We start from the raw sequence: 60,948 nt of genomic DNA, 5'->3' as shown, positions 1-60,948 counted from the left end.
GACCCTGAGAACAAAGTCACCTTCCCTCAAAAATACATGCAAGTGAAGAGACAGATCCTCTGCTTAGTAATAGGAGCAATTTCTGGAGAATGATGTGTGTTGTTATACCTGTCAGTGAACAGTGTCAAAGGCTGACTGACAGCCCTAGAAATCATATTCATAACAGAGATTTTCACCACTTTTGTGGCCTTCCCCCTTATAAGCCTTCATCAGCATCTTTAACTTGGTGGTTTGACAACTCAGTCAAAGCTTCTGCATGAACCCCAAGCAAGGAAATGTCAAAACACGCAACACAAAACACCCAGGAATCTTTCCACAGTACCACACTTTCGAGGAGAAACATCTACAATAAATACCTTAACTGTTTCATCCCATTAAACTGATCACGTGAAAAAAATCTACCAAGAGCTCATTGTAATCCAGTTTTTCAAAGTTCCATTATTTAAAGTTCATTTATTGAGCATGCATCAATATGATTATTACACTTATAAGATTGGAATCACACTATAAACCAACCATTTGTCAATGGTGGCAGCCAAAATGTCCTTGCTGCCAAGCGAGGCTGTCCTTTTTGAATAAGGTAAAACAAATGGGAGTAATATAGGCCACAATCCATATTGCCTGCATATGAAACCAAAGCAGAATAGCTATCCTCAGCTCTACCTTTAGAAAATCTCCCTAGGTGTAGTTTAATCTAAGCCTTCTTACAACCGTCTGTCTGCGGAATTCAACTGATAACATTACTATAATTATAATTCTTGCAGTCGCCAATACCATAACCTCACATGTGTGTTATAGTGGACAATGCTGTTCCAGTTTCAGTTCTGATTGCATCCATTCTTGTCTGCCATAAGCCAAGGCAGTGAAGAACAGGGACACATGTATGGATTAACTGTAGGCACGCACATATGTGCCACAGTAGTGCATTAGCCATGAGAATGCCACACGCGCTGTCTTCAACCGATGCCGACAAATTAACTCTGTGCCCTCTTCTGTCTGAGTATGGAGTTGCACAACAATCCTCTCCAACACACTTACCTGGTCTTAAAGGTTCAGGTATCTGCTCAAACACATTATACATAAAACTCTATAACATGCAATAAAGAACATTACTTTTATTTTTATAATTAGCACCTTATTTACAGCAATAATGTATCAACATCCGCATTTTAACATAACAACATTTTTAAAACATGAACTCACTAAGACAACAGGGTTTGTCAGTGGACAGTAATTTTTTCTGAATTTCAATTCTCTATATGTAAAGTAATTAAAGCAATACTATTATGAGATGTTTGTCTTAGTGACTTCTCCAATCTCAGAAAAAAAAAAAAAAAACACTAAATAATTTCTGTCCACACATGGGGAATGTGAAGCTGACTTTCCGGTCAACTCTGGGGAGAAACAATTACTGTCTTGATGGTATTTTTCAAGGAACTTCGAGTTAGTTGTACCCGCAAAACAATATGAGCAAGCTGGGTCCGATTTCCACCATTGTTCCAAAATGAAGAACAATGTACACTGCTTTTTAAGAGAAGTGAAGGAATTTTACTCCACAGACAGAAAATATAGACAGAGACCAGAGACGCATCTAGGCCAATTTTAACCCTAAAGATGATTCGCCCATTCATGAAAACAGGTCTTTTAAAATTAATTGAACTAGTGGTTTAACTTTTACATGATGAGTTATATCACTATGCTGTATGGATTGTGCATAGCCTACTGGTGAAGGCATGTGACATCATGGGACAAAAAGTCCTGTGGTCATTTCTGCAAAAAGGGTAAATTACTTTTTAAATAAACTTTTTTGTTTTATTTTGCCATGACATGAAGACTATACAGAAGTGGCAGATCTACTGTACATTCTAAAGTGAGTAAGAATAATTTTCCCCTTTGATTTGGACTGAGAAAAATCTACACGATCAAGAAAAGAAGCTTATTTATTGTATGCACTGTGCATTTTCCTCATTACATTTTGTCATCAGCAAACTAACATAAGAAATGCATGTTTATAGTAGTTTATCAAATAGTATCTCACACTTTGCTTTGAAAATACCCATCACAAAATAAATTACTTACACTGCCATTGTCATTCCCCGTTTTTCTCATCCATAAAAATGACTTATTGTAAAACATATTTAATCGGAGGTCTTAACCTTCTAAACTGGAAACGGAGGAATCATCTACCCATAAAACGGATGTCTCTCGCCGCCTACGCGCGTGACCAAAGTAGATGCAACGCCTCACTTTACAGTATTTCTAGAAAAAATAGAAAGAGAAAATTCTAAGTCCACATGAACATTGCTTTTCAATGCGGAACTACAAGTAATTATCGGTAAATGTAGCCCACACGCAATTTTATACAAAACCTGAATTTATATTCATAAACTTTATCTTTTATATGCGTGGGTCAATTAAAGCGTTTAAAGGTTTACAAAATAGCGACGGTGGAAAAGTGAATTCACGCTCATTATGCTTTGAATATAAATGTACAGTAGCCAGTATCCCTATTAAACATAGTGCGGAAGGCTATCCAAAGTGATGCATAACATCTCATTTGCAATAGTCTTTGAAAATGGACTATTGAAAAGTAATTTTGTTACACACAAAAAAGACGCAAAGTCGTGGCGGACTTAGAGATATCAAGGGGAATTCAAGGGGAAATTTTTCGCAGTAGTACACGAAGGTAGCTGAATGTATCATTTTATGTCGGAATATGATTTTTGTCGCTATAGTGTTTGTTCGATTATAATTTTTTGCACATAATTAAGAAAAGATTGTTAAACGCGACATGCATACAGCATCGACTTCAAGTTTTGCAAGAGTGAATATTTCCCTCCGTCAGCATAATAGCCCACTCAAGCTCAGTAAAAATTATAATTAATCTGTAATGCCTTTGCTTTGTTGTGACGTAATGCACAAGCACATTTATTGAAATAAAACTATGTTGAAATCGACTATTTTATTAGAATCGTTCGCTGATGTTTCAGATTATCGGTAAAGTCGAACAGTTAACCAGTTTTCTCATGCTTACCGGTGTTTGTCAGGCATGCTCTTCATCGTTACACTGTATGCGGTTTTGCCCGGGCTTGTTTAGATAGCTTGTCCCATTTGCAGCTAACCCGCGTCAAACTACAGAAGCAATATAACATTGTCAGAGGGTACCCTCGAAACCACCGATAATAGCCTAGAGTCTATTTAGCCACGTAAGTGACTACTTTTTCGTAAAAAATTAAATAAAATAAAAAAGAAATTGAATTATTCCTGAGAAGCGCGGTACCCACGCATCCACTGCAGTACAGGAAAGAGGCTGAAGTGGACATGTTCAAACTTGTTTGGAGAGGAAGCGCAAGCCGATGCATGTCAGAAATCTGGCCGCGATGTTGCGTCACATAGCCTATATTTTCTTGACACGTGCCTTCATAGATTGGGTGAAACTGACCAGTTTTAAAAGCATAATAAGCGTTTCCCCTCGCACGTTTGATAGTAATCGCAATAATAGGGGACTTTTCTATGAATGACTCGTGAGATTGTTCCACGCCCTGGCTAGAATTTAGAAACCCACTGGCTGCTGTGCAAAAGTGAAACTAGAATGTACGCCTTCTGATACATGTACTTGTTTTCCCACCTCATTGTTACAGTCCAGTAAAAAGAATATTTGAAAACATTGCGACCCATATAAACAATGTCCGCTGTTCACTTTTAATTTAGGATGCTTTTTATTTTTGCATTGTATGCCTAATAATGATTTATTTATAAATGAGAAGGTAACTGAGCCAGTCAGAAGTGATTACAGTGGGTGTAGAAATATATTGTTCCTACCTCCTAGAATGTAAAATTTTCTTCCTTGTTATTACCTTTCATACCTATCTAAATTACCAACCTAAATATTAACTGAGGACATTCTGGCTCAAAATAGTCATATTAAGCGAGGTTCTCCGTTTGGATACAGGGTTCTGTTATGACTGCACAATTCATTTTCTATAACCATCTTCTTACCCCTTATTTTCACATTGTCGTCCCACTTTTGAGTGCCCAATCATATCTGTAGGCTCGTCCCATCACTGCTGGGTCCTGCATCGATTTGGTAATTCAAAATGTGTCAGCATTTCATTCTGACCAAGCAGAATCTCACTGCACCTAAGATTTGTGCCTTAGATAGACAAACCACCAGTCTGTACGACGAGAGGTCCCGAAAGGACTGTATTATCATTTTAGTACTGCACGGACACCATTTCTGACTACAAAACTATGAAAATCCAAACAAATGTGGCATTCAAAACTGAGAACACAATGTATTCCAAAGTGAGCAGGTCCCCAAGGTCAGATACAATAACTCATTTACTGATAATTTAATTTTGATATCATACCACAGGTCCTTTTCTTTGAAGTTTTTTTTTTTATTATGATGATGATCACCATGATCAGTAACATTCTATTGTTTAAAAGTAAGTCTAGTTCAGAGTTATTTACTGGCAAGGCACATTAAATTCAAGTCATAGATGCAACATGAACAAAAACATGGGTGCAAGTTGAAACACAAGAATTTAAAAATAATTCATTTCACCTTACAAACAGTGCCTAACTGTTGTCTTTCAGTGCAACACACCTGCATCATGCTAATGTACACATACTGCAGCATTTCAGCATAAGTCCCAGGAAGGGAACAGTAGTGCTGTAGCCTCCACATGCTGCCCGACTCAATGTTCAGAACCCAGCCAGCCAATCAGTTTGCTCCACACTTAAGTCAGAGGACAGAACTCTCACCTCAGCTGACGAGAAGGCAACAGCAGATAAGAACAAGATACACGGGTGATGCATATGTGTCATCAACTTTACATGTAGCTGGTAATGACCTCTGAGAAAGCCAAAGAGTCTGTTGTCTGAGGTGATTCCCCTTGGAGGACAGATGACAGACAGAAGCCCTGTCTTTTCCACCAGCTGCTTGGGGAAACACGTCCAGCTCCAGCAACAGCATTGATGTCACAGGTAAAGGTAAATAGCACCACCTCATTGGCAGATGTCCCCTGGAGTAAAGGCATGTAAAGGACTTTTTTTGTCTGCATCCAGTTCTGGAGCCTGGGAATGGTGCAAGGGAGGGGACAGTGCAGAAGTTCTGATTTTAGCTCAGCAACAGTTAGTCCATAAACCTGCTGTGTTTACTCTCCTAATAACATGCCCCAGGTAGCAGGAAAAGGGTCAGATCTGGGAAATGTGTCCAAATGTGTTTTACTGAATTGGACAATTCATAATTTCCACTTGAGAAACTATCAAAGAATATCTTAATATAAAATGGATGCCAAACAGTAGAGGAAGGTAAAAAGCATGTTAATGAAGTCTAATGTGGGGTCAGCACTTCAGATAGGTCAAAAAAAGAAAAGGATTGAGTCACATGACAGTGCCAGACCATATGCTGTATGTGTAGATGTGAAACAAATGAAGATCGCTCTCTCTGGTGAAGTGACAGGTGTAGATGGCTTCTTTAATCCTTTTTTGTCAGGTGCATTGTGTATACAGTATATCCTTCATTGAAACCAAATTCATGACAAGCCAAAGGGCTGTAACTGCAGGTATCTACACGTACCACAGCTTGTTGGCATTAGAACATGCTGTTTTTATTATTTTATGCTTTTTGTAGAATGATTTAAACATTTACGACTAAATGGACATAACTGTGTAAAAATTATGAGAATGATTAGAAGACAAACTGAATTTTGCTTTGCATTTTCAAATGCTGTTGTAGCTGGATTGTTTTAACAAGGTATTTCTCTTTGAAGTATTATACGCATATAGTTTTAATTTAGACGTGTTTGCATATCTTTCCACAACCAGCATATCAAATTTGTTCACGAAACAATTGTAGCTCGTTTACTAAAACGTTGCCTTTGTGGCACAAGTTTTTTTTTTTAAATTTTTTAAAAAAGGTTCAACTGTGCTCCTGGATTACTTCCAAACAAAGGGTGGTGAGATACTCAAGCTAACTTTGAGCAAGGGCATTCAGCCGCTCCCAGGGAACAATGCAGCTTTGACAATTCATGATAAATTAATTATACCGGCTTTGACACAGCTCTAGGAGCTCAGCCAGGATGGCTGCAAATGAGGAGAGGAGAGGAGGGACTCCCACAGAAACAGAGTGGGAGCACAGCGCCACTCACATCTGCGAATTTCACAGACGGGTTAGGATGGCCTGCCCCCTTCTAAGACTAAATAAGCAGGAAGAGCACCCATGGGAACCCCCAGAAGCTCCTGAATGTCAGAATAAGGGCAGATATTGAGGTGAACATACGCCTCCAGTGCAGTGTAATAATATGATTATGTAAGCTGTTTGGGGGGGGGGGGGGGGGGGGGGGGGGGGTTGGGGTTTGGGGGTGCTAGGTGAACAGTCTCTCAGTTCCATCAGCACCCACTGATCCTTTCCTTGAACACTTGCTTCCAGGCTGCATGCTAAAAAATTAAATACAAATCTCTGACAATATTTATGAGATTGACATAAATTCCTTGCAATAGTTCCGGGTTTATATTTTCTTGCTGTATCATGAGTTTCGTCATGGAATCAATTTAAGAGAATGAAATACTTGATCACTGGCATAACACTGGCACTGCATTTGATATTAATAATATTATTTGTGACGTGGACAGTGCAGGAAGAGGAAGAGCTTGGCTTTAGCAAGTACTTGCCTGACTACTTTAGGTTATTGACTTATTGTTTGATGCAGTTTGCTCTGGTGTCAGGTTACAGGAATCAGACTGTTTAATAAGTGGCACTCCAAAGAATAAGGATGCTGTGCTTCCCATATGGCTCTTTCTATATTTATATATGATGTCATACTACAGTTCAAATGGCTTTATATTCCCCTTTCAAGGGATCCTTGTCATAGCATAGGCCTACCTGATGACGCAACAAAATTGTATCCATTACCTGGCACGTTTGTATCTTAAAGTACATTAAACTCCACAATAAAACATTTAAAAAATAATTAAAAACACATTATTGTAATTATTTATCATCGAAGCAAACAGGCAGCATATCAGATATGATGGCAAATTATTATTTTTTATAATGAAAATTGGTAGTCATTGACTTAATAGACTTAAAACTTTCACGTAAAAATGGACTCTGGAGATGGATAATTTACCTTTTAGACAAAGCATGCATTATCTTCAAGAAGCATCGGATTACACGATTCACCCACACTGTGGCTAATATTCATTGTTAACGTATGCACGCAACATCTGAAAAAAAACTTCATTTAACAGGGTCCTCGAGTCGATCTCTATAATGACCACAAAAATGACAGTTGAACAGTTAATTATTATAATAATTATAAATAAACGAAAACGATAAGCAGGTGCTCACAATGGACCATGTAGTGAACGCTACATTTTTATTGTGTCAAGACAACGCCCGCGCAATTTTTAATTTACCAAAATTTCCAAACGAAAACAACAGATTGCTTTATCTGATCATTTCATTAGGTTTGGTGCAGAAAAGTAACAATCCGAGAAATTATTTTCACTGTCGGAATCGAACCGTTTCAAAATCTTGAATGGATTTTTGAACTGTAAATGCGTTAACCTCATGACTTAGTCCGGATATCCTTATCACGTGATTACATACTAGGAAGCCCACATCTCCAGCTCACAAACGTGCATGTGTCATTTTGAACCTAAACAGCGTCGTTGTCTGAGCAGGTAAGCGTTGCATGATCCAGATATGCTATTACTTTCTATTGTAAGGTTAGGAATTCTTGAAGATTGCGCTTTATGTCGGGATGTTGAATACTGCTAGCCTACGCTTCGTTTGTATTGTGTTTGATTATGTTTAATATTTGTTATTACTTCTTCGCTGTCAGGTGGGCGATGTGTTTTGACATTCTGTCATGTAGGCAGTGCGAGCTGCTAAAACTGCGTGTCCCTTTGGTTTTAAAGTGGTCTGCACGGTACGACGAGCATGTGCCTCTAAAACCTTTCAAATGTGTAACAGGTAGATTTAGTTGGATTTTTAAATTCTGTATGGCGGGTGTTCAGTCCTCTTTCCACATATCATACGTCCAGTTATTTGACCTAGTAACATTACACCAATCAATTGTTGGGACAAATTTTGGCAAATTGTTACATATTTTGTTAGAGTCATTTTTCAGCTCGTTAGACTTATTTCGGATTCGTGTAGCCTAACTGTAGCCTATGGTGAGTCCAGGATGACTGTTCTCAAGCTAGCAACACCAGTTTACTGTTACTTTACGGCATTTAGCAGACACTCGTGCAGTCCATTTCTATCTATAGTTTAATATTTAATCAATTCAAATACAATCCCAGCTGAGAATCGAACCCACAACACCTTTGAGTTACAAGACGAGTTCTTTAACGAAGTAATTATTAAATTTTTAGAGAATGAAGTCAATCCAGTCTCTCAGGGTTGGATCAGTATTTTGAGTGACGGATAAATCTGAGTCTATCTGCTTACTCCATGCCAAGGTGACTAGTTAGCTAGTCATTAACAAACAGCAAGATAATATAGATAGCTACAGCAATGGTCTTGCAAGCAAGCAAGCAAGCAAGCTAGCTATTTATATGGACAGCTATTGTGACACGGCTACGTAGCTGACAGGTATCTAACCATGACTTACAGTCTCCATATTCTGTAGTTACCTTTATTATTGTCACTGAGCTTATTCACAGGAATGCTACTGATCAATCATTTATCAGCAAATAAGTTAACATGACAATCTAAACCTTGGATAAGTTTTTTTTAAACTATTGTCAACTTTTTACTAACCCCTTGCATCTTTTCAATCTGTTCAAACAGACTCTTTGAAGATATACATCCTACATGAAAACCACTCTTGTGGCCCCACTATCGAATTTTGCTTTTGTTTCTTTTAATAAGGCTGCAACTGCATGTAGTAGGAAAATAAATGCTAGAATTTATGTTCTTAATGTTTTTATGGAATTTCCTTTGAACTCTTCCATGCTTTCTCTTCCATGTCAGGTCGTTTGCTAGACCGCCATTATTGTGGCATTGTTATTACTATGCCCTTGAGTGAAATGTTGAAATACCTGCTGGGAAATTGCAGAAATTTTGGTAAATCTGTCAATTATTAATGAGTCTGCATTATTGATTTTGCTGTGTTAAAGTAAACCTGCCAGTGATTTTTCTGGTTTTCTGTGTGGACTGCTATGAACATCAACTGTTGGCTCCACTTTGTGTTTAGTCCCTTGAGAAATGTTTATTTTGTCAAGGTTTCTCAGCAGACTTTACCAGAATTGGGTCCATCATCCTTGTGTATATAGTCTATTTGTCGTCATTGAAAATCATTGTTAACAGAAATTACCCCATATTCTTCCCCAGTGCTTATTCTAAAAGTATAAGGCCTATACTATTACTTCCATTACATTATAGTTACTGTTACATTTTAATATGTTTAATTGTTTCAATGGGCAAAACAACATTTTCACATTGTAGGTTAACATTCATTTTCATAATTTTGTTTAAGTTGTAAAGCAACATTCATTTGAATCCAAAAATGAGTGTAATAAAAAAGATTCTGAATTTTTCATACAGAGGAGAGTTAGCCTAAGTGAAATGTGACTTTGACACTATACTTTTAAGGATTTGGTTGGATTGAGACAGTTCTGAACAAGCAATGGAAAACATTTGGTGTGATAATTATGGCTGATTTAGAAAATGGCCGCTGTGACTAGTTTATAACTGTCTGGCCTGAATTGTTTCGCGGAAGTGGAACCCAGGATGTGAGCGTGTCAGCTTTGGATTTGCAGTAAGCGATTTACATTTAGCCTACTTATAAAACGGGAGCGTGTGTGTGATCGTGAAGTGATTGAGCACTGCTGTGTGTTTTGAGAGGTTTGAATGTTGCAAAGAGGAAACCCTGCAGGGCCATATGCATGTTCCTGACAACTGTGCTGTATGTATATATAGCCTATAGGCCAAATGAAAATAATAAGAAACCTGTAATTGAGTAAGCGTCTGAGCACCTCCCTGCTGGCTGTATGGGCAGTCTCTTCCCGGCAGCTCTTCTGGTTGTTTGGACAGTGGTGTTGCAATGCTGAAAGTTCCTGTGTATCTGTGGACTGGTACAGACAGCACGGCTGCAGCAGATCAACCACTCCTACACGCGCACAAAGCACCTCTGGTTCATCTCTGAGATCTGACATTTATTCCTCCCAAAACATATCTTTGTCTATTTTTACCTTTTCTCCCAATTTGAAAATTTTTCCCATTCGTGTTTGTAGCCTGAAGTGTCAGCTCTGGAGTGTGGACTAGCATGCCTCCAGGCTCCCAGCCACTGCTTATTTTCAGTCTGCTGTCTACCAGCTGACAAACGCCCCTTGTTTTATAACGCAATTAGCAGTAAGTGGGTCAATGTTTTGGTAGGAAAGCAGTGAAATCCTAATCTTGTTACATGGGCCATGGTTGATTGTACAACATCGTTGATAAGGAGCAGTTGTGTGTGTCCTTTCTCTGTTTAACAGCCACGTGCCCCACAACTCTGTCTGCCATATTCTGTTTTTCAATAAAGTAGCCTATACCACGGTGGGTATTTATTTGTGCTTTTCAGAATCCCAGGAAGTGTGTTGTGATTGGTGAATATTTTGAATGTTGCAGGGTTGACAATAACTTGACATGATTGTTTATTGTAGCGTCATTGATTGACATTACTTGAATAATGAAAACTAGTCTTTTTTTATCTTTTCTTCTTTGAAAATTGGCTTGTAATACAGGTCCGTAGCCTTTAGCAAGTAGTTTCAGTCGTGTGGATGGAGTCCTTGCAGCCGTCAGCTGAAACATGGCAAACGTAGGAGCTCTATCCTGCACTGAGCAGAGACTGTAATTCCTCATTAATGTTCTTATTGTATAACAGTGTGGGGTGATGTGGAAAACGACACAGTTCTGCAGTAAATTAGATTCTTCTCTCCTCATAAACCTTGTGTAATTATTTCATAAGAATATCTAAGGCCTCTGGCATACTGTAAAATGTCCTCTAAGCTGACAACTGAATACTATCTAACTTACTGGGTCAGAACATTGCTTTAAACAATTACTAAAAGTTCAAATTATAGAAATTATTAGCAGGAATAGCATTGCATTATAATGTGAGGAAATTAATTAATTATCCATTAAACATGGATTTAGATAAGCATGTAGGTTATGTTGTGACTATATCGTAAACAAAATACTAAATACAAAAAAAACACACTCGCAGTGTGTGTTGGCCTAGGCTATATTCAGTCGTATAACCTTCTCATTCAAACAAGTATATTATTCCTTTACAACTTGCATATTACATCATGACATTATACTACCACAGTGACTCTAAAGTTTTTTCACTTAAAGGATAAACCAGTAATTTTCACTTTTTCAATATCGTCAAAATATGAAAAGACCTGTTGTTTCTGTCCAACCGTCGATTAATTTATCCCACAACCAATTATTGTTCATCTAGCGAACTCTGATATACCAGAAGTCATAGAACTCCATTTTTGTCCAAAAAAGTATTAAAATAAAACAAGTCAAAGAGACATGCTGTTGCTTTGAGATTCACATGACATCAGACTGGGTCAGCATAGTAGGAGTTCGTGGTTGGGTTCCCTTGTGGTGGTGTGTACCCAGCTATAACGTCGCCATGAGAACGGATTTCACAGGGCTCTTCCCCATCTCTTCCCACGTAAACCGACTCCTCATGGCCGCCATCAAGCATTTTAAGTTGGGAGAGAGGGGAAAAATGGCGGAATTAAGAGGGGCCTCCTGGGAAGAGCGTTCAGCGAAAGCGGTTATCCTTGCCCCAGAGGCGGGCCCCACAGAGCGGACCGAATCCTGTCGCTGCTGGTGCTGACGGGGGCCCATGGGGTGACAATGCACAGTTGGCTATTGTTTTGCCCCCCCAGGTAGTCAATAGCTCAGTCGGCAGGGCTTCCTTTGGCTCATTATGCCAGAGCGACTGCTGTTAATCTGGGTCCTGCAGTCTGCCTGTGACAGATGTAGATGATTGTAATCCTCCAAAGATTATTTTGTGACTATCATAATCCTCCTTGTCTTCTGAAGACAGTACTTGACTGCACCAGCACACTGGTCTTAGGAATTGACATTACAAAATCATGGGGCATTGTAAATCATAACATTAGTAATGAATACATTTCCTAAGCTTTAAAATATTTTGAGCGTGCATAGCTCAAATTAAATTTTTCGGTGATAAACAAAATGTTCTAAAGTTAATACTTAAACATGCTCGGAGATTAGCTTGTATTGTTGCTTTTTATCCTCATCAAGCTATCAATATGTTGAGGCGTGAGGAAAGCATACAGAATTGTAGCTGTCTTTTTGTTTTGATTGGAGAAAATGGCGTCTGACATACAGCATATGGCTGTGTTCTGTCATCTGCCCGATTCACCGAATGGGAGCGGGCCTTTAGTAAGGATTTGTCACCTTTGACCTGTCCTGCTCAGGGACACAAAAAACTGATTGGCCGGACTCTTTAGCCGTTGGTTTTGAAAGGCTGCTTGCTCAGCAGGCATGTTGTGCTCAGGTGCTCCCTTCGCTATTCACGCTCAGCTCTTTACGTTTCTACACGCTGGTGTGTCTGTCGCTCAGAGCATTCGCTGTCTTTGAAGCGTCAGGTCCTGTGGAATATCGAGCCGCTGGCAGGAGTCATTTGCATACAAGGGCAATTTAGGCTGGCAAGCCGCCCATCACCTGTGCGTAACTCCGCTTGCACTGAGCGGTGGCACCCGATAAATATGCCAACCAAGACCAAGGAGATTAACCGGCATACGATTTTAGAACTACATTTGTAGTTTGTTCTTCACCCTTTACGGTGGACTCCAGGAGTAATGGCTGGCTGACAGTTTGCCCCTGCATCTTGTTCTTTCTTTTTCCCTTTTCCTTCTGACTCGGTATTGTGACTTCTCCTGTCTGAATCATTTTGTACTGTAGGGTTAAGGCCATTTGGGTACCGCTAATGCCTCTCTAATCTCTGTCAGGTGTTTTTCCTTTTCATTTTAGAGAAGCAATGAGACAGTGAATTTAGCATTCATTTTGCTGTAAATGCTGAAGAATAACTGAAAATGAAAAAATGCTAAAATAAAAATTGGAAAAGAAAATGCCCTCTACTTCACACAGGACACTGAAGTTCTTTGCTCGTGTGAAAGAGAGGCCACTGAAGCTGTATGTCATTTCCCCGTCTTTGCAGGCGGTGGTGCTCAGAGAGAGACGATGTGGAAGGTTGTGATTGGCTTGACCCTCCTGGGCGGGGCTTGCGTGCGGCCTGGCAGCGCGAAGGAGCCCAAGGGGCACGTGTCCGTGGTGGTGGTGGGCGCCACGGGCGACCTGGCCAGGAAGTACCTGTGGCAGGGCTTCTTCCAGCTCTACGCCGACCAGGTCAGTGGCGGCCACAGCTTCTCCTTCTACGGCGGCGCCCTGTCCGAGGCGGAGAAGGGCAGGCCGGCGCTGTTCGAGATCCTGAAGGGCCTGGCGTGCCCCCAGGGTCTGTCTGAGGACCGCTGCGCCGTCCTCAGGGACCAGTTCCTCAAGCTGGCCGAGTACCGGCAGCTGAAGTTGGCGGAGGACTACGCGGCCCTCTCGGGGGAGATGGGCCGGCGCCCGGCGCAGGAGGGCCTGGCGGAGGCGGGGCGTCTCTTCTACCTGTCTGTGCCGGCGTTCGCGTACGCCGACGTGGCCGACAAAATCAACAGCAGCTGCCGGCCTCCCCAGGGGGCGTGGCTGAGGGTGGTGCTGGAGAAGCCGTTCGGCCACGACCTGGACAGCGCGCAGGTCCTGGCCGCCCAGCTGGAGAAGTCCCTGAAGGATGAGGAGATGTACAGGATCGATCACTATCTGGGAAAGCAGGTGGGTGCCTATCTGCTGCAGTGAGCTGCGAAGTGACCCTTACACCCCATGCAGATCGCATGGAGCCCAATGGCACCGTGTTTCTACAAAACTTAATATCATTTTAACTGTATTATAAACAGTGTTTTATTTTAAAACTTCAGGCTTACACATTTAAGTGTAGCAATCAGTAAATGTTTCCTGAAATGATGTAAAATAATGAAATGTCCATGTAGCGCAGTTCACAGAAGTCTGCCTCTTATCAGACCCTTAAAGTAAAACAGGCTTTTTACTGTGCTGAGTGGGAGTCAGCAATTGTGATCAAGAGACTCAGTTGCAAACATCTGATTGGATCAGCATTATGTGAACTTTAGGTTCTCCATAATACAGTGTAATCATGTTTTGTATTGTTGGAAAACTGATGTCATGGGGAACAAGCTGGTGTCTTTAGTGGTGGGGTGCTGACTGAAGATCTTGATACCTACAGTATGGGTCAGCACCCAGCCAGATACAAAGGTTAATCTGGTGTGATATGCTAACAGAGGTGGTGCCAGCAGGATCATTGATCCATACTGTTTTGCCATGATTGTGCCTTTATTTGAAGACTTGGTGTTTTACTTCCATCGCTTTGTATATAGGCTACTGTAAGTGCAGTGGTTCGGGGAGACTCGTCAACACAGTCTCCTGGGCGTATAAGCCATTTACGCATATGGCCATTTCACCACTCACATTTTGCACCATTGAATATTGTCATTATTACTAGACACACTGAACAATGAACTGCATTCTTTTTTAGCCTGCCATTCCTCTTTGAGTCTTACCATATGGGCCTAGCAGTTTTAAGGTCCTAGCATACACATAGAACTTAGGATATCTGCACCCCGTAGTCACTCGCCTATACTGTACAGTGTCGTAGCAGGACACACAATTGTATTCATGCAGGCTACACAAGCCAAAGACATGTCCGCTTCTACCAAGCTGGATAGCGATCTGTAGGAAGCCACACTACTGGCTGTCAGCAGTTTCTTCCTCTATGCATGACTGTTAGCACAGAGGAAAGGTTAAAACGTTATTTTTGGAGTCAGATAACTGAGATAACCTTAAACGAATCCCGTTCCAGTAGCACCGGGTAAGACTACACGCGTTCCTTCGCCACTCAGATACCTTCGCTTTTTGGTTCGCAGAGGGGTTTCTTACAGGTGACCTCAACGTGACAAATTTTGGTCTCTTGCTGTTGGTGATATCGATGCACCATTTGGTGTATCTGAGGGGTTTCTTACATCCAGGATGAATTAGATTTTCCCGATCCTGAATATTATTCAGGATACCTGAACCTGAATAGTTTCTAATTGTATTAGTCTGTGCATTGCTCCTGCCTGTGGCATGCACGTGTGTCTGAGGACTTGCTGGCCATTGACCTGCCTCCAAGACTCGGCTTCCCACTGCTTGCAGGCAGGCACTGTGGTCCTGGCAGTTGGCTGTCAGTTAAGACTAAGCCGTCCTTGCTTGAAGGCCATTTCTTCACAAGGAGAATGTTAAGCACTGTTGTTGTTTTTTTTTTGCGTGTTTAAAAGGTGGTCTCCCAGATTTTGCCGTTTCGGAAAGAAAACCGGATGTTCCTGGAGCCCATCTGGAACAAACACCACATCGAGAGGATAGAAATTGTGCTGAAGGAAACCCTGGACGCGAAAGGTAAATGGTTATTGAGTGATGGCTCTATCTGACAGTTTCTGATCTACACAAAAAAATGATGTTGGCAAAAGCTTATTGTCATTCTTGTAGCAAGGTGCAGGGTAATTAACAAATGCTCTCTACGAGGGTGAAATGTGTGCCTCTTGCAAGCAAATCCGCTCTTGATTGCCTTCGAGTCACCGCGAGTCCACTCTCTGCAGCACACTTGTGTTGCTGCTCATTGTGTGGAGTTCACATCAGTCCAGCCCCCCAGAACTCGAGCTTATCCAATATCCAATCAGTACGCAGTAGGGCTGGGCTATATATCGATATCATATCGATATCGTGATATGAGACTACATATCGTCTGGGATTTTGTATATCGTAATATCGTGATATGGCATAAGTGTTGTCTTTTCCTAGTTTTAAAGGCAGCATTGCAGTAAGGAAAATTTTCTGAACTTACCTGACTGTTCTAGCTTTTCTATTATTTGCCTTTACCCACTTAGTTATTACATAGGCATTACTGATGATTATTTATAAAAAATCTGATTGTGTAATTTTGTGAAAGTACCAATAGTCATCCCCACAATATCATCACAATATCGATATTGAGGTATTTGGTCAAAAATATTGTGATATTTGATTTTGCCCATATCGCCCAGCCCTAGTACACAGCTGGTTTGTGATGCAGTTCACCTGTCTGTGTGATGTCACAGGCCTGTTAGTTTCTCTTGGGCTTGCTCTCAGTTTATGCGACCAGTTTTATTGGCTGATTTTGTTTTGAGCTGTTGACTTCGTCAGGGTAATTTTATTCTGATTTGGACCCAGTTTTAGCAGCAGACTGACATTTTATGAGTTGAGACCTTACACTCTACAATGGCATTGTCTTTGCATAACAATACAATGACATTGTAAGGTAAAATTTTGGCTGCCCCAGCCAAAATTCCACGATTGGGGTCATAAAGATCAGAAGGCTGCAAACACAGCTGAAAAGACAATTTCCCCACAATCTGGAGTTTGCCTGGAGTTCGCGACCTTTTTGCCCTGCTGGCTCTTGTGGCCTGCAGGAGCGTGGATGGGCAGATGGAACAATGACAGTGTTTGTTTTCATGTCGTAAAATCAACCACAGGCACCGTTGGGTTAGACAGGAACCTGGTTGACCATTACCCACATTATGAACTGTTGAAAGTGTTATATGTATGTGCATGTAAATGACTGGGAATAGTGTGATAAATGTGGTGGACTGTGAATAATATAGGGGGATACTGTATGTGCAGACAGGCACACTGGGCTCTTATAAGTTGGTATAGGGAGGTTTATCCCAGGTATGTATTGCCTACATAAGTTTTTGGATTATAGAAAGACCACCTTGGGCCTCCATAGAAACATATCTTAGAGACAGATTAAAGCATAAAGTCATGTTTCATCATACAAAGTATCTTATAGCTGTTACTAGATTTTTAATGGTTCCCCTGGTAGCAGTAGATAGTCTTTCTCTCCGGGGTACAAAGTCTTGCCACCCACCATTTCATCACACCTCAGTCAACACACGTATTTGCAAACCCGTATTCGCACACACAACCACCATACATATTTATGGAGTCAGATAAACTTGGTTTTCCTCATTGCAAAACACATCTAAATAAACTTCTTAATCTTCTTAATCACTTGGTCTCTTAGTCCCTGTCACTAATTTTAAATCCTTACAGTTTGGTGTCTGGACCGACGTGATCGACAGGACACTACCTTTAAACCCTTACAACACGTTATAGGATATTGATAAAATTCCTTAGGATTTTAATTTGAATATGAATTGGCCTTAAATCCCAACGTGTGCCAGTGAAATGAAGCGCAGGCACGTTGTTCCATTGCCTGTGTCAGTAATCTGCACTGTGTTTAAGCTGCTCCATGAAGTGCAGGCTGATCACATTCCAGCCCATTTGCCTCAGCAGAAGTGTGTGCCGTTTGTGTGTCTCGTGGTCTGATCATGGCAGAAGTCCTGCCCACAGCGTACCCGGGGTGAGGGCGGGCACTGTAACCGTGAGGATGCCGGACCGGTACGGACGCATCTGACCCTTTAAATCGCTCGCTGGCTGTCGGAGCTGTGCGATGTGTGCGTAAACCTAGACAGCTTGCGCCATGAGTCCTGAATGGACAGAGGCTGTCCTCACGGCCATTTGTAACAGGGGGCATCCACCTGCCAGCACAGTCATCCCTGCACCCCTGCATTCCAGCACAGTCATCCTGCCCATGCATTCCAGCACAGTCATCCTGCCCATGCATTCCAGCACAGTCATCCCGGCTCCTGCATTCTGGCACAGTCATCCCTGCACCCCTGTATTCTGGCACAGTCATCCCTGCACCCCTGCATTCCAGCACAGTCATCCCTGCACCCCTGTATTCCAGCACAGTCATCCCAGCCCCTGCATTCCGGCACAATCATACTGCCCATGCATTCCAGCACAGTCATCCTGCCCATGCATTCCAGCACAGTCATCCTGGCTCCTGCATTCTGGCACAGTCATCCCTGCACCCCTGCATTCCAGCACAGTCATCCCTGCACCCCTGTATTCAGACACAGTCATCCCTGCACCCCTGCATTCCAGCACAGTCATCCCTGCACCCCTGTATTCTGGTACAGTCATCCCTGCACCCCTGTATTCTGGTACAGTAATCCCGGCCCGCTGAGCCGCCGGCATCCGTGCGCACTCCCAGCTGCTGGGCTGCACACGGAGGTCCAGAGGGAGGCAGATGCCATCCATCAAACAGAAATGTATTTTTTTATTAATTTTTTTTTAAGGGTAGCTCAGGAAGTGAACACCGTGCTCAGATGAGCTTGTTCGTACTGCAAGGCCCACCCCCTCAATCCCGCCCCCCCCCCCCTGCTGCCCCCCTCTCCATTCACCCCCCACCCCCCCACCCCCCACAGCTCCCTTCTCCACCTGCCCCCCCCTCCGCTCTTCCTGCGCCGTCTCTGCAGCTCTCCCTGGGGGGAGAGCCCCAGCCACAGCGCATTCTGCTGCTGCAGTGGAAAAGGCTCATTTCACCGAGCGCACGGAGTGGCTTAATGCAGCAGCACCAGCACTGCAGGACTCAGTCTAACTGCCTTTCGACCTGCGCGACCTTCAGCCTGCGCGTCTCTGCACAGTGCCTTATCCAGCCACGTTGCAGTGGAGTTTAATTTTCAATTAAAGGCTCCATTGCATCCCATAAAATGAATTGCAAAAGAAATCTGTTGGGACAAACGGTTGCTGAGCAAATAAACTGAAATGACCTTCGGAATATCTGATTGCAGTTCAACCGTTTTATTTCGGAAGAAACGGCTTAATAATGTGAGCTGCATTGTGGAACAAAATTTTAATCGACTGATCAGCAGAACTTCAAACTTGGAAGTTAATTTAAGTTTAAATCTGTGTGTGTGTGTGTGTGTGTGTACGGATGTTAAATAATCAATAATAGAGAAATAATAGAATAACCTTTATCTGGAATGGTTGTACTGTATACATTCCCCTCAGATCTCAACTTCAAAAGAGTAACAAAATATCCTGTTGTCTCATTGAATAAATTATGCGGCTGAACTGCTGAAAGCTCTCAAATAGATCTACTGATGTCCCTAAATGACCCAAGTCATTTGCAGACTGAAAGTAACGTAAACCAGCCACTAGGTGGCAGTAGAACATTTCTCTGGGCCTCACAGGCCCTGCTTATGCTGACTGACTGGCCATACTCCCGCAGGCTGTTCTGTCCAGGTGAGTAGGCGCTGGACATTGTACACCTGGACACATGAGGTGATGAACAGCTTGTTGTCTTTGCTAAGGGCTTTATGGTGTGTCTGCATGTCTGAGTTCTGCATAATGGCTAAAGGCACTAGCACAGTGTACATAACCTTTAGCTATGGCTCTCCCGTGCAACTGTCACTCAGTTTTAATCCACAGATAAAGGATGCACTGATCAATCATTTTCATGAGCTGAATATGCCAAAATGTACTTTTAAAATATGTGTTCATTAAAAAGTTTTCACCGGGGTGTGTCTTTATAATACCGATCTGTAGATCCAGGGCAGGGTTTTTAATCCATCCAGAGTAAATGTCAGCTGAGGTTATTGAGAGTTTAAACATGTAAATGTTTTCATGGATTAGTCTTTAATCTGAAGGTGTGGCTCACTGTTGTTTGCAGTGCTTTTGTTGGCAGTTTTAACATTCACCAGTGTGACTCGACCAGTCCATGTAAGCTCTTTCTAAAGAAACAGCCCCAGGAGAACACATGAGATACTCAAGCACAGGTCCAACTGACTAGCACGCATGTAGACGTGTGGTACGGTTCATCGTGAGTGGATGAGTCAAAATGGAGATCAGTTAAAGATGTTGTCACATTTTGGGGAATTGCGTTTCCAGGCGGGAGCAAAACCCCTCAGGCACAGCGAATCCCTAAGACCGAGACCAAGAGTTTTGGTCAGCACTGCTGTGGCCAAAGGTTCGAATGAGAAGTTAGAATATTTTGGTCAACCCTGTTGTATGTATGATGGAACTTACAGACGGACTGCTTCTCACACATGAACCACTGTTCCTTTCAGGTCGAACCCAGTTTTACGACCAGTATGGGGTGATCCGGGACGTTCTGCAGAACCACCTGACCGAGGTCCTGGTCCTGCTCACCATGGGCGTCCCGGCCGACGGGGCCAGCAGCCAGGAGGGCCTGCGCAACAAGCTGGCCGTCTTCGACGCTCTGCAGCAGCTGGGGAAGAGCAGCGCCGTGATTGGCCAGTATGAGGCCTACGGTGGGGAGGTGCAGGAGGAGCTGAACAAGACCAAAGACCACGTCAGCATCACACCAACCTTCGCTGGTAGGTCCCGTCCCGCCCCGCATGGGCAAACCAACGATCCACACACCGCCAGCAGGTCTCATCTCAAATCCTCTTTTTAAGTGGTTTGAGGCCTGTGATGGCAGCTCTGTTTTTCTTTTTTTTTGCTCTCTCTCTCTTCTTGGAGAAAGCCTTTTGACTCAGTTACTGGAAGGAAATCTGTCGAAATGTCACCTCCCACTCAGCACTATTTGGTAATTTGTATTTGTCCTTATACTGTAGCTTGTTCTTCTGCCTAGTTGGCTTTGCAGAGGTTAGGTCAGAATAGTGTTCACTGGGTGAACTGAACTGTGTTCTTGGCTAGAAATAGCTGTACAAAATAAGTATTGTATCTTATTGAACCTGTGTTTTGTGGTTGTCCATGACCATGAAATGCACTTTTTGTACGTCACTTTGGATAAAAGCGTCTGCCAAATAAATGTAATGTAATGTAATGCTGAGAGCCCAGCTGCTTTCCAGGGGGTTTTTTTTTGAACAAATAAAAGAACAATGATCCAAACAAATGATTTATAGGGAGAGTGCTGCGCAAGTAAAGAGCTGGTGGGATCTGCTGTAAAATACCATGCAAGGAATGGGACAGCTTGATCTACCCTCTCCTTTCACGTGCAGTCCCATAAAATTGATTTAATTCCACCTAAATCCTGGCCTTTAAAAATAGTGCCGGACAGCATTATTTCTCTCTCTCTCCCTCTCTCTCTCTCTCTCTCTCTCTCCCTCTCTCTCTCTCTCTCTCTCTCTCTCTCTCTCTCTCTCTCTCTCTCTCTCTTTCTCTCTCTCTCTCTCTCTATCTATCCCCCCCTTATCTTCCCCATCTCTTGCCCATTTCCCAGTCATGCAGAACCAAGAGCAAACAGAGAGAAACGCCTTCCTGGCTGATTTATTGTCCTAAGTAACCTCTGATCTTGTTTAAGCGTGGGCTGGAAGGAGCAGGGTAATGTCTCAGCCGCGGTCAGGGTGCCGATCGCACCGCGGCTGGAGCCGCCTGTGAACCAGTGCGGAAAGTTCACACCTACAGTAAGGGGCTAAGTGTCAAACCGGCAGCGGAGAGTGTCTCGCGACTTCCCTGGGTGTTATTTGTGTCCGCCCCCAACAATACAGGGCTTCGTCACTGCGTGAGATCAGAACGAGGCTGAACTGAGCTCAGTGTAACGAGGCTTCAGTCCGTACTGTAAATTACAGACAGTGCATATGGCCGTGCAGTTCGGTGCAGGTTTTCCCTTCTCAGCAATGGTTTCATGAAAAAGTAATTTCATGTGAAATAAAAGAAATGGCGGCTTGTCCAGTGATACTGAAATGTGTTTGGAAGGTACAGTGTGAAAGAGTCCAGGTCAGAATGAGCCATACTGCCTGTGCTCAGCATGGTGCTGGCATAGGCTTAGCCCCACAGACTGGTACTGGAGAACGAGGACAGGGGGGGGGGCATATTAAATTATATCCCTTCAAATGGATATCAAACATCTGAAAGAAGTTTCATAATCACCAGATGATGATGCTTATTTGGTGACTTTTTTTGCGCCGCCTTTGTCCGTGCTGACCACAGAAGTTTAGCACACTCATCCACAAAGTTTTGTTTGTCTAGTTTCTTTTTGTCTAGTTTCTCTCCAACAAAGGATGCGTTCAGTATTAGCTAGAGCTTGCAAAACATCTCTCTTATTCTTCTGTGATGAAACAGGCTTTCCTAGAACTTTCTGCCTTTTTGTCTGACACCCCCTGCCACCCTGATTCTCAGTCCCCTCTTCCACATCTTCTACTATTTAACCTACCCCCCCCCCCCCAAAAAAAAAGAAACCTTTCTACCTTCCCCCCTCAAGTTAATTCTAGTGACAAAGGACTACCTATTTCTGCTGTCTTATAACCCAACCACTGCACTCTCATTAATTGCTACTTGTAATGTTGGTGATGTACGAATCTAGGCCTTTTCTTCATGCACTAATTGTAAGTTGCTCTGGATAAGAGCGAGAGCACCAGATAAATGCCTTACATGTAAATGTATAAGTTTCTCTTTCATTACAGCTAACTTCAAGGTAGTCTTCTGCTTTACTGTAAATTCAGTTCAGGTTGCTGCTTGTCTTTTTATGCCTTTCTCAGTAAAAGCATGTTGTTTTTTTAAAAATGCCAGTTGCCGACACTGTTCTTGGTCTTCATTTCAAGCTTTGAATATTTGTTTGTGATATGAACTTGAAGTGTAAATCATTTTAAGTTATATTCCCATTTTCACCCTAATTTACAGTGCCCAATTTCAACTGCAGCCCCATCTTATTGCTGAAACATCAGTTCAGGGGCTACACAGTGCCATGTATGCCCTCCAAAACAGAAGCAGGCAGCTGAATGCTTCTCTTGTGCCCTAAAACTCGGCAAACTACTTTGCAAGACCTTCTGATAGAACTGGCACAGGCAGGTCACATGCATGTAAGGTAATTGCTAGGTATTCGCTAGGTGAGCCGGTAGGGATTACCCTGACAACCCAAACCCTCCCTCTCTTGGCAAGGCTGTGTCTAAGCCACTACCAACCACAGTTAGCAGTGGTGGAATTTGGATTATTGTCTAAGCTGACAGCCATGTCATTCGTATTTTAATCCAGTGAGTTATTTCATAGCCAGTTTTTTACGTGTATCAGCTGACCATGTTGACAAGAAGAATGAAAGATTTGAAGTTCAGTAGATATGAAGTGTATGCTAATGAAAAGCTGTATAGCATAAAATGATTAATTTAATGAACGGATCCATTTCATACATTACCATTAGTTTATTTTGTGTCATACTCATAAAAAATTGATATCTGATTTGCTTTTAAGATTTAAAAAACTCTTGTGCTAAATTGATTCCAACACTTGGATTTTCCTTGTTTCAAATACGAGTGAGTTGGAAATTACTTTGTTATATGTGGATTTCTGTACTGGTACAATTAATGTTACAGCTACATTTGCGTTAGAGTTGCACCTACTTCATATATTAATACTTCATTAAAACATCAGTTTTTAATATCAGTAATAAAATATACCATCAGCCGTTTTTTAAACCCTTTATTGGGGGAAATCTGACGCATGGCTGCACATGTAGCTAATATGATACCTCAAACAGAAAATCTAAAAACGTGATCGAGTGAGCTTCGCCTCTTTTCTTCAAAGGTGTTATGGTGCACATGGGCAGCGCCCAGTTCGACGGCGTTCCCATCTTCCTGATCTCGGGGAAGATGCTGGACGAGCGCGTGGGCTATGCCCGGGTCCTCTTCAAGAACGAGGTGTTCTGCGTGCAGAGCCCGGACGCGGTCCACTGCAGGCCGAGGCAGATCGTCTTCTACTTCGGGCACGGCGACCTCAAGTACCCCGCCATCCTGGTCAGCAAGAACCTGTTCCGGCCGGCCGCGGTGGCCGAGGGCTGGAAGGAGGTGACGGAGCACGAGGACGTCGGGCTGTTTGGCCTGGCCCTGTCGGACTACCACGTCCAGGCCCCCGCGGCGCAGAGGGACGCCTACGAGCTGCTCATCGCGCAGATCCTCCAGGGCCGCAAGGACTGCTTCATCAGCACGGAGACCCTGCTGGCCTCCTGGGGCTTCTGGTCGCCGCTGCTGGCCTCCCTGGCGCATGAGTTCCCGCGCCTGTACCCGGGGGGCGCCGCCAGCGGCAGCATGCTGGACCTGCAGGCGCACGGGCGGGAGCTGGCCTTCGTCAGCGAGGCGGTGGTCATCCCGCAGGACGGAGGGGTCAGGGTCGGGGTCGGCGGGGGGCCGGGGGCTGCCGAGAGCTTCCAGGTGATGCAGGGAAAGTTCCGGAGCTCGGACATGGTGTCGGCCTGGGCGGAGGAGCTCATCAACCGGCTGGCGGCGGACCTGCAGGCGGCGGCGGAGGAGGCGGTGCGGGAGGGCGGGCAGTTCCACCTGGCGCTGTCGGGCGGCTCCAGCCCGCTGGCGCTCTTCCAGCGGCTGGCGCTGCACCACTACGCCTTCCCCTGGCGCCACACGCACGTGTGGATGGTGGACGAGCGCTGCGTGCCCCTGACGGAGCCCGGCTCCAACTTCCACGCGCTGCACGATCGCCTGCTGCTGCAGGTGCGGCTGCCCTACTTCAACGCCCACCCCATGCCCGTGCAGCTCAACCAGCGGCTGTGCGTGGAGGAGGACGGCGGCCCGCTGGTCTACGAGCGGGACATCGCCCGGCTGGTCAACGCCTCCAGCTTCCACTTCGTGCTGCTGGGCGTGGGGTACGACGGGCACACCGCCTCGCTGTTCCGGGACACCCCGCTGGCCGCCCACGGGGACAGGCTGGTGGCCCTGACGGAGAGCCCCGTCAAGCCCCACCAGCGCATGAGCCTCACCCTCAACGCCATCAATCGCGCGCAGAGGGTGGGCGTGCTGGTGACGGGCAAGGGCAAGCACGAGCTGATCACCCAGCTCAGCCGGGTGAAGGACGAGCCGCGGAAGTACCCCATCACTGGGGTGCGGCCCGTCACGGGGAAGCTGGTGTGGTACATTGACTATGACGCTCTCCTAGGGTAAGAGACCCCCCCCCCCCCACCATCACCACAGATTTGGGCACAATGCAACCTATCACTGTGAAACAGTTTTTTTACCAAATAAAACACCTGAGAACTGTACTTTTTTACCTTTTGAAAGCTCTTTCAAGACTTCTTCTGTTTTTCTGTGAGATTTAATTTGTCTTGGTTGCTTTTATTGTATTGGGGCCAACAATCGTTTTTTTTGTAAAAAGTTAATTCAGTCCAAGATTTTCTTGATTATGGACTTCTAAAAGACACAAGAAATGCAGGTTGATTTGTATTTCTGTGTGACTGGTTCAACTGTGTGTGTGTATCTGTCTGTCTGTGTATCTGCTTGCGTGTGTATTGTTGGCTTGGGGTAGTTGGTGTGGGTGATAATCAAAAGAAATGAAAATAATGAAGGATACACATTTCCTAAAGGGGTGATTGAATAATGCAGCTATTTTACCTTGAACTTCCAAGTAATTTTTTCTTATTGCCGTAATGCCAGGATGATTGTGCACACACACTAAACTTGTTGGTAGCATTGCCTAAGTAATGACATCACCCTGTTTGGTTTTATTAACTTTGAAAAATCTGAAAATGAGAAGTTTGGGGTTTGGGGAGGGTTGCTGGAAGCCTTGTCGGGATGATTTCTAAACGAACTGTTTGCACATGGTTTTTATATCAGTGGATTTTAATCGCCACACGCTGTGAAACTTGATTTTACCACTGAGAGAGCAATCAAAATGGTGCACTTTATATCACCCATCGGGACTCATTGGGCCTTCAGTCTCCTTTATGACTTTCTTGTCCTGTCCAGCCGTCGTCCAGAGTGATTTGAGGTTTAGAGTTCTCGTGCCCTTTGAGCTCAGTAGAATGCCAGGTCTTCACTCTCTTGTGTGCAGTGATTTGCTTTTATTTGAAGGTACATTGACCAAGCCTCTGAAGTGTTCCCCCCCACCCACCCCCCCCCCCCTCTTATTTTTGCGTCTAATCATTGAGTGAAGTGAGTGTGATGCTTCAGAAACAAGTTCAGCCTCCCCATAGCTACACTACCTGGCTGAAAGTATGTGAACACCTGACATCCAACATCTCATCCAAAATTATGGGCATTAATGTGGAGTTGGTCCACCCTTTGCTGCTATAACAACCTCCACTCTTCTGGGAAGGCTTTATACTACATGTTTGAGTATTGCGACAGGGATTTGCTTCCATTCAGCCAGAAGAGCATTTGTGAGGTCGGGCACTGATTGGGCGATGGCTCGCAGTTGGCTTTCCAAATGATCCCAAAGGTGTTGCATGGGGTTGAGGTCAGGGCTCTGTGCAGGCCAGTCAAGTTCTTCCATTCTTTTCTCGACAAAACCATTTCTATATGGACCTTGCTGTGTGCCTGGGGACATTATCATACTGGAAAGGGCCTTCCCCAGTCTGTTGGGGAAGCACAGAATTGTCTAGAATGTCTTTGTATGCTGTAGCGTTGAGATTTACCTTCAGTGGAACTAAGCAGCCTAGCCCAAACCATTAAAAAACGGCCCCAGACCAAGGGGTGTCCAGATACTTTTGGTCATATAGTGTATGAACTAAAGTGCCTTTCTAGATGAAGAACAGACACCAACTTAATTGAGATTTAGCTTTTGCATCTCAAATGTGTGGTCCAAGTCCAGGAAAAGATAAGGATTTATTTTTGCTGCTCACACAGATAGCCTATTTAGATTTATTTTCTTTTAAGTCTTAAAATCATTTATAGAACACTTGGCATTAAGTTTTCCTGTGATAAAATTATTTATTTTTATTGTTTTCACTGTTTACAGTCACTGATTGATCACCAAACCGGAGTGAATGATTTTCCTTGTTATTTTGTACTGCTGTCTAAATACTGCCATAAAGTGATTCTGAAGCCTATGATATGAATAAATCGGAACATACCTGCCTGCTTGTGGTAGGTCTTTGGCTTTTGACTGTCAAATTTTAACCTTTTACTTCCTGCAATAAATGCCAACTTTTATAAACATGGTTGTTGTCTGTTTTAAAAAAAAAAAAAATCTAATTTAACAAGGTATTCTGTTTGTCTGCTTTTAATGAATTTTTGGAGTAAAAATTTGTTCAGAGTTGATCCTGCAGTACCTATGAAACTCTTGCAGAGGTTTTTACTTGTGCCATTTTGTTACTCTTTGAACTTTTAAGAAGAAATGCGACAGATTTGACTTTTTTCTCTCTTCAGGGCACTAGTGCTTTTGGGTTTGATGATGGGAATCACTTTCTCTGTCACAACAATCACTCATCTGCAGGTCTAATGACTTGAAGGAGATTGGCCAAGAAGGTGGGCTTCTAAAAACAATTTTTATGATAAAGTTAAGGGGCAGTATGTGGTGCTAACGCAAACTCCAGTCCCTGTGATGATGTCAGGTTTACTACTGTTGTAGCAGTGAGAGTTTAATTATGTTCCTCTCACAGTTCAGTGACGTCTTAGAAAGTCTTGTGAAATTTCTGTGACCCAACCTGTGCGGATAAAATGGCACCATCAGTCACTGTTTTTATTCAAATCTAAAAATCTACAGTGTCTTGTATGTGTGTGTGTGTGTGTGTGCACGTGTGCGTGTTTCTGCATGTACGCTTGTGTGTGTGTGTGTGTGTGTGTGGCTTGGTGTCTTTGAGATCAGTCACCTGAGATAACACAAAGGAAGTGATACAGTCACTGTGAACATGGGGCAATCTTTATACACCTCATCCCTACGAGGCAGCTGTTTAACATTTGTAAATCTCATAACGAAAAGCCAAACGGAGAAGTTGTCTGCCTTTTCCATCACCGCCACCCGGCCCGACCCATCATCTGAGCCACATCACATATCATATCTTGTGCATAAACTGGCTGACATGCTGGTCACCAGTCGGCACCCTGAGCCGACCAGAGGAGGATGGGTTTCCCCCTTGAGCCTGGTTCCTTCCAAGGTTTCTCCCCATCTGCCACAGGGAGTTTTTCCTTGCCACTGCTGCCTTAGGCTTGCTCCTGTGGGGGTTTAGGCTAGGGTTGTCTGTAAGGCGTATTGTGACAACTGTTGTAAAATACGCTATACAAATAAAATTTGTCACACACACAGAGAGGATGGGGACTTTCCAGAACAGAATGAAAAAGGAGAAGAAGGTAAAGTGTGTGTTGTCTGAACAGGCGGTCTCCAGCAGAGAGCTGCTGCCTGGCATGAGACCTGCAGATAGGAGGATGAGCTCATCTGTGTCTCCAGACGGTTCCGGAGGCCGAGGTGCCAGGCTGCCGGCTGACTCAATCCAGGCGAGGGGCAGTACGCGCGTCTCTACCGCTCAGAGTCTGCAGGAGCACAGGAGCCATGTCGCCCGTGGGGCCTGAGAATTTAATGAATTCTTTTATCCATCCCTCTTTTTTTGGGGGGCTTTTTCAGCTTAATTTGGATAGGACAGTGTAGAGAGGCAGGAAGAATTAGGAGGAGAGAGAGAGGGAGAGACGTGCGACGAAGGCCGGTGGTTGGACTGAGCATGCGGGTAGCGCTCTACGGACCGCGCCACTAGAGGCCCCTTCTTTTATCCATTCTGATGACTACCTTGCGGGGGGTAGTCATCACACAAGAGGTGCGTGAGACAGAACCCGGGCTGAAACTGACCCCGACCTGCCGTTGTTCTTCAGTGGTTTGCCACGTGAAGCCCTCGGTGCCAATCTCCGCCTCTGCCCCTGCCCCCCTCCCACTCCACACCCCCCCCCCCCCCCACCCCCTCCCAGTCCAATTCAATTTCCCGGAAAAGGGAGTGTAGCATCTGAGCTATTGCTCAACCATCAGAATCTGGAGGGAGAATATGGGTACAGGGTGAGACCGAAACCGATGAGCCATGTCTGCAAGCAGAATGCTTCACAGCACCTGAAAACTAGGCCCTCTTCACCACAAGTCTGGCCTCTTGCCAAAAAGTTAATTAACGCTCAGAAGCAGTAGACAGAAGTGCACTGTGTTATTTCTGTACTGGGTGGAATGAGCCTTGTACTTAAATATACTGAGTACTGGGCTGAACCCTCAAAAGTCTGAATCCGATACCGAGCAGCAGACAAAGACACTGCCTAGTGCTCTCTGTTTCAGGAGGAAACATTCAACATTTATGGTAGTTCCCTCACAACGATCAAAACACTCTGTCGACCTACCACTGATTCAGTAGATTAACCTACTTTCAAAAGTCCCACACTTGTAGTACATTTCACTTCATGTTCCTGAGATTGTTTTGCAGTGTAGTTTCGGGCATATTCAATAAAGTAAAGTTAAACATTTTTTCGTGCCATTTTTCCACTCACACGTCACATGGATGCAGTATGTTTACTACCTGCATCTGCATGGATAGTGGAAAAGTGTAATAACCAAGAAAAACAAAGTTATACGGGTGACACACATTCCTTAAGAGGGTTTCAACATTACTTCAGATTACTGACAAATGAAGAGCACTGTGTTCCACTTGTGTGTTCATTTGCCAGTAAAATTATAAAATTTGAGATTGGCCCAAACCATCAAAATTTGGCATTATTTAATAACATTTGAGTAAATGGCATTGACATTTATATAATTTTTTTAATATGGCTCATTCATTGTTTTGCTCATAGTTTCTGTGGTTGACCTCTCCTGGCATGCAGCTGTAACATCATACTTGCCTCCAGCTACAAATGCGTTACAAACCAGGGCTGCCATGCTAATTTTGAAAATCACAAGCTAAAGTGATGTCATCTGTCTGCCATGGAGGCCAAACACATAAGGCTGTACTGCCACAATATTATGGGGAGAAAATCCAACCAGCCGTTCAGCCCCAGGAATCGATACAAAATCAGCGTTTTATTGACAGGAGCCTTTGTCGGAAAAGACTACATCTTTGTCGCCAAGTCAAATAATATGGTGCAAATCGTTGGCCACACTCTTCATAATGTGTTATTCTGCCTGACATGGTGCATTCATTTTGTGAGTACGAATGCATGCGTCACAGCCTACAGCATGCTTTCGTGCAGCCACACTGAACTTCAATCTCAATCACAAAAAAACACAGACTAGTAATAAAAACTTTTTGGTTGTTCTCCTTTTACATTAAACCACACAGTACAGTGGGAACATGCTGTTTTGGTGTTTCAAAATGTGCCTAAGCCAGGTCACATAACGCATAAATATCAAGAGCATTGCTCAGTGGCCTCTGTAATACACTGGTATTGCATCAATGATATTGGAAGACATGGCACCCTTAAACCTCAGCTTGACCTAATACAGTGGTCTCAAACTCAGTGCTGTGGAGGGCCGTGTGTATGCTGGTTTTTATTCCAGCCTTAGATCTTGATTATATAATCAGTTCAATTATTTGCTGAATTAGGGATGCAGGTTTGCACATAATGGTGACCCGACGTCTATGGTGACCCGCATTGTCTAAATAAAAAATTTGCTTATATTCTGTTCTTCAATGCAATTAAATGCATATGGCTGAATGAGTAATTGGACTCAATTAAGGCAGCATTAATTGGTGAATGAAAACCTGCATACACACGGGCCTCCATGGCAACGAGTTTGAGACCACTGCCCTAATACAATGATCTTCATTCTTGGTCCCGACAGGTTGCAGAGACTGCTGGTCTTTGTTTTCGCCTTAATATCAGACACCAATTCAGACCCAAGAAACCAGGTGAGGTCAGTTAACTGTGAAATCGACTTCTTTAATTGATTAATTAAGTTCCAAGTAAGAACAAAAACCAGAAGACCCTGCGACCCACCCACGACCAGGAATGAAAATTCCCGCCCAAATATCTGAGACATAAAAACTTTGGTGAGAACTTAAAATGTGACAGTGGTAGGACCTACAGCACAGAAGCCTACCACATTTACCATCGTGCTGAAAGAGCATGTAATGTAGTTACATAACCCCAAAACATGTGAACACCACAGTCCTCCTGGTCTTTAGCTTTGCACCAGTCTTAAATTTAGCGCATTCAGCAACGTTGATTATAAATAATTAAAGGATACTAGCCTACGCGATCTTCCCCATTCGTCTTGGTTACATTGGTGTAAAATAGGTTGTGTGTGTTTGTTGAAAGAGATAGATCTTTCACGCGAGAGCTATCATGAAAAAACCAAAAGGTCCAGAACAGACGGTATAAACTTGTCTATATTTGAAACGGATATGTCATTTCAATGATTAACTGCATCTTTAAGAGTTATTACGCCCAATGAAATATGGTAATCGCCCGAGTAGTTTATTGTAATTGGGAGGTGCAGTTTCGCAGCTGGGAGCTATATGTACCACGTGACAAGAGAAAGTCTAATGTTTCTCTTGCAGTAGCAGCCATCATTTCACTCAATAGGCTAGAAATCCATCCTGAGAAAGGAAGAGGCGACGGAATAAAAGAAATAGCCATGGATTAGCAAGGGAACAATCAGGAGGGAATAACAAGTTGTTTTCTTTTGCTTCCGTTTTGAATTTTTGCGTTGCTCTGAATTTTGCAGGTAAAGTATGATTTCAATGTAACGTTTATCGTGCTTTGTTTCCACTCCAGGTTCAAAAGAGGAATAGTTTTTGTAAGCGATTCTAAAGATAGCTAATGAGTCTGTGTCCGTTTAGATCATAAAGTGGGTATTTTATATTAAATGGTGAAATGAATGCAAATTTTAACTTTTTAATTCAAGTGGTCGAATTCCGTTGCCGTACCCGAACGTAAATAATGGTATCCTGTATTAAAACGGAAGTAGCTACTTGGTGTTCGTTTTAACGTTATTTACACAAGGATATATTTGGGCTTCAGCTGGCATTTGTCTTTTACTAGAAATCTTCGCTCTTGGTGCATTGGGCAGTGGAAATGCATTGGGGATACAACCCCGTGTAAGTAGCTTGTCAACAAACAAGGTAGGCTACTGTAGTGATCTAACAGTTCGCAGGGCCGGTAACAAGTAGCCTAAATATGTTGCGAAATTGGGATTATCTATTTACGATCTATCACTCACACCGTGTTCAACACATACAGTGAATGAAAAGAGTTAAATGATAAATGACATTGTGCGGATACCACTCGGACATAAATGTTTAGTATGTATGTAGTGGTTTATTTGTTTTGTAATGTGATGTGTAGCTACACTTAATTTAAAACATTTTACATAAATAACTGACTTGCTAACGGCCTGTTATACTTTCGATTTGACAAAGCTGTGCGTGTGTAATCAAAAGAACGCGATGTATAACTCCGTTGATAATTGATGCGGTCATATAATTGGCCTACTTATTAATTTGCTTTCCTAAAATATTTTGTAACGACCTCTTCGTTAACTTTAGTTTCTGCTTTGCGACCCCCTTTTTCTACCATGTACTTTAACGTGAAGAATCAGGCGAAGATAGTTGGACGGCACTAGCAATTGGCCTGTGTGATACAATATAGGCTATATAATCAGTTTTGCATACTGCTAACAGTTTTGGAAGTGATGCAACGAACTTTTGTTAGTTCTCTTGGCTGCTTTGAATGTCTGCATGTATAATCATTTGACTGTCAATGTGTTGTCACCAGGTGTGTTCTGTTGGTATCTTTGTAATAACGCACCCTGGCAGCTGTGCAGTAGGCTATTCTAGTGAATCGGATATGTTGTATTTCCCTTTTATAAAATAAGATTTTTTAAAATTGAGCTTCTCAATTTAAAATGGGAGTTTCTTTTAGTGTTTGTTCTGGCTTGGGCTGGTCCTGTATCCTCGTATGACTTTGCTGTTAGTGTTTTAATAGTTGCAAAATGCACTTGAAGCTTTTTTTCTCTAAAAGCATTATAGCAGTGTTCATATGTGGTTTTTTTTTTTTTTTTTTTTTTTTTTTTTTTTTTCCCCCCCCCCCCCCCCCCATTGTGTAAATTTGTCCAGCTTTGGTAATTATGATTTAACTGCTTATTTTGCTGTTGGTGTGACACATTTTGTACATCAGGACAGTTAAAGGGCCTTTATCCCACCCAGACATGCCACCCTGTAGCCTCAACAAATGACTGAAGCTTCGTGTGGCTGCCCTGGGCTGGGCTGGGCTCGTACATGAACCAGAGGGCTCATGAGAAAAGCCAGCTGCTGGAAGTGTTGTTTGGCCAGTGGAGGGCAGTCATCCCACTGGACCTGGACCATGTATGAAGCCATTTCTTTGGCCAGTGAATAAGTTCTGTAGGAGGCAGAACTTAAGAGGTCTGTCTTGGGTAAATGGTCCAGACTCTCTATAGTGTTTAAAGATGCCATTTTTTTTTTTTCTGTATATATCCCAACCTGTGTATTTTAGCTGATTTACCTGGTGACACAAAATGGCTCTCTTGCATCAGGTAAAATGGTATCCAAGATTCCTTGGAATGTCTTCTAGAGGAACTATTCTTAAGCATCCAGGTGCATTTCTCAGGCCAACAAGTGGATTAGCTTGTATTGTCGCGCAAGTATGCCAGCTGTATCGTACAGAAACTCTTGCTTCTTGATTGCCTTTATTACTTTAATTGACTGAATGTCATGTGAATAGCGGGTCAAAGGGCACACCTCCAATTTAGGCTTCCTCCTGTGTGTAGTTCTAATTTTATAGCGCTTTATGAATATGCCAGTGAATGTTGCCCTACTTGATCATTTACGACATCTCTTGGCTCTGATCTCGAGTGGAATGCCCTGCAAGACTTTATTTTTTTATAAGAGTACATATTTGGGAAAACTGATAGACATTGCTGCTGATGTGCTTACTCATGCCAGCACCATCAATTAGCTTGAGTATGTCTGGAGTCCTTGTTATTGTTGGACTGCTTTGGGCCAGACTTGTTTTAAAAGTCTGACGGAAAGGTAATGCGATGCAGTCATAGTCTTTGGATTGGGAGGATGTGTTGTGAAAGGGGACTCTTTCTAATCCTCGTTGTGCACATTATGACTGCAGATTCAACACGCCCAAGCATTACAGTTTATAAATGTCTGACCTCATGTGCTTTTTAAAGTCCTTTTGTAGTGAACTGGCCTGATTTAAAGGAACATGAATGTGGACATTTTTAAGTGTTTTTTTTCTCCCGTTTCCTAAAGCGCTGGGAACCTGGTGGGGAGGGGGGTGCATTTTTAGCCTGCGTGTTTTGTCTCGCGTTCTCTTATGTCGTAACCTTTTTCACCTCTCCTCTTCCTCCCCTGCGGTGTGCGTCTGCCTGGCGTGGTCTGGCATGGGTTCTTTGACCCCCTCGCTCCGCCGGTCTGTCGGTCGTCTTCCCGCGATTGTGCCGCGAGAGGAAGGGCGTGCGCCGCATCTGCCGCAGGGGCGGGGCCCCCCCGTCCCGCGGCCGCTGGTGCAGCGGCCCCGCTCCCCCCCCGGGGAGGCCGAACGAGGCCCCGCCACAGCTGCGCGGTGATTACGCGCTCTGATACGCCGCGCCAAGGTCGAGGCTACGGCAGCTTCTCAGCTGCCTTTCCTTTGAAAGCCCTGCAATTCCTGGAAGACACTGCCTGTTGTGCGAGTGTTTTTCTGCGTCGGAAGCCCCAAACAAAAAGCCTGCGTGCAGACTAGGGGGCGTGAGATCTCCTAGTGCTGGTCCTCCGCTGCCCACGCACACGCTAGCCTCCTAAGCGTTCCGCGGTGCTCTATTTCCCGCCAAATTTTCCTGTGGCAGGTGACTATTGTGATACAAGTTCCACGAATGATAAGGGGGGGGGGGGGGGTCAAAACAGCCCTTTTAATGGGGTACGCCCACAGGAAGGCCTTGACGGGAGTTATCTTTAAGGGCACGTTTTGTTCTCCCAGGCCACACAAATGCAGCCACACAATGGCTGCCGTGATGGATTAATGGTCCTGTGTGCCAGCCTTGCCATCTGTCTGGCTGCCTGAACAATGTAAACCCTAATGATATCTCTATCTGAGGGGTGCCCAGTCCAAGTCAACACTCGAGCATTTTTCTCCCGAGGGAGGGAGAATGGCTCAGTGTTCTGTGTGGGCGGAACTGGTCTTTGTTTAATCCCCTGGAGAATTGATTCCGTAATCCCACTCCTGAAGCCCTACATGTACGTTGGCTTCTGTTTCTGCTGAGCTCAAATTAGCCGCTTGCGTTCTGCTGCTTAACTGGGTAGCCTAATCATCAGAATCTCACCTTTGACCCATGTTGACAGTTATTGGCTGTATGTTCTTTTGTTTATATAAAATAGGGTTATTTGGCATGTTGGTAAAGGTACAGGTAGGCTATGTCTTTATTTTTTATTTAAAATTACTCGTAAGAATGTACAGATTACATATTCAGTGTCATAAACATTATTTGAGCTTGTGGTTTTTCACAAGTTTGAGCCCAAGATGAATGATTTAAATATGGGAGCAGTTTTAACGGATTGGCTCTGTGGTGAATGCTGCCCACATTGATTCCTGTATAGGTTCTGTGGAAGACTAATTGGCAATGCTATGAATTCCATATCAATGCTTTACTCCGGAATTAACCTATTGGTCAAATCACTGGGCACTTAGGTTTGTAATTTGGGAAAATTTTACATTGCATAATTAACTTAATCACTTGACGGGTTGAATTTTTCATGCTTTTTGCACCCTGTCGATTTTGGAAAGGTCAGATGAGCGCATGCTTCACCTCTGCATGTGGGGCCAGCTGCTGCTGCTCGTCTCTCTGCAGTGCACAAGTCGTACTCCGTCAGAGGAAGACACACCCTCCTAGCTAGCACAAAACGTTCTCACAATGTTACTGGGATGTTTTTTGAATGTTATTATATTGCTGCTGCTGTACATGAGGGCAACACTGAGAACATTTTGTTAGCTGGGCTGTGTAGCTCAACAGGCAGACCTGCAGTTGCATTATCTACCAGAAGGCTCACCAGTGTGCAATGAGATGTCATCATCCTCTCTGACTGAAACCCACCCATCATGACATTGCTAGTTGCAATTTTGGATTGGCGATGCTAGTTCCAGTTGTGTGTTGCCATGAGGGGCTGACAGCCACAGTCAGCACTGGCAGTGTCTGGCTTCAGTACTCAAGTGAGGGGCCCTTCTGTGCACTAGGACAGCACCTTAACGGGTTGAGCCACCCAGCAGCCCTGTAACTGATCCTTCGTGAGTGGCCATGTGTGGAACTGTGACCATAAATACGTTCACATTGCATGACTCTCCAGTATGATAAATGCCCTCAAAGTTATAGCCTAGTTAAAATTGAATGACTTGTAAAAACTAACTACTACTTTGTTGCTCCCAAAGCATGCACATAATGTAACAAAATGATTTTTTAAAATGTTGAATGGGTTATATGTATGGAGGGCCATGATGTGGAAAGGAGCAGATGTGTGAGCCTCATTTTCTCATTGGATGTGTGGTCAGTGGTCCAATTAATGAAGGGCTGTCTTTAGAGGAATGTAAGCACTGAAGCCCCTTGGCTTCAGTAAAAGCTTGGTCGGAGAAGGGGGGAGGGGGCAAAGAAAGAACCTTTGGTTCTCGGATTAAAAGTCCTTGGGCCCAGCTGTACACGACAAGAGTTTTGAACAGGAGATCAACAAAATGCTTGTAGGATTTCCCCGTTGAGAAGACACGACCTTGCATTCATGTGGCAGCCTTGCTTGTGTCTTCCTCAGGCCAAAGAGCCGGCAGTGAGTGGTGTGGGTGTGCAGAGAGCGCCAGAATGTGTTTGGGTTTCTGCAAGGGGACAAAATAAATCCAGGTGCCGAGTGAGGGGTTGGGTTACCGTTGATGTGTGGTGTTTCTCGTACCCGGATCCAGTGGCGCTTGTACAGCAATCTCTGACTCCTGTGCGGCTGTTGGCCTGTCTGTCACAGATATGGGGAGGGGTGTGTGTCTCGTTCTGTCAAGTGGACAGATGAGGCTAAGGGGTGAATTGTTCTCCAGTAAATTGTAAAAATATTTGCTTAAAGCTGACCCTTTGGTCATGTCTGGGTGGGTGTGCTGCTTCAGCAGTTTTTCAGCCCGATCCTCAAAAGCCAGAATGAGATCTGTTTACTGTAATATCCCAGGAGCATACATCTGTAAAAGCTCTTCAGTCTTTTTCCCTGTCCCCTGCTTCAGGCAGTCAGCAGTCTGTTTCATGTTGCTAAATGCTGGCCTCTTGGCTAACACATCCAGCTGAAGCGTTACATCTTGTAGTTCAGCGATTCACCCCATGGTCCAGTTGTGATGAGAGGATGTTTCAGTAGTGGTTCAGGCTTACACATGTGATTTGGGGTTTTTGAATTGAGAGAATATGTATAGAAACCCTTTGAGTGACCAAATTCTGTGTGTTTTGGCAATGCTGGCATAGTGACCTTTCTGCTGGTCGTGTTGGCAACATTGCAATTTGTTCTCGGTTCATATTGTTTTAATGTGGGCTGTTCTGGCCTGTTGACGCTAAGGAGAAATTCTGTAGCTGTGAACCAGTTTGCATTTGAGTTCACTGTGACTTGCACTCTGTACCAAACTAGACGGAGTTTTGCAGGGTTTAAAAATTCGGCTGCTTTCCTTTTGGAGTCGTGGTGTCTGAAATGGTACCAGTCACCGTGCGACAGCTTCCCCTTCTGTGTGGATGTGAAGTCTGAGAGCACGGAGAAACTGGCTCGTGGAAGTTCAGCCCCAGTCAAGGGTTCAGCCTACTGGCCCTATTCCATTCTGGAATTTGCTCTCTTCCCAGTATTCTAATTTGGGAATGCCCTCTGTCAGCGATCCTAGTTCTGGGGCAGTTGGGTTTCATCTTTTGAGGAGTGGAGCTGACATTGTTGCCCCCTGTCCCTGCCTTCATGCCCCCCTCCCGATGGGTTTGCCTGGCAGTGGGCAGAATCCCTTTCAGATCGCCCATCATTTTTTTGCAAACATCCAGGGATGAAGACATCTCCTTAACAATGGGAGGGGAAAATCCGTTTCGTACGAGTTTATTTAAGCCATGATGTTTGCCGTGCTGCAACCATGCAAAATGAAATGGAAGCTAGAGTATTGACCGTTTTACTGCTATAATTTGAACAGCGTTTGTGTAAAAGCGAAGCCATGCTAAAGTCATTATTTCAGCCTCGGAGGAAGATTCTCAGAAGCTGAATGGGCTGGGCTGCTGATGGCTTTTCGACAAACAAAACCATATGCGAGGCTGCTGGGTAGCTCTTCCTGTTATGGCCCTGCTCTCCTGCCTGGATGGACCCCACAGTCTGGCATCTGGACCGTGCCATCGCCCTTTTTTTTGGACTCGTGCGCACCAAGCAAATGCCAGGAGCCGAACCTGCGTTGTGTTTTAAAAAATTGGTTCAAGGACGAAGACGGCAGAACTGTCAGCAACCTTGGTTGATGAAGAGATTGTGCTGTTCTTTTCCACACAGCCAGGAGACCCCCAGGACCATGTTTGAGAACACCACCTGGTTCCAATAAGAATTTGGTATCCGTAACTCAGTAACCATTTTCCCTAAATGTTTAAATGTTAATTTGACGTGTCATTTATTCATTTATGTATATTTTTTTTTTTTTTACCTCAGGAATTGTTTTATTCGTGTAAACTAATGACGTCTTCAAGTTCTTATTTCGTTCCGCTTTAGAGAGAGTGTTCCTCTTTGCTGTGCTCCAATGTACCGATTTTATATAAGCCATGTCCTCAAGTGAAAGGGTTTACAAACAGTTCTGCTCAAATTGTGTTTATTTTTTAAAGACTCCCATTGCAGTTGTTCTTAACCTACTGTATTGGCCATAGTGCTGGCATTCTGTCAGTTTCAGTTTCTTATTTGTTTAATACTTGTTTGTGTAGGAAACCTGGCCTACCTGGTCTTGTTGAAAGTAAAGGCAGCTGGACAATCCTACAGGGTTTCTACTGCCGTCACCTGCTGAATTTGCTGCTCCCTGTGGTAGTTTCTTCACTGAGGCCTGCAGCACACGTTATTATTGGGCTTTCTCTAGAGTGCATTGTGTCCTCGAAAGGATTGTTAATAATCACTAATCTTATTTAGCTGGCTAGCGTTTGGGCTCGCGGGACTTGTACCAAGAGCACAATAAAGCAAGTGTGATTTGCTGTGACTGGGGACCAGATTATGCGTACACTGAGCCCTAGCTAGGGACTGGAGCACGCTTTTATGCACATAAGTATACAGTTTACTGCCTTTGACTGCAAGCTGCAAGCAGTTAATTTGGTTTTTAATTTAAATGTCTCTGTGCCTACGAGACTCCAGTACACAAGTGGAGAGAAATTTAAATTGTCTCCTTCAAGGGGCGATTGTTGTCTTGGTGAAATAAAACTTGCTTTCTACAAATGCTTTTTCGGAGATGGCCATAGATCAGTCTCTGCCTGGCCCTTTGTCCCGCTTGCTGTACAGCTGTGCTGCATATGTGAAGTACGATATGAAGTATTTGCCCTCTCATTAAGGAGTTCTCCAGGTAAGGGGAAAAGGAGTAGTTTCTTTTTGTCTGCATGGTCTAGTGTGGTCACAGATTTGCGGTAACTGTGACATGCTGTGGGCACTGGACAAAGACCAGTTTCTCCAGAATACTTCCAGTTTCCAAATGAGTGCTTGGGGATTTTCATGTTCTTCTGCTTGCCATTAGAGGGGTGAGGGGGGGGGGAGAAACAAGGCTTCTCCTTGGAAGCCTTTCACAGCTGAAATTCCAGGCCCGGGTTTGGAAACCGCAGCGAGTGACATCACGGGCATCTGGACTCCTCGGCTTTTTGAAAAGGGCTCCTGTCCTCGGAGCTCTCAGAATGTGCCACCCAGGTGTCTGCAAACGCAGCGTGCGGCGCCGCGCTGCTGCAGCATGCCCCGCCCCCACGCTGATGTCATCTCGCATGCGTGTGTCAGCAAATTTAAACCGGCTTGCGAGGACAGTTTTATTTCGGTGAGCGGATATTATGGTGGAGTTTTAATCTGGTTAGGAATCTATTTTTTGACCTGCTTGTCAGGGTCCGTCTGTCCATAAGTGCCTCATCCCTCTGTATGATTTAAGAATTGGACACCAGAGGTATGAGCTTACCTAGCCTTGTGAATGTTTTGTTTGCACCTACTGTATAAAGGTAGAAATGTTACCGGGTGTAAGCGTCAGTTGAGTCGTGTCTCTAATGACATTAAGAAGTTGTAAACCTTGATTGACGCAAGTTGTACTGCCCAGGCAAGTATGAGGGGCCTTTTAATGGTATTTATTTCCAGGCCTGTCCTTTATGACTTTCATAACCTGAACCAGGAATTGTAGTACAGTTTCATACTACAATTTGGTATGTCATGGGTGATATTACTACAGAATTTCAGCTTCTGTCATATGGTACCTAACATGGGAACCAATAGATATTATGAAAATGCCACTTTAGCTCAGGGCGTGGTTTTATTTTTATGCGTTTTATGCATTTCTGGTATTTGTGTATATGGAAGCTGATGCCTCCTGTGTTAATTTTCTTCTACAAGCAGTTGTAAACATTTGTTTTCTTGGTGTAAATTCAAAGTTGTTTGACGTTCAAGGTTGCAGTGTGTGGTGGGACATTATTTGCTTGTTTCAGTTTGTGATTACAGCAGGTGTTTCTTTGTTGGTGTGAAATTTCATGTTTAATGCTGTGGTGCGTGTGTTGGGGTCGTGGAAGGCAGATAATGTGCCCTCTTCAGTGCTTACTGTTAATACTGTCCTGCTGTTGACTTGGATAAAATAATGTAGCCTATAGCCTGTACAGTAAAATGTACTTTATCACTGTCCAAATCTGGTGTCGTTAATTTGAGTTTGTCTTAATGTAGCTATATTACCTTACCTGCCTTTCTAATCCAGGAATAAGGAACTTGCAGACTTACTTTTGTAGTCATTTTAGGCTTAATGAAGGGATTCTTGGCTCAAATACAAAACCTTCTAGTTTTTATATCGACTGTCAACATTTATGCTCGTTCAATTGGAGTGGGTGGCACCACATTCTGGTGTTATGAATATTAGGGACGGACCATTTAAATGGGATTCTATTATTGCAGCACAAGAGATCCTCAAACCGAGCAGATAAGTGTCATTTTGTGAATTGTTTCCAATGCTGTAATTTGTCTCAGTTGTAGCGGCTGTAGCCTGGGCCGTGTGAGGGCGTGTTCAGCGGCTTCCTGGCCCGGTGAGTGACGCATGTCCGGGCAGATTTCCCCAGAATCAGACCGAAGCGGTCCTGCTTCGGCGGGTCTTCGGTGTGAGTCTGTGCAGCATCCCCCCCCCCCCCCCCCCCCCCCCCCCAGCCTGCACGCCCACTGTGGCCCTGCAGGAAATGAGTCTCCCCACTGCACTTCCACTGAACCGTCTTGTTGTGGCTGGATGGCTGCGTACGCTGTCCAGGAAAGACCACCGCCGCCCCCCCCCCCTCCAGCCTTCACCACTTCCTCCTCTGCCTCACCGTTTCATCTGCATTTTTTTTTTCACGTCGGCAGACAATTTGGCGGTATCCTGTAGTGAATTACCCAGTCCGGTCTCTGTCTCGTCAGCATATGGTGTTGTGAATGAGTGTATCAGTCTTGCTTTTGTGACGGTACATTGTTCTGCCTAGAGCTATTCAGACCTCCGCAGCCAAAAATACCAGAGCCCCCCCCCCCGCTCCTCGAGACTTCAGTTAAATTGAATTTTTGCAGGACTGGAGATACACTTGGTTTTGCTCGTATGCCCAGTAACCGACACTGTAAAGTTTGGTATTGGGGGGGCTGGTGGTGATGTACAATTCGGAAGATGCTTCTGCAGGCAAACTGTGTGGCACAGCAGGTCTCCGTCTGTGCTGGAACGCCGTGGGTTTCCTTAACTGCTCCAGTACATTGGGTGACTAGTGCTGTTGTGCTTCCTTTCATATCGGGGGGGGGGGGGGGGGGGGGGGGGGGACTGAGAGTTACTGACTTCCTCAGGGTATCTTCCCGCGGCGGATGCATCCAGCTTGGGAAACTGACGCATCTCCCGCCCGCGGGCCTGCCTGCTGTGTGCTTTGGGGGGTAATGGCAGGCTGGAGCCAGCGTGCCCGGCCGGAGCGGTGGCGTGTGGGCGGGGGCTTCGGCTTGCCCATCGTGACTGCCACGGTACGGCGGGCGACTGCGTCCCCGGGCCGGCCCGCTCTGCCGCACCTGTCTCCCCCCGAAACCCTTCGCACGGCAGGACTGGAACCGTTTAATCTGTCTAGTCAGTGGGTGAGCAATCTGTTTGTCTGTCTCCCATTACCCCTGTGCAGACAGCTGTGCTACACACCACAAGACACCGGGGCCAAAAAGTGTTTACTGCATAGTCACGCTGCGCGCCCAGAATCTGCCTTTACCCTAAAAAGCCTGTGCCGCTCACCAAAGGCCTGTCTATGAAATCCTTATTATCTCAAGGAATTATCTTGAGGACCTCCAGTTTAACTCCAGTTAATGCCTTAAGGCTTTGGTTGTATTCAGGCTTTGCGGTTTATAAGTAAGGGCTTCGATTCGATCCCCTCTGGAGCATGCACGCACTCAAAACCGACAGACAACTATGCTCTTCAGTGGTATTTACCCAGGTTACTGTATGATCCAGTACAACAGCCACCACTGCTTTAACCGATTTGGACCTACAAATCAAATGCGGTATTGATTATTTCTGAAGCCGTTATATTATTGCTGTGTAGAACTAGCTGAAGTGCCTTTGGCTTTTAGCTAATATTTCACACTGCCTGTGCCAGTATGAATTGCCATGTTTTTCAGTTGACTCTTTTTTTAAACCCTCTCAGAATGTAATCTGTATTTATTGCTTGCTTTCTGTTGAACCTTCCAAGCTTGCGGAGAGAGCTCTTGCAAAGACTATTCTGTGTAATTGAATTGTAGACAAGAGTCTATTGAGCAGCGTTTTGGCCTCTGATCTGATGCGAGCGAGCGGCCATTTTAAATGGGTCGCGTCTCTGTGCCGATGGCCAAACGCAGGGGATGAAGCAAGCAAGCAGTGGGTGGCGAGTTTGTGAATGCAAGCGGGAGCTTTTTCAATGGCTGTCCGGCTCGCAGGGAAGGCCAGACGTGTTAATTTGCGCGCTCCTCTGCGGAGAGGTAACCGTTTCCTGTCCCCCTATTCAACCGTAGAATCGTGAGTCCTTCGTACTGTACGCTGCCCTGTCCCTGAAGGTCTAATGATGTTCCCTGTGAGGCCTCCTCAGGGTGTGTCCTCACTTTTGTGAATGGGGGGCATGGGGGGGGGTGTTGTGAAAAAGCCCCCGCTCATTGGCGATCTCTCTAAGCTTGCCGCTCCTTGGGCCTGTTGCTCTGTGGACACGGTGAGGTCAGGTTGCAGGAATGCACGTCCGTCTGTCTGTCTGGCTGAACGCTGGCTGATTAATAACCGCACAGAGGCGGACTGCGACGCGTGGGAAGGAGAGGGGGTAGCGCGGGTTTAACGTGCCAGCGACACCGTGGGTTCAAACTCGCTTACTTTCCGCTCTCCTTTTGAGTGGTTAAAGTAATTCTGTTCCAGAAACGTAGCACCACAGAGTTCGGCTAATTTGGACGCTTCCGTCGCCGTAGCGAGGTCCCCTGGAGCGTTAGCGGGCCGCGTGCCTCTGCGGGTTCCCCCTTTTTCCCCGCAGCTGGAGGGGGGGCCCTGGCACCCCATGATTGGGGCTGATTGAAATGCAGAAAAGCCCTTTTGGATCCGCAGGGCCGAAGGAACACTGGCACCTTTTGTCTGAACCAGCGAGTCCACTTTTAATCCTCATGCAAATTTGGGCTTTTCAGGCAACTTTGCTCGCCTGTTGTGTAACCGCTAATTTAGTCTCTCCTCTTCCTCCTACATTTCTGTCTTGCTGCCGTACCCTCTCCCTGTTTTCTCACCACACTCACTCACCCTTTCTCTCTCTCTCTCTCTCTCTCTCCACACACTGTTCTCTTAGGAGACTCCCACATCGCGGGCTGTTTGTCTCGTTTTCCAGCCGAAGGCCGATCCTCTCTGGGTGTCTAGATGCTTATTGGGCTGAAGGCAGCCCCTTGCGTCTGCTGTGTTGGGATGAGCCCCTGGAAGCACAGTGCTGTGGGATAGAACAGTGTCGTGTGCCTGAGAGCCTTACAGCTGAGTCTCTCCACACGTTGCCATCACCCCCAATTTTCATCTTTATTGTTTGTTTGCTAATCAGTTGTATGGTTAGTATATTGCTGCAGTTTGCACTTTTAAAATGCATTGTTGAAAGGCCCCTAAGGTTGCGTCTTTTCTTAAAAAAAAAAAAAAAAACGCTCAGACGAAGCGGGGGTGACGCATGTGAGCAGAAGGTGTTACTGACGCAGTCATCTGTCACTTACCAAACCGCATCATTGTTCAGAGTCGGACTTTGTACGGTTTGGTGTGCTAAGAAACTTGCGCTCTTAATTTGCTTAAAATAAATCCTTAATTTGACCTGTTGTCGGTGGTGCAGGTGCACAGACACCTATCTGGTCTGTGTGCAGCTCTATAAACCAAACCATGTCGAACCCGAGAGCGGCTGTAATATCGCCTTTCCGCAGGATGTCTCGGTCGTTGCTGCATGGTGCAGCAGGTGCTGGCCCTCAAGGGGATTGTGGATCATTTTTTACTCTGCTCACACAGTGCTGCAAGTGTGACGCCAGTCAGCAGTGTCCTGATCACTGGCTGACCGTGTGCTTCAAGGCCCGTTAGCATAGCAACCAGCCCATTTTGTTGGTGGTTTCGTTTAAAAGTAAACTGTCGCCTGCTTTTCCTCATTTTAGTCCGATGCTTTATTACTTTTCCTGTTGTTTGGCTAGACATTCAAATGAAAGGACATGGCTAATACGCTCTGTTCCTCTTCTTAGCTTCCTGTGAGCTGAGTGAATTTATTTTTCAGAGGTGTGGAGGGGTGTGCATACCTTCAGCTGGAGGAGGTGAAATTGCATTCCTGGTGTGGAATGGAGGGTTATAAAACACCGGTTAGCTTGTCTTCATTTTACCCTCCCTCCTGCCACGTCGCGTGCCTTTTGATTAAAATATGGCTACGGTGAAAAGCTGCTGCTCGGTCTTCCCCACAGCGGAGTATAATTAGACGTAATCCTACGCAAAGCCTGCTGGGAAAACCTAGTGTACTCCGTTAATGTGTCTGCAGCTCCCTTGTATTGGTGCCACATGTGCATTGTGTGTGGTGGCACTAGATGTACATCATTTTATTATACATGTAGATGATGATGATGATGATAATAATACTGTAGTTAGTTATTAGGCTGCTAGATATATGCCAGATAACACATTCCTGGATAAGGGTTCCTCATGTGTTGTGAGTACGTACAGCTTAATTTAGCTTCCTTTCTCCCCTGCACAGTCAAACCTGAGATCTGGCACATGACACCATCTCCCAGCCTCGTGACGTATTTTCCTGTTCTCTGACCTCCGCAGGTGGGCTCGAGCAGCGTTGGGCGCGACTGTTTCCCTGCGGCCGCCACCGGGTCTGCCGCTGGACTGGTAGATGAGGCTGCTGAGGAGGGCGGGGCCACAGCCGAGGATATTCTTTTTTTGCCGTTTTTAATTTGAAGCAGTTTTTTTACATTTCGGTACGTGGGGGGGGGAGAAGGCCAAAACCGCGGACCTAAAACCCACCCGGAGCATGGGGCAGAAGGTTCCCGGAGGAATCAAGACTGTGGACATGCGGGACCCGGCGTTTCGGCCGCTCAAGCTGGAGCTGCAGGCCCTGGACTACACCAAGCCGGCCCGGCTGGACATGCTGCTGGACATGCCCCCCGCCGCCCCCGAGGTCCAGGTGCAGCACTCGTGGAACAACGACGACCGCTCGCTCAACATCTTCGTCAAGGAGGACAACAAGCTGGTCTTCCACCGGCACCCCGTGGCGCAGAGCACGGACGCCATCCGGGGGCGCGTGGGCTACACCCGCGGGCTGCACGTGTGGGAGATCAGCTGGGTGATGCGCCAGCGGGGCACCCACGCCGTGGTGGGCGTGGCCACGCGCGACGCCCCGCTCCACTCCGTGGGCTACACGGCGCTGGTGGGGAACAACGGCGAGTCCTGGGGCTGGGACCTGGGCCGGAACAAGCTGCACCACGACGGGAAGAACCGGCCCAGCGAGACCTACCCCGCCTTCCTGGAGCCTGACGAGACCTTCCTGGTGCCCGACTCCTTCCTGGCGGTGCTGGACATGGACGAGGGCACGCTCAGTTTCATCGTGGACGGACAGTATTTGGGCGTTGCGTTTAGAGGACTCAAGGGCAAAAAACTGTACCCCGTCGTGAGCGCCGTGTGGGGACACTGTGAGATCCGCATCCGCTACGTTAACGGGCTCGATCGTGAGTATATAACATTTACTCAGTGTACTGTAATGTACCTCAGTGAAGGCCCTTTGCAGTATTAGTGTGACTCTCCTCAGTTGTCTCATTTTCATTTATAAGTTAACCTATCTTACTGAAAGGAGTGCCTTTTTGCATAATTGTATTTGCTTGTGATCCTATACACTCTGGGAATATAGAGAAACCTCTTGTGGTCTGGGAACCCTTCGTAGAAAACGGAGAGTTCTGCTTTCTGTGTTTTTTCACTCATGGAAGAGCTGCTGGATGTTGACGCTATTCTGCCAGAAATTGCGTCATTTCTTCCTGAGTGTGTGTGTGTGTTAAGATGATTCTTTCTGAAAGATGGGTGTCTTCCTTGGTTTCACCCGACCTGTGCAGAATCGTTCTAATTAGATTTCTTATGGCCTGCGTGATCTGTAACCAGAACGGGTTGGGCTCCTGTGGGCAGGTGTCAGGGCGCTCGGCTCCACTGTGAGGTCACAGGATGTATGTGTGGGCTGTGTGGAGTCGGGCACGGGGTGTGTGATTTGATACCAAGCCGAACAGAAGCTGACACTCGAAACCCGTATGCTGCACCCAGGGATTTCAGTGCGAAATGAATACAATCCTCCTGTTCTGGGGAACAGTTGTAAACTCGATTTTTAAGAATGGAGTTGATTTGTCAGCTCTCTACATTGTAGCTGCTTTGCTTGTTGCAGCTTGGCAGGATGAAGGTTTGCGATTAACTTTAAAGCCTAAAATAGCCCGAGGAAGACACGCCAGAGTCTTGAGAGGTGTTCCTTTAATGCGTTCTGTGCATATTTAAATGCACTCTGGCAAAAGCAGAGCAACGATTTGCCATGATCATTCCATCTGGCTCACCCTATTGAAGGGATTTTTATCTTCTTTATTTGTTTAGATTTGTTTTCGTTTTGGTATATGTTACCAAATTAAAATGTATAACCTACACTAAATCTGAAAAGTATTTGCATAAAATTTAAACTATCCCTTTATTTAACAGGATCAGCCAACCAGCTGCCATTGTATCTGCAGTTTTGTGATGGAATGATCATCAAATGTTTAATCTGTATGATTAATCTGTAATTGTAGCAAAAAGCTTTTGCAAAGTAGCCTATATCCTACATGAATTGGTATAATTCTAAAGAATAGAAATGTCCAGTAGTTGAGTGTCGTGTGCAGTGTGTGTGGGATTTTTTTTTTTTTTTAAATGAACATCCATTTATTCAAAATAAGGTCCTTGCCAAGATTATAGCTCAGAGTATTCCCAGGCAGTCTCCCATCTAAGTATTAATCAGCCCTGATCCTGCTTAGTTTGAAAGATCAGAGGAAGTCCAATGGCAGACATGTTTTTAGCTCTGATGTGGCCCTTTTAATTTCCCATCAGAGTTTTTCCACAGCTATTTAAAGCTCAAACGCCTGTATGCTCAAATGGTACCCTGGTTTAAAATGGCTGAACCCTGCTAGTGCTGATAATGGCTATGACTGCACATCTTCCAGGGCCTTTGCCACGTACAGTAGTGCCTTCCAAGACGTGAGGTGAACTGCTAGCTTCCAACTGGAAAAACAGCCTCTCTCTTTCTCCATCAGAACTTTTAGTTCAGCATTTAGTCAATCGCACCACACAAGAAGAATAATGGAGACCCTAAATTTTTCTGTAGATTTTGCTGTTCAGTTAGTCCATTTTTGTGAAGAATACATGTTAATTTATGAATATACAGAATAGTGCTGCAAATGCAGTATGTTGTAAGAAATAATTGACCCCGAACCATTGAGATTATTGTATGGAAAAAAACTAAAACATTATTTTATTTGATGTAGAGAGCCATGTTGAAATTCTGAGGGGCAATGTCGACATTTCTTTACTACAATATCAAACTGTCCAACTAATGTTATTGCTAATTGTATTTTAATGATGGGAATTGAACCTGAAATTGCATCCAGTTTGTCAGTGTGTCTGGCACTTCTACCTGGAGAGCTCTCCATCCTGTGTGTGTCTGTGTTTAAGTGAGAACGGCTGTGTGGTTGCCTGAGGCTGTGTATGAAGAGGACTGGCTGGTTCTCTCTGACCTCAGAGGAACTGGCAATGACACGGGTTACACGCTTTTGAGGATGCAGGTGTTTCTTTCTCACAGCGTTTTCTCCCCTCCTTCCTGTGGGAGTTCTGTGAAGTTCTTTTTTTAAAGTATTAGTCAGAGCCGTGGCACCGAGCGCTGAACACTTTGGCTGCCACTTATGGGAACCGCTCACAGTTTCATAATGAGAACATGTTGACATTTTAGTTTTTAACGGGGTGATCCAGACATTGCTGATTCACCCAGAGTGAGGGTGATTTTTCTTCTCCTTTCTTTTCTTGGCCCGTTACTCAAGCCCAAGTCACAGTCTGACTAAGTCCACTTTTAGGTGCATTGTTTGGAGAGGGGGCAGCTTTAGGAAATGCCATTTTCCCCAGAATAACTGCCGCTCGGTCTGGATGCTACTCCTTGAGTTCTTAGTCGTGACTCTGATAGTACCCAGAATCCTTTGCTCCTCTTGAGATTTTCATTCACAGGTAGTTGATGAACATGAACGTAGGAATGCTGTCTCTGTATAGTCTAATTACTGTTGACTAACTCTTTAAACCTGGTTTAGTGTAGGCCCAATGACTGATCATTGACTAATTCACTACAGTAAACCGGTGTAGGGAGTTTTTTTCTGAGTTTCCTGTTCCTTTCTCCTCGCAGCGGAGCCCCTCCCCCTGATGGACCTGTGCCGGCGCTCGGTCAGAGTGGCGCTGGGGAGGGAGCGGCTCGGCGAGATCCACAGACTGCCCCTGCCCGCCTCCCTCAAGAACTACCTGCTCTACCAATGACAGCAGGAGGGGGCCCTCCCTCTTCTCCACAGCGGGGAAAAAATGGCTCACGGTGCAACCCCCCGAAGGGCTTTCCATCCGCCACCCGCCAGAAACTGCCTCCGTAGAGAGGTCACACGAGCCGCGTCTCAGACTCGACCTCTGGCCTGATTTTACTCCCCACTCCCACCACGCTGCAGTACCATCATACCATTCCACATAAATGACCGTCTCCTCCCTCCCAGCTGGTTTATCCATTTTAAATTTCTCCTTTTTCAATTTAAATGCTAATTTTTATTCTCTGGTAAGGTGTCGGGGCCCTGTGTGTGTGCGCGTGGGCTGCAGGCGGTTGGTATCTCTGCTCAAACCCCCCCCGCTCCTCTGTGCGAATCGGATCGGTGCTTCAGCTTCGTATCCGCTGCCGGGACAAACTAAGCTTTAACGTTGCCGAGGAACTCGGCCTCCGTCGGCGCCCAATCAGGAAGCAGCTGAGCTCTCACGCCTTTCACCGGGAACCTTCGCAGGGCTGTTAGCCTGGCGTGAGCCCCTCCTCACTCAGTCCCACAGGTGGACTGTCCGGTTTCTCTTCGACATTTTAAGTGCCTGTGTGCAGTACTGGAATATTGCATTTTTTTTTTTTTTTCTTTTTTTAAAGGCTGCTTTTAAAAGTATTGTTTTTAATGGCATAATTGCAACACTGTGATGGACTGTTATTACATCCCTGGATCCCCCTCCCCACTGTAAAATCTTGCTAAATATTTGATCAAAATTTTATTTGGTCTGAGACTCACAAGGAACAGAGCGGGGGAGGAGAGATGATGGTGCTGTAGCGTGTGTGTGTGTGTGTGGTGAAGCTGCTGTACAGTTCTCTTAATCACCCATTCTATTTTATCCAGAGAACGGGAAGTGATGTAAAGACATTCATTTACGAGAAGTTTTTAAAAGTCCCAAGTGTGCAGCCGTGACCTATTAACTTGACACAGAAGGTGAAAATTGCCAGACAATGTTTTCTTCGACTGTTTCCTAAATGATTTTCTTGTGTTCATGTGGTCCTAGTTTGGCATGACTTTGTGTGTATGTGCACAACCCCAGCCCCCCCCCCCCCCTCACCCCTGCCAATCAGGCCTGCATAATATCATTTTCTTTGTATTCAGTGATGTAAATACTGTTGGTAACTACCTAATAAAGTTTCTAAATTAATCTTCTGTTGGCTTTAAGTCATTTCCATAATTGTGATTTGGGTTTACAGTGTTCTCTCTCTGACACAAGTGCTCTCCTGTGTTCAGTTACAAGTGCTTCTGCAGCCCTGACCACAGAGAGAACTTCATGGGGGGGGGGGGGGGGGGGCAATACTAATGAGCGTTGTGAATGCATAAGAAGGCTACAGCTAGCTGCCTCATTGTTTTTGAAATGGAGGGTGCTGGCTGGCATGAAAGGTGTTAGAACTGGATAATGCTGGAGCTGTTCCGTTCGCGACCCTGTTACTAGTCCCGGAGGTTTTGAGTTTGCATGGAGAACCCGGGCTGATGGGGAAAAGAGTGTGTGGTGCATCTGAGGAGAATCAGCAGCCCACAAATGAAAGGCTTAGCTAAGCCCTGTGAGGCAGCGGCTGCTGCAGGATGTGAGGATGCTGTCTGCCCATTTCTCAGTTTTTCAGTTTCGCCGGCTCCAGGACTAGGACGGCCATTTTGTTTTACAGCTGTGTGGTCTTCACTCTTTAGATATGTATGTGAAAATGGAAAATTGGACCCTGTCCAGATTGTCCAAAATCCATATCCTCTATCCAAAACAAAACTGCGATGTGTGGATACAGAGGTGGTAGCACTAGACGTTGCTGGGCTCGCTTTCTTGTCACGATGAGTCCGTGTGTTCATGATTATCAAACCTGTTGCAATGCCTCAAGCATCGCTGATGATTAAAACGATGTGTACTGGTTACCGTTATCTGTGCCTTCCCCTTTTCTGCTGGGTATATATAGCTGTAACTGAAAGTGTCAGTATTTCATCCACGGCCACCCTCCTTCCCGAAATGCGGTGTACCATTTATGACTAGTAAACTGGCCTTATCTTTGCGTGGTTGCCGAATGTTTATAAGATTGAGCAATCAAGGATGAGAACACCCGAGGTGCAATAAAATGGCTAAAGTTCATGTTGTGAAATGAGCATTGACTTGAACATATGCATCTCTTGTGAAACGAGCATTGACTTGGACCTCTCTCTCTCTCTCTCATATCATACTTGAATACCTCTTGTGTACTTTAGTCCAGTTGCATGGCTGTGCAGCGGTTACTGTAGTTGGGCAGCGTAAGATTCATTCCCCACCCCCACCACACCTACTGCAGTGGAACATTCCAGTCCCCATTATTACTTAGCAAGAGAGAGATCAGCAAGTCATGAATACTTGAAAGCCTCTGGTTCATTTGTATTTATTATGCTGTGATGCTGTAGTGAAGCTTTGCACACTCATCATACCAGCAGGCTGGAGCCAAACCCCTTAATGATTCCTTTTTCCTCTGACGTGGAAATTCAGAACTGTTGTCTTTCTTTTATTGTTCTTTTGTTTACTGTTGCATCACCAGTACCATAACTGTGCTATATGAAACAAGAGGGGAAGATCTTATCCAACAGACATAATAAACTGGGTAACAAAGTTGCATATATGTGAGTTCAAGGGAAAAGATGGCACAATCCTTTTGAAAATGCGTGTGGTTCATTGTGTTGTTCTTGTTGGAAACTGTAATCGCCAAAGTAACAGTAAAATGATGAGGCCTTGCTGTGATGTAAGGAGAATGTTGTGCGTAACTGAGGAACTGAGTTCATTTCAATGTACTGAACCACTTCCTGACACGGTGCCTCATTGCCATGGAGATGTACTTGGAGATGTAAACACTGCGATCTGCAACTGAGCTATGAGGTCATTCATTTCAAATATGCAGTTGGGCTGGAACGGCATGGTGTTTGGGTGTCTGGAACTGTTCACTTCCATCTCTCCTTGTTCTGATACCCGTCCAAGATTTTTTTTAAAGGCGAGAATCAAATGCAGAAAAGGGATTCACAGTTTTATACTGCATTGGAACTACTTAATACCACTTTATGTGAATTTGGGTAGGATTAAGAATAGCAATAATGCTGTATGGGAGTACATGCAATATGTGTCTTAACCTATAGTTTTGAGTTCTTTAAAAAAAAGTTTTATGTAAACAACCTTTTTGTTCTTTGGGGAAAAGATTGCATAGGCTTACGGTTGGAAGCCAATACACCCTGGGTTCTGCTTTACAAATGATTTGTGTACTATGGCCGTGGAACGGAAATGGAAGGTAATACTGTCCAAAATGACTCTGTGGACTCCTGGACATGTGTTGCATCATGGGAAATGAGCAGGGCAGGACAGATGTGCACAGCTGTGGACCACTGTAGACTCCGCAAAGAAGACCTCAGAACACGGGCACAGAGATGAGGACAGAAATCCGGTTTGATGCACCACGTTCTGGTGCTGATGCAGCCGGTTCACATGACCCCAGTTCCCATCTGAACCCGTGAACGTTTGCCGAGGTCCGGGGAACGATCTCTGCGCGTTCTGTTTGCAAGCATTCCAACGTGACACCAATTTCAAGGAAACTTCATGGAATCAAAACAAAGTCCAGAACAGAGTGTGCAGTTTAACTGTCCACGCTCATGATGTTCTCATGTCATTGGATCTCACAATAACAAAGTCAAAACAGATTCTGTCAGTGACTATACTCTTAGGTCAAACTGGGAACTTTGGCCACTCCCATTCATTGCTATCTTTGAACTCGGTTTGAAATTCTAGCACTTTATTAGTGTATTTATTTTGTGTATGGATGTACTGTATCTGTATGTATTTATCCATGTTATTTAAGCAGTTTTATTGAACATGTGCTCAAACACCTGCCTAACCTAGATGGTGCAAGACTGAATATTAATGGAATTAATTTTTTTGTTTTACACAAAAAAAAGGCAACCACACACTTTCTCTTGCTGCTGTCCAGCTGCCACTGTGTTTCATCATGGAATCCAGCAGCTGACCTGCTCAGTCCCTGTGTAGGAGAACACGCCACGTGCATTTAGCACATTAGTGCAGTTAGCACAGGCAGACTGCTGGTTTTACAGATGCTTGCAGTCTTGCATGATGAGGCACAGACTCCTCTGAACTCTCTGAACTCCCTCTCTGTAGAATGTGCACGTCAGTCATATGAAAGTAATGATTTACGAGGATATGACTCTTGACAGTCCCCAAATCCATGCTGCTTTTGGATCTTTTTGAAGTTACAAACTTTCTCTGACACACTGTCAGTCCCGTTGAAGGCTGCGCTTGGCAGAACCGTCTGCTCTGTCTGCCATATGCTGCCTAATTGGAAAGATAGGATCCTTTAAATGCTTTCCAGTAGTTTTGTCTGAACGACATTCAGCATTCACTTCCTAACGGAGGAGCTTTTCACGTTGATTTAACAAACTGAAACAAGGTTACTGCAAATGCAGGAGCACAGCAGAAGAAAGAAAACAACGGCACAGCTGGCGTCCCGCAGGTTAATCCATCAGGGTGTAGTCCCAGATGGCCCTTTTTACGGTTGATTGCAGCCATTTTTGTTTTCCCGAGGCCGAATAGACGAGGTTATGTGCTTATGTAATGCCCTGAACTGTTTTCTGTGACCAATGAATGTTTCGTTGATCTGTGCTGTGCAAGCCAATTGTCAGGCCTGCTGTGAGTAGACACTGCAGGCCTCAGGTTGAATCTTTCCCAGCATAAATGCAACAAGACAACAACAACAACAAAAACTACTTTGAGTAGTTCTGTGCGAGGCTCAGGCCCCGCTCTGCATTAGTTTTCCCCCATTGGAGGTCTGAGGAATGCGGCTAATTAACGTCCCCTCTGCGGTCGTCTGCCCTCGCTCAGGACACAAATAGCCGTGCCGATTCTTGATGCTGGCCAGCGGTGTGTTGTGAGCCTCGGGTGGGGGGGGGGGGGTTCCCGCTCTGGTTGCAGCAGCGCAGCGCAGCGCTGGAGATCACGGAGTGTAGAGACTCCTCTGAGGTTACTTGAACTGGAGGCGGCTCACCGTTTCCCCCTCTCCCTCCTCTAAGCGGGCGGCCCACGGGCCCTGAGTCTCCAGACGCCCGGGCTGTGGGTGTGCAGGAGAGTCGGAGTGTGATGACGAACAGAGGGCTGACCGCGTATTGTATTTTAAGCACTGGGCGCACTCTGACAATACAGCTACAGCTACAGGTGCCACAGGCCCCAGGAGGACAGTTTAATGTGCACTGATACCATCTTTCCGTCTCTGCAAGATACCCTTCCAGAGACTGAATGATTCAGCCTCCCCCATGCTTTTTATTCAATTTTAAAATATCTGTTTAATTAGCTGACTGATCTGATCATGAGCCAGTGGTGATACACAAACACTCTGAGCGTGAACACTGGCTGGATGGATAAATGAGTGAATTTAACTTGAGTTTCTTCAGTCAGAAAAGGTTGTTGCCACAAGGGCAGATGGAAATCCACTGCCTTTAAGGTTTACACAGCCTGGATGCAGCTGGTTTCAGTTAATCAGAGTGGGAAAGTGGGTTTATGTTCGCTGGGGTTCTGCAAGTTACTGGTACCTCTCTCAGCACCACACCAGGGGACCACAAACTACTTGTCCCCCAGTGAGTGATATACATCTTCTCTGATTAGTACTAGCCTCTCTAGTGATGGAGCACAATATGGAGAAGGAGTGCATGCAGTTCAGGCGCAATGCTGTAGAGAAAGCCCTTATAAAAATGAACATGAATTATTATTAGTTAGTATGGGGACAAATACAACAGGATTCTCCACATGGAAAAGTGCAAAATATTTTCAAAGTTGCCTCACTTATTTGGGGGGAATAACAGCTTTGGCTGAGCTGCAAATGAATACACGACCATGCAAGAACCATGTTTCCCGCTGCGGAATGATGCATGTTTACAAGGATGCCGTAACCCGCGTTGTCACAGTCACAGTCACAGACCCCCTTTGTGTGTTGTGGTGGTTTTTTTTAATCGCTGTGTCTCGTGGAATGGTGTCCATTGTCGAGTGGAAACAAGCAGGCTGGATGGGAGCACGTTCCTCTTTTGTTCCGGACGACAAAAGAGCTGCACGCCGGGGGGATTTCGGTGAATAACTTCAGCGCCTCCGTCCCGTCCCCGTGTGACGGTGCATTAGCACCCCCGGAAACGAAGCTCTGGATCTTTGTCTCTGTTCAAGTAAATGAAAATAAACGGGCCGCATGCCATTCCTAACTGCCGAACGGTGGGCAAAAACTTATTTTCATGTGAGATGCTTAAGTGAAGCTACGCTGCATTTATTCTAGTAGTTTGCAGCTCCTTAATGACTCCTGCCTGGGATATGTGAAACTTTTGGGTGCAATAACTCACTGAATATAGAGAATTTATTGAGCTTTATATGAGATACGTATATATATGTATATATATATATATATATGTTTGAGTGATCATAAACAGGGAAGGAAAGGATTTGGTAGTCCTCCGATAGCTGCCATGACAAAATAACTGCCATGACTTCATTCTAATCCTTTCAGCAGCATCTTTTATTGTCACAGTAGACACAATGTCTGGACACATGCAGTCCATTCATTTGAATCTCTTGACAGGAGATAAAGTTTCTCGCCATTACTCAATCTGAGGAGAAATTCTGTGATGTACTGAATTTGGAATAATGTCCGCCTGTCGTAATAGGGTATGGATCTTTATTTAAGATCGATGGATTGAAGTGTATGTAGATGACCAGTTGAATTGAGGTAACGTACAAAGTGATGGGAGTTCATCATTAGCCTTGTAATGGGAGGACCACATGAGCTATATGTGAGGGGTTCATATGATTCATATGCTGACAAGCCACTCCATAGAAAAATACTACGATCACTAAAAAGAGTAGAAGTGTATGACAGTGTTAAACTCTTGTGCTCTCATGTGTTTATTAACAATCCATGATGTACGCCTTCCGGCCAACTATGGCTTAACCGTAATGATTCCATGTCCTGTAATATGTCCTGTAATTGTTGGTCTCTGAAAAATATCTCAGATAGCTTTAACGCCAGGGCATCCCCAATTCTACAAAGTTTCTTCTTGGAAATTTCAAAAGCGGTAGGAGGAATTTCCTGGAAATGAAGGCCCAGGATCTTTTTTTAATGGCCGGTCTGAGAGATCCATCTGAAGTGGTTGGTGAGAGGCAGCAACCGGCGGGGGAGCGGAGGTTTTAAGGCCAGTGTTTCTGCCCTCTGCAATAAGGCTGGCTGTGCTAAAATTAACAAGAAATGTACCATTCCACTGCTAACTTCTTAGGCCGGAATACGATTGAAGTTATTGCATCAGTAATGTTTTTATGAGTCTCCAAATGATTCTTTGTCTCGTTTTTATGATTCTCCAAATGACTCTTTATGACTAGCTAATCACTCTCTCTGCTTTTGACTAGCAAAATCGAATGTGTAGCCAATCCCTTGCGTTCCCATAACAGCACACAAAGTCCCTGCCGGAATGTTTGCTTTGTTGTACGTACCGCAACTAAACTGCCTAGGGATTTCTCAATGCCATGCCTCCTATACAAGTTTGGGTTTGCTGGAGATTTGGAAGAAAAAAAAAAAGATTTTAAAAAGAGAGAAGACAAACAAGTGAGCTCATCACTTATCAAGCTGCAGTCGTGTGCTGCCTCCCCTTCCCCTTGTGTTTGATCACAGCTTTCTTTCAAGGCTGCGTGTCTTGTAATCTCTACCCTCCGTCCTCTTGTTTCAGAGCATTCGCAGTCTTTCGGAGCCCAGAAACAGTCACCGTTATCAGCAGACTCTTGGAGCCCCCTCAGTGAGTAAACACTTTAGTGACTAAGCAACAAGCCAAAACCATCTGACACATTTCAGAAGTGTTTTCATGTCCTGGAACAGGAGAGGATTCCGTGAGGGGAAACACGGCTTTGGATTGCGCTTCGTAGCTCCAGATCGAGCTGGTTAGCGTTGGGCAATCTCACATAAGGGATGTTCTCGGCACACGGAAAGCACAGCGCTTCACCTCTGCACAGATACGGTATGCAATGGGGGCTACACAGGTGCAGGAGGATGGATCGAGTTATCACTGTGCTGAGACTCTGGCTGTGTTGCCCCCTGTGCCTGAGGTACAGAGGACATCAAAGGAACCTCACTGAGGAAGTCAGTCCCGCAAAAACACAGTCAGATCCTTTTATTGCAGCCTTCACCTCTGATTCATCCGAGCATTTACAAACACCAAGCGTGCGCAGCCGGTTCTCATTACCCAACTGTGTGTGTTTGTTTGAGGTGGGGGGGTGAGGGGGTGAGGGAGGGGGGGGGGGGGGGGGGGGGGGAGCGACAAAAGTTGAGAACAGTTAGCTTGAGGTAGAAAGCATCATATAGGTATCAGGGCAAATCGTTTTGAGACCAGTCTGGAAAATGGGGTGTTTGAAGTTACACTGTACTGGTGCCTCTTGCGATTTCCAGTTGCACTTTAAATCCTGACATTTTTCCAATTTCAGCAGCACGGCTCATGTCAGTTTAGAAAGAAACCTGTGGAATAACACATTATTTGGAAGGCACACTTATCCAGGTTGGCTTACAGCACAGCACAGGCAAATGCAAATAATAAACAAGCAAGCACCAGTACAAACTATAGCACAATACACCACCAAAATAATTACGATAAATTTATATACAAATTATGAAAGAGATTGAGAAACTGCTTGCAGTTATCAAAAATGATATATCCTTTGTCAAACCACAAAGAAGGTAGCTCACCAGGCTAGTTGTTTTCAAATGACTAGCTATGACCAAAAAAAACTTCAGCCGAACCTCAAGGAAGGACGGTGGCGATAATCACAAAAGGGCCGGTCTAACGTAAGTACCTGTCCCCCACGACAGGGTACGTTTTCGGTTTGAGCCGAACACTGGCAGGTAACATTCACACAGCACTCTGGGACTCACCGAGTTACAGAGGATCCATTGTTTGTGAGCGCTGCCTGGCAACAGGAGGAGCTCCAGGTAATTCATGGACATTTTTCACTGTGGCCATTTGTTCCTCTCCCAAATATGCCATGGGGAGAGAAGGAAGGAAAAGAGCACGAAAAACAAAGGGAGTTTCTGAGCAGAGGTTTGGAAATTGAATGACAATCACTAATTACATTGTCTGTACCTGATGGGTCTCTGTAATTTTTCATCCAGTTTAACTGCATTTAAATTTGTTTCCCATAAAAAGGCAGCTGTTCCTGGAAACTGTGTGCCTGGAAATTATTATGAACTCCAGAGTGGATTGGAATTCATAAGGTTATGTGCCCTTTTTGAAAGCTACTAAGAATAAAAACATATAAACCAATAAAAATAAATACTGCAAGAGAATTTTATATATTAGTCATGCCTTATCACAGCAAGTGACTATGTACACTGTAAATCATTTGAGGTGAAAATGATCTGTTAAAGCACAAAAACAATCATGAACACATGCGTGCGTTTCTGTGTGTGTGTGTGTGTGTGCATGTGTGTGGGTGTGTATGCATATGTGTGCGTGTGTATGTGTGTGTGTGTGCGCATGTGTGTGTATGAGTGTGTGTGTGTGTGGAGACATTACATATATTGGCTTTGTTTAAATAAAATAAAAATTGCACGCCACCTGTACCTGTATGTACAGTAAGAAGTTTGGAAGTTACTATCTCACCCTCTCAAGCAGTTGATCAACTGATTTTTATTTTTTTTTTGCGATTATGAATGCCTGCAGGCTATGCATTACCACACAAAGCCTGTATCTCATAACAAGTCTTGTCATGTCACTGCTATCAGATATTTTTTGAAAAATGTACTTCGAGGAAGAGGGCCTTCGTTTATGTGTGCTTCTGTGATGTGCGTGTGAGGTGAGACTGGGGGTTCTGTACAGATTTCAAAGCCTCAGAGGCACATTGACAAATCACCCCCAGACCCTGTGACCCAACGTGAGTCCTTCCTCCCTTTCTTCAAGGCTAACATAATCCAGACAAGCTGCACAGTCATAAAAAAGTCTTCCCCGCCATCCCTGTCTCCAGCGTCTTTTGAATGGTAATACTGAGATTCTAGGATACATCAAACATCAAAAATCAGACATGCTGCGCTCCCTTTAGTCAAATACAAAGAAACAGTCGATAGTTACAAGGATACTAAGCCTGTGCAAAAATAAAATAAAATAAAATAAAAAATTGAGCTATTAATGGCATTATACGCTTTTTATAGGGCATTTATAAAATGTGTAACAATTATTGCATATACACTATATGTCAGAGGGCATTGTATACTTTAATATAAAATAAAATGCGCTTTGATCTGAAGTCTGTAGACTTAACTGCTACACCACGCTGCTGGCCTATATTGCCTGAGAAGTAGTGTCACAGGGCATGCTTCAGTGGTATTCCTGTGACTACTGCTAGGAAGCCATTATCTCTGTGTCCTTATCAGACCCTGCCTTCTAACAGGTGAACCTTTATGCAAAGTACTGTGAGCTGTGTGCCAAATGCCTCCATACTCTCTGACACATATTACGGGTTCACATCCAGTTCAGACCCAAGAAACCAGGTGAGGTAAATTACTGCAACTGTGTAACAGACTGCTTTAATTGATCAATTATGTGCTGAATCACAATGAAAATCCAGCAGACCAAGTGGCTCTCTAAGACCAGTGTTCCAGACCCCAGCACCATACATGCAATTTGTTTCTTTAGTTTGTGTTTTTAGATATAACTGGAGCTCTTAATCCTGATAATTAAAGAATTCAAGCTGGGTGTGTAAGTGTGCCTAAGTAATGGATAGTCTCAAGTGTGGTTTTCAGTTTTTTTATTTAATTGCTGTTATACAGTCAGCAACAGACAAACCATTAAACTCCAGACAAGTGCTAAGAATAATGTGAACGCAGACAGACTAAGAGTGAAAACATGGGTTAGAAAACCTTGCCTGGAGCAAAGTTTTCTCTGCGGCATATTTAAGGATTCTAATGGAATTTTATGTGAGACTAGGGGTGGCAGACCAGAACAATGCATTTGTCTTGAATGTCTGGTGATACTGGACCCCGGTTATTTTAATTTTTTCGAAATTTGAAATTCTTATGTTATGCACTGTTGGTGGTTTTGTGTAATCCTATGTCAATACATGCTGTCCATACATGCATAAAGTTCTTAATTCTCAGTGTGACTTCATGTTTTAAATAAAGAAACAATGAAATATAATCAGAGTCAGATCTGAGAAGAATAAAAATCACGATGATTGTCTGAGATACGTACGTATAGTCGCTGTCTCTGAAGACGGATGTTGACGCCTGCACTGGGAGCCCAGGTGCCGTTGTCATGGCGCGTGCCGCAGCCTCATTCTCACTTCTCACACCACCTCCTGCAGACTCTGGCTGGGTGTAGGTGAGTCCAGTGTGCCGTTGTGCCACTTTAAGTCACTTTGGTATAGTAATGGCCCTCTCTGCCCTCTCTGATTGATCCGCCCTATCCCTTGCTGTCCCTACATGCCTTCCCAGGGACAAATCCAAGTGTGTGTGTGTGTGTGTGTGTGTGTGTGTGTGTGTGAGGGGGAGAGGATAATCAGTCAAACAGGAGACACACAAATCTGTCAGCTGCAGGCCTTTGGTCAGATTGTTATTCCTGCACAATTCCTTTCCCCATCGTAAAACTGGTTATGAACTGTTGCCCACACACCCTCGCCCCAGTCCTGGATTCAAATGTGGTTCCAGATGTTTCTGGCCAAATCTTTCTGGGGGGCAACTAGAGGGCTTCAGTTACCCTCTGACCTCTTCTTTGCATCAAAAAATCTCTCGGGGTGGGGGGGGTGGTAGCAGAGGGAGGGCAGGAGACAGTGCACAGCTCAGGCAGTAATACATGCCAGTTCAATTTCAGAAAGAAGTCATAAATAAACGACAAAGCTAAACAAATGAAACTGTGCTCAGAGTGGAACGAAGCCGTCAGATACAACAGGACCAGCAGCACAATTTGTCTTATCCCATCGGTAAATCTTGAAATAAGTCAATAACTCACCTCAGTCTTTTTGCTTTATTTAGCAAAATAGAAAATAGAAAGTAACAGAAATGTAATTTTATGTTAGAAGATTGACTTTTTTGTG

The 60,948-nt window shown here is 44.7% G+C and overlaps 2 protein-coding genes across 3 annotated transcripts; both read left to right on the top strand.

The window, feature by feature from the left end:
• Positions 1-7,609: 7,609 nt before the first annotated feature.
• h6pd (hexose-6-phosphate dehydrogenase (glucose 1-dehydrogenase)) lies at positions 7,610-26,862 on the top strand. The gene is made up of 5 exons (XM_035389127.1): positions 7,610-7,692; positions 13,206-13,861; positions 15,415-15,532; positions 20,089-20,358; positions 23,504-26,862. The coding sequence occupies exons 2-5, from the start codon at positions 13,229-13,231 to the stop codon at positions 24,868-24,870; spliced, it is 2,388 nt and encodes a 795-aa protein (XP_035245018.1). The 5' UTR covers positions 7,610-7,692; positions 13,206-13,228; the 3' UTR covers positions 24,871-26,862.
• A 4,268-nt stretch (positions 26,863-31,130) lies between these two features.
• On the top strand, positions 31,131-50,024 carry spsb1 (splA/ryanodine receptor domain and SOCS box containing 1). Of its 2 annotated transcripts, XM_035389152.1 has the most exons (4): positions 31,131-31,333; positions 31,651-31,730; positions 45,091-45,992; positions 48,713-50,024. In XM_035389152.1, the coding sequence occupies exons 3-4, from the start codon at positions 45,299-45,301 to the stop codon at positions 48,838-48,840; spliced, it is 822 nt and encodes a 273-aa protein (XP_035245043.1). In that variant the 5' UTR covers positions 31,131-31,333; positions 31,651-31,730; positions 45,091-45,298; the 3' UTR covers positions 48,841-50,024. The 2 variants fall into 2 exon arrangements, with proteins under 2 accessions (XP_035245043.1, XP_035245042.1); XM_035389151.1 differs by lacking the exon at positions 31,651-31,730.
• The last annotated feature ends 10,924 nt before the right edge of the window (positions 50,025-60,948 follow it).

This window comes from Anguilla anguilla, chromosome 13, assembly GCF_013347855.1.
Source record: "Anguilla anguilla isolate fAngAng1 chromosome 13, fAngAng1.pri, whole genome shotgun sequence".
NCBI lineage: Eukaryota > Metazoa > Chordata > Actinopteri > Anguilliformes > Anguillidae > Anguilla > Anguilla anguilla.
This window is presented reverse-complemented; position numbering and strand designations above follow the sequence as displayed.

Excerpts from the sequence above, each read along its gene's own strand:
- h6pd (XM_035389127.1), top strand. The coding sequence starts at position 13,229 with ATGTGGAAGGTTGTGATTGGCTTGACCCTCCTGGGCGGGGCTTGCGTG. Across the intron at positions 13,862-15,414 it reads ATCACTATCTGGGAAAGCAG|GTGGTCTCCCAGATTTTGCC; the intron begins GTGGGTGCCTAT and ends CGTGTTTAAAAG. Across the intron at positions 15,533-20,088 it reads GGAAACCCTGGACGCGAAAG|GTCGAACCCAGTTTTACGAC; the intron begins GTAAATGGTTAT and ends TGTTCCTTTCAG.
- spsb1 (XM_035389151.1), top strand. The coding sequence starts at position 45,299 with ATGGGGCAGAAGGTTCCCGGAGGAATCAAGACTGTGGACATGCGGGAC. Across the intron at positions 45,993-48,712 it reads CTACGTTAACGGGCTCGATC|CGGAGCCCCTCCCCCTGATG; the intron begins GTGAGTATATAA and ends TTCTCCTCGCAG.